The sequence below is a fragment of the Lontra canadensis genome, unplaced genomic scaffold (genome assembly GCF_010015895.1).
Source record: "Lontra canadensis isolate GAN:19392208 unplaced genomic scaffold, GSC_riverotter_1.0 scaffold1, whole genome shotgun sequence".
In the NCBI taxonomy this organism is placed as follows: domain Eukaryota; kingdom Metazoa; phylum Chordata; class Mammalia; order Carnivora; family Mustelidae; genus Lontra; species Lontra canadensis.
Window position 1 is genome coordinate 90915561 of NW_022630995.1, and position 72089 is coordinate 90987649.

A 72089-nucleotide genomic window follows, 5' to 3' on the forward strand; every position below is an offset into this window, starting at 1 on the left:
GAGGTTATATCTCATTGTAGTTTTTATTTGCATTTCTTTGATGAATGATGTTGAGCATCTTGTATCTGTTGACAGCTGGATGTCTTCTTTTTGAAGATTTTATTTATTTGTCAGGGAGAGAGAGAATACACAAGCAGGGGAAGTAGCAGGCAAAGAGAGAAGCAGGCTCCTCGCTGTATAAGGAACACAGTGTGGGACTCAATTCCACGACCCTGGGATCCTGACATGAGCTGAAGGTAGATGCTTAACCAAATGAGCCACTCAGGTGTCCTCATATGTCTTCTTTAGAGAAATGTCTGTTCATGACTTCTGCCCATATTTAATTGGATTGTTTGCTTTTCTGGGTGTTGAGTTTTTGAAGTTCTTTATAGATTTAGGATACTAACACTTTACCTCATACGTCATTTTGTTCCATTTCAGTTGTTTCCCTGTAGTTTTGTTGATTGTTTCCTTCATCATGCAAGAAAAAATATACAGTGGTAAAAAGACAGTCTCTTCAATAAATGGTGCTGGGAAAATTGGACAGCTATGTGTAGAAGAATGAAACTCAACCATTCTCTTGTACCATACAAAAAAGATAAACTTGATATGGATAAAATATCTCAATGTGAGGCAGGAATCCATCAAAATCCTAGAGAAGAATATAGGCGGTAAACTCTTCAACATCGGCCACAGCAACTTCTTTCAAGATATGTCTCCAAAGGCAAAGGAAACAAAAGTGAAAATGAACTTTGGGGACTTCATCAAGATCAAAAGCTTCTGCACAGCAAAGGAAACAGTCAACAAAACAAAGAGGCAACCCATGTAATGGGAAAGCTATTCACAAATGACACTACAGAAAAAGGGCTGATATCCAAGATCTATAAAGAACTCCTGAAACTCAACACCCACAAAACAGATAATCACGTCAAAAAATGGGCAGAAGACATGAACAGACACTTCTCCAAAGAAGACATACAAATGGCTAACAGACACATGAAAAAAATGTTCATTATCCTTAGCCATCAGGGAGATTCAAATCAAAGCCACATTGGGATACCACCTTACACCAGTTAGAATAACCAAAATTAACAAGACAGGAAATAACAAGTGTTGGAGAGGATGTGGAGAAAGGGGAACCTCTTACATTGTTGGTGGGAATGCAAGTTGGTGCAGCCACTTTGGAAAACAGCATGGAATTTCCTTAAGAAATTAAAAATAGAGCTACCCTATGACCCTGCAATTTCACTACTGGGTATTTGCCCCAAAGATATGGATGTAGTGAAAAGAAGGGCCATTTGTACTCCAATGTTCATAGCAGCAATGGCCACAGTCACCGAACTGTGGAAAGAACCAAGATGCCCTTCAATGGACGAATGGATAAAGAAGATATAGTCCATATATACAAGAGAGTATTACGCCTCCATCAGAAAGGATGAAATCCCAACTTTTGTAGCAACTTGGATGGGACTGGAAGAGATTATGCTGAGTGAAATAAGTCAAGCAGAGAGAGTCAATTATCATATGGTTTCATTTACTTGTGGAGCATAAGGAATAACGTGGAGGACATGGGGAGATGGAGAGGAAAAATGAGTTGGGGGAAATGGGAGGGGGAGACAAACCATGAGAGACTATGGACTCTGAGAAACTGAGGGTTTTAGAGGGGAGGGGTTTGGGGGTTCGGGTGAGGCTGATGGTGGGTATTATGGAGGGCACGTGTTGTATGGAGCACTGGGTGTGGTGCATAAACAATGAATTTTGGAATACTGAAAAAAATAAAATTAAAAAAAGTTGTTCACTTTAATTTTCTGCACACTATGTTAGTATTAAGCACATAAATTTGGGAATAAGTATTTGGGCAGTTGGCTACATTTTCTATTCTGACTAAATGGGTCATAAACAGGAAGTGGAATCTCAATCTTAATTGGATTACTCATCCAGTATAGGTTTCAGATGTTCCACAATGTCATAAAAAATGTAAAACTCTTATGATGTTTATTTTGGATTATATTAGCTATTCATATAAAAAGTATTTTTTCCTTATATCTGATTTCAAGGAACTGAAAATAATGCTTATACTTTTTTAGTGGGAGTAGAAATAATAAAAATAATTCTTAAAACTCAGTTTCCCAGTATGTTAAAAACAGCAAATACAATTAAATAAGAAAATCACTTGTATTATTGAAACTAATACACTAGGGAAAATAAGATTTATGATTTTGCAAAAGTATTCAAATGCACATTAACTCACCTTTATGAATAGCAATTGTATTCTATCTGAGCTTTCATCTCAAGTCTTAGAAGAAAACTCAATAGTAATATTAGCTTAGTATAATGACTTAAACTGTCTCATCTTCTCCTAACTGAAAGCAATGTTTAATACTTTGCATATCTTAGTTTACATTGAATTAACTTTTTCATACAAAACCGTATAAAATAGATATGGTTTAATATTGAGTTGTGCTTAAAATAACTTGCCTATTTTAGATTTTCAGGGATACTGGTGATTGAGTTTTTCTACAAAAAAAAGGGTAACTCCAATGTATCCAGTCTGTGATGTTTACTTCTCAGTTTGACAAGAATATAATGTTTAAGTTTGATGATCTAGAAGTATAAATTTTTAAGTAAGCCTTGTGATTTATAGACATACACATATAACCAGTACAGTATAGAGATACTGAACTGATATGTGCAAATTTTCAAACATTAATAAAATTATAAACTTATAAAAATAAACAACTATTTCTAAATGTTTTCTTTTATTAATGCATAGAAAACTCTGTGCTATTACTAAGATAAGAGAAACAAGATTGAATATGTTCATCATTAATGAAACTCTTATGTGGCGATTTTGAATATATGGTGCTAAATTTATCTCTGTTGATACATGATTTCAATGGTTGACACTGAGGAAAAAGTTGTCACACAATTAGGTGTATCCAAGAAGTAGTGATTGTTTGCAGCCCCTATGAAATAGGTACAATTATGTTATTGCATTTGTTGAAATTCAACTAGTAAATATCCATCTTTCTGAATATCAGCTAATATAAAAGATTTTTTAAATTTTAACATTTTCTCTAAAACTGTATGTACATACATTATACAAAAAATTCATACACTAATTCAGAATTTCCAAATTTTCTTTTGAAAATCTTTAGCCTGATTTTGTTTTGAAAAGCAAGGACTTCCTCACATATTGTTAGAGGAAATTGAGTGTTTTTGTCTGTGTTGTTTTGTTTTTAAGCTGTCTGCAGGTCAGGGAGCTTATAAGTGACAGTGATATTTTGACCTAAGAAAAAGCAAATTCACAAGTCATCTAAAAATTTCAAAATAATGATCTGTGGACTTTTTTGATTTTTAAAACATTTTTATGGCTACTTCCCAATGTGACTATATTTTAAAGTCTCCATTTTAGAAAATAAGTAGAGAAATGGTATCCTATAACATAATTTACCCTTCTAACTTCAACTTGTTTCCTTCAATAGATGGCATATTAGCATAGTGAAGATACTTTCTGGGCTATCCTGTCTTCCAGCTTTATTCTAGAATTTTTTTCTTTTTAAAAATTCCAACCTGAACTGCTGTTCTACTGGTGATGAATGTGTATACATTTCCCATAGGCAACTTATTTCTGTTGGGAGGACGGAAGTTACTTTTCAAAATGTAAATTCCCTAGAAAACTTTCTGGGGCTTTCAGAACTGCATGTTTTTATTTTAGGGGCTGGCAAACATTTTCTGTAAGGAGACAGATAATATGTATATCAGAGTTTGTTAGGCCCAGAGGAGAAAATTATGCATATACTTACATAACAAGAAAAAAGTCTTCCATAACTTTTTGACAACTTAAAATATATACTTGAACACATTTTATAGTATTTCTTTTAATGAAAATAATGGCATTTTTCTATTAATTAAAATAATGTAGTAACATTTTGTTTAATTGAAAACACCCCTTTAAAATTATCCTGGTACTAAAACGACACGATGGCTTAAGTAAAATTAATGATATAAGCCAAATAGTTCACTGGAAATCAGATAACATTATCAGACAGAAATATCTTTTGAAGGAAAAAAAGACCACTTTGGCTTTAAATATATATTTTAAAAAAATCAATATAGGCCTTTATTTTTAAAATTTATAAAATTTGTTCTAAAAAATCAATATAGGCCTTTATTTTTAAAATTTATAAAATTTGTTCTAAAAATACATACAATTGACATATATATTTTTTACTGCCCTCCCAGATACTGATGTATCTATGATAAAAGGTTTAATTCTTATGAAAGAAAAGTAGTAATTTCCAATGGCAAATCCAACAATCCATCCATCTATGGACTAAACTAAATTCCAACATTATTTTCTATATTTAAAAAGTATTGTCCCTACAGATACTGAAATTACATCATCATATATACATTATAATTTTCAGGGATTCAGATAACCTAGATAATATGAGGAAATAAAATCTATGGTAGCTACTATAATACGGTTTCTCAACTTCTGCTCTTTGAGATTTGGGGCTGGAAAACCTTTTGTTGTGTAGTTCTTTCTAGTGCATTGTAGTAGCATGTTTAGCAGCATTCCTGGTCTTTGTCCACTAGATGCCAGTAGCAACATCCCACTGTGACAAACAAACTGTCTCTAGACCTTGGCAAAAGTTCTCTGTGGACCAAATCTCTCAGGATGAGAACTATGATGTTATAATTAGGTAAAATCTACAAATTATGACTGGAGGATATATAAAATACAATGGACTGACTGTTATCTTTTCCATAAATTGAAGCTGGGAGCCAGGAGAAGATAGTGACCTATTTGAAATTCACAGAGAACAGTTTTTATCCTAGAATGCTGTCAATATATGCTGTATCTTGTCAATATATCCTTCAAAAATAAAGAGAAATGAAAACTTGTTCAGAAACTTTAAAACTGATGCAATTTATCACTAGCACAAGTGTACTTAAATAATAAAGGTAATAAAGATAATCTTCAGGGGGAAAACAGAATTTCAGTGCAGAATAAGGGTACAAAAGTGGACAAGTGTTTGCGTAGTTTTTAATGAATACTGATCAAATTTTGACTACATAAAACAACAGTGGGATTCCTGTGAGGCCCCTGTGTGGCTCCATCATTAAATGTCTACCTTTAGCTCAAGTCATAATCTCAGGGTCCTAGGATTAAGCCTGCATTGGACTCCCTTTCCTCCGCTTCTCTGCCCCCACTCCTATGTGTTTATGTCTGTGTGTGTGTGTGTGTGTGAGCACACGCGCGCGTGTGAACGCACAGACTCAAAATCTTTAAAAAGTAGCATGTCTTCAATAGTTAAAATACATAAACTCTTCTATATCAGATACATTCAATGTAATTGTTTTATCTACATACTACATTAAGGAGACCTTAAATAAAAGGAACACAAAGATAGTAAAAGTAAAAGGATAGTAAAGTTATCCCACCAAACACTAATCAAGAGTTACTGTAACTATGCTAATTCCAAAGAGTTCTGTAAGGCAAGAAACCTTTCTAGACCTACAGAGGGGCCATTTTATAGTGACAAAAGATATATCCTACAAGATTTTTCGAAACTAAATCTGTGTGCACAAAAACAGTTCTAAAACATGAAAAACTTAAACAAGTAAAAAATTATAGTCGCAATGAAAGACTTTAATATACTTCTTAATAGCTGATATAAAAGTTAAAAAAATGCTGAGGATAAAGATCTGAACCATGTAATTTAAAGAAATTTTCTTCTAGCATCCACATATGTCAACTTGCTAACTACAAAAACTGCTTTTTCCAGGTGAAAAAGTACCATACACCTCTTCTTCCCTTCCCTTAAAAAAAACTCAAGGTGAAAATACAGGTAATAATAATTCTATAAAATATTTTATATCATAGGCCTAAACCAGAGCAAGTCTTTTTCTCCCCAAATCTATTGAAGTAGATTTGCTGGTCAGATCTCTAGACAAGTAACAGATTTTTAACTTGAGTACACTGTTGGGAGAGGGGAACTCAAGAGAAAATAAAATAGTTGTGAGAAGTAGAAAAGTTATATTCTTGAAAGTATAACCAAAAAACTAAATATTACATGTAAACCCTATAAAATCTGCATGTATTAAAAATAATTCAGACATCAGTTATAAATACTATATTCAAATAAGGTAAATAAACATGCAACTTGACTATTGATAAACCACAATATGAAAGATATAAAAGTATTTTGTCTCACTGCCCCCATTAAAAATTTATTCACTGGGGAATGCTTTTTCTATGCCACTGGTATTCTACCATTCCTATACACAATTTAACTCTTGAAACACAAGTTTTCATAGAAATTGACTAACTCCTATATTTTTAAAATTTTATTAACATATAATGTATAATTTGTTTCAGGGGTACAGGTCCGTGATTCATCAGTCTTAATACACAGTGCTCACCACAGCCCATACCCTACCCAATGTCCATCACCCAGCTACTCCATCCCCCCACACCCCTCCCCTCCAGCAATCCTCAATTTGTTTCCTGAGATTAAGGGTCTCTTATCGTATGTTTTTATTCTAACAACTTTCCCATCTGGAATTGGTGTCTTTTAACTATAAATGGCTGCTGCCTACCTCCTAAGGAAGAAGATGTGGAGGGTTCGGGCTTCCTAAACTATTTCCTAAGGAAATGACTTTTCACCTGGCTAGGGTCCAAGTAAGGGAAATAAAAACTAAAAGAATAGTTATGAAAAATTCTGACTTGGTTGGGGATCTAGGATTGTAAGCAGGTTTACTGTTTTGGTGGGTTTACTGGAGATCCCTGGTGGGCCTTCTCACAATGACATGCTCAGGTGCCTTTTCTATACATCCACCCCATGCGAACTTTCTCCCTGTCAGTACCCGAGTTCTCTTGGCTTAAATTGGCTTTAGATTGATTCTCTCTCCCATGTGACCCACATCTATTCTATGGAGAATACTCTTGTCCTAGGAGCTGCCAATGTTGGGATATAATTGTTTTCTAATTGTGGGATCTATTCTCTTTCTCTTTGTTGGGTGTCTTTGCTGTTGTACTAACCTGGGTTGTATATGTGTACTAAATGTAATGCATGTATCCAGCCACTCTCACACATTCTGTTTAGTATAACTGAATGATTGGATAGGTGAGTAGATAGGTGGGTAAATGGATGAATATTATTTTAAAAGCCTTTCGTATTGTATTTACCCCAAAGATAGAGATGTAGTGAAAAGAAGGGCCATCTGTACCCCAATTTTTTATAGCAGCAATGGCCACGGTTGCCAAACTGTGGAAAGAACCAAGATGCCCTTCAACGGATGAATGAATAAGGAAGATGTGGTCCATATACACTATGGAGTATTATGCCTCCATCAGAAAGGATGAATACCCAACTTTTGTAGCAACATGGATGGGACTGGAAGAGATTATGCTGAATGAAATAAGTCAAGCAGAGAGAGTCAATTATCATATGGTTTCACTTATTTGTGGAGCATAACAAATAGCATAGAGGACACGGGGGGGCGGTTAGGGGAAGGGAGTTGGGGGAAATTGGAAGGGGAGGTGAACCATGAGAGACTATGGACTCTGAAAAACAATCTGAAGGGTTTGAAGAGGTGGGGGGGTGGGAGGTTGGGGGAACCAGGTGGTGGGTATCAGAGAGGGCACAGATTGCATGGAGCACTGGGTGTGGTACAAAAACAATGAATACTGTTATGCTGAAAATAAATAAAAAAAATGATTAAAAAAAAAAAGCCTTTTGTATAATTGTAAAGAAAATTTGTCAGAGGCTATCCCAAACAAAGTGGAAAGGAGCCAATAACATAGGTGCAAAGAGAAAATGCGAGGAAAATTAGTGGAGAGAAACTGACAAGTAGACTTTGTGACTTTATTACTTATCACTATCTGCCTCAGTTTCCTCCTTTGTAAAATGAGCATTATAATAATATCCACTTTAGAGTTGACTGAATTAATCACTAAGATAGCAAGTTGTGCTCCGTCCATATTCTGTATGTAATTTAACCTAGTTTTATAGTTTGTTTTCCTTTATACCTTTCAGGAATTTGTAGCTCATTTAACAATAGTTTTGCTCTTGGGAGCAGATATGTTGGAGTTCTTGTCTAGAGATATTTATGTAGAATGATGTAAAATATTTCCAGGTACTGCATTTAATGGCTGCTCTGTTTACTGTTTTTAAAATTTAAAACCTGCTAACTGTGTAAAAACTACTGACAGTGCTAAACCAGAGATACACGTACTGGATTTTTTATATACAGATTTTTTTTGCGTGTGGGGGAGAAAACCCACAAAGCCATCATACTTTGTTACTTCACTAACAGTTACTTCACTGTCAGCTCCCTGAAGAGAGTTCTGGGTCACTCAATGACTCCCTGCAACTCAGCACAGAGTGGGCTTATCTTTGTCATTCAGGCAGTCAAGAGTGCAGAGGAATTGGCAAGTACAGAGGTGTATTGTTTAACTAATTTTACCACTAATCTTTTTTCAATAATCACCTGAATTCCCTTCGTTTATGCTGTTCTGAGTACTTAGGAACCCACTGGTTCTTCAGCTCAAACAGTATAAACAGACAAAAATGCCTGAAACTTCAGAAAAAAATAAAACTGCTGTCTCAGATTTTCTTTTATGTATCTTAAACTCCTTTTCCTTACAATATTTGAACTATGTATCACAGGTGATAAGGTAGTGAAGAGTTAGATTATATAGAAAAATTTTTAAAAAGGTCAATATCTTTTAAAAAATCATTTATAAGTGGGGATGAGAACATAAATGTTTGGTGACTGAGGCAGAGCTGATCTTCACGTAGATGTATACAGACTAGACAAACAGTTCATGTTAAAGAACAGAATTTTGTGCAGATCATTTGATTTTTATACATTATCCAAAAACAATTCCCTTGAAACAAGTATAAAAAACTTAAAAAAGCAAGATTCAAATATTGCAATATCTAAAGATTTCCCTTTGCATAAATCATAAAATACCTATGAAAAAACTCTCACAAAGAAATCTTAGATTTTAATCAGAGGCGAAACAGAAAACAGATGTGGAGTTGCTGATTAGTCATAATAATATGAAAACGTCTATTTAGCACGAAAATTCTGTAATACAGCAGTAGTTTCATTAAAGATCCTGTAGCTTAAATGTTTAGATATATAACATTTGATTGTTAATTTAGAAAACAAAACATTTACACCATGAGAATAAAAAAAATATTAGTTTGGGTTTTTGGCTCGCTGTTTTGTTTTTAACCCTTGAAAATTTTTGTTTTACTTGGTTATTCCTGTTTTGTATCCAACAATGTGGGTAGATTTCAACCTACTGCTATGAATTATCTTATCTTTAGAAAACCCAGCTGCATGTTGGTTGTCTAATACAGCATGCAAAAGATCAGTAATGCAAAGGATCCCCACAATTCCTTTTATTCACTGGTTTATCCGAGTGTTTTAGAGCACCTGTGATGTGCTGAAGCTGTATTAAATGATAGGGATACCACAGTAAATAGCATGGTCTGGGTACCCGCTCTCACAAAACCTGCTGTATTTCCTGTCTAGATATTCTGTCTATCCATCTATCAGGAAAGATTTTTGATGTACACACGTGTTTTTGATGCTATTGTTGTGACTTCAGAGAGAACATGCTTATTATAAACATTAATGATTTCTGGTTGCACTATATGTCTTTTAAATTCTTTGCTCCCCCCCAATAAGTATTATGATTATATTTGAACAATATCCTTTTAAGAGATGGTATAATCACACATATACATTATAATTGATTTCTGTAAAATTTGATTTATTCAGCATGTTAGAATATTTGCTCCTAGTTATTATAATTAACAGTCCTCTACCTCGGTGGCTGAACACAGTGTGGGGGTTTTTTTGTCCACATCACACTCTGATGTATATTGGTTTTGGGGGCTTTTCTACATGGTGATTTGAGCATCCGAGCTCTTTCCAGCTTGTGACTGTCTATCCATCTGAGCTTTGTCACAGTTTTTCACAGAGTCCACTGCCTTGAGGTCACTCCAAATGACAGCCTGTGCAGGGGTTTTAAGGCATATGCAGACTTAGTCACCTAGCTCCTGCTGCACTGCAGGAAACTGGGAACTGAGATTTTCCTATGTGGTCTGTCAGTCTCTGTCACATCTGAGACTTCCTGTGGTCTTCTTTACAAATCAACCCATGCTGTTTAAAAAACAAAAACAAGAAAACATTTGTTGAGCACTGAGTGTTCTACGTAAGTGATGAATCACTTAATGATAAATCACTAAATAGTTCTGCTAAATTCCTGAAACCAGTATTATGCTATGTTAATAAGCAGAATTTAAAAAAAAAATTGAATAAAAGTATACATTAAAATTCTGTGGCAAGATTATATTTTGAAATGTTTTTAAGATTGTTTCATAGAATGTTTATTTGAAGAAAATTAGCATTATGGACATCTGAAAACCTTAAGATAAATCACATGTTTCTAAGAGTAAGCTCTGGTGTTTGTTTACTGAGGATAAAAAAACCCTTTATTAAGGCAGTAATATCTGTGGGACCCAGACTCTTAAATGTATCCTAGAAGAACAAATTCTGCTTTTAAAATTATCTTAACAATATAGCAGTCCCTACCATATAACAATGCCTAAAACGTGCAAAGCTCCATCTCAAAGGTTTTAATCCTTAAAAATTAGAAAAGATATAATTTTTTGATAATCAAATAGTTTTATTATTCTAATAGAAATAGAAAGTAAAGGTTATCTTTACATCGGCATGTCATCCATTCCCCCAAATAAATTGAAGCAACTGGTGTTTTCTATGATGTTTAAACAATCAAAATCATCAATAAATCAGGGTAACATTGTAGTCAAGTAGCAGAGACTACAATACAAAGTATAAGATAACATTATTTCTAATAATCTGAGCTATTTCATAAAATATAGAAAACATTTTCATATTGTGATTGGTTCTTAGTGTGAACTATAGTACATTTTGGAAGGACCATTTTTTTCCTGTTTTTGAAGAATTAGAAAGTTAGGTTTTTAACTATAAGTGATGAAGGTATTGTACCTGATGAATGTTTGTTGTTAATGGTGCTACTCTTGCACAGTATGAAAATGTATCCTCGTATCATGCATTCAGATAAATATTTTATTCTGTAAACAAGAATGATGAAACTATTTAGGATAAATACAACTGTAAGTGATGGAAAATGAACAAACTAAACCACTAGGGTCAGTTTATGTTTTAAATATAATTTTTTTTTGTTAAACCTCTATCCATAGTGATTCTTTTGATGTTTTATAGATTATAAGCTTCAATAATTGGAATATATCTTCCATCAAGCTTTTTAAAATGTAAAACACAGAGAAAATAGGATATTAACACTAGAGCCATTTATTGATTCCTAGATATTCTTATTAAACCTCTAATTGCCCTGCTTCCAGAAAACTTAAAACGTAAATTTATTTTATTTGATAACAAGATGTTCCAGGTCCTTCTTGTGTTTTCCTGCCCCTATCCTGGATTTAACAATTTCTCCAAGAATTCCAAATATATTTTACTGTTAAAAATTTTAACTTAGCCCATAATCTAGGTATTGGTGAACGTGCCCATTGTTACTGCATCATTGTTCATAGGTCCTTTAAGTGTATGGATAAAGCCTTTAGTGGAACTTTGTAACATAAATTCTGACTGGTATTTCTAAAATAAGAAACAGAAATTTTGGTTCTTTTCTATGTTGAAATTTTCACTAAAAATGTTGAAAATAATGGTTCATAATAACATAAGAAATTATGTTTTTTTCTTCTACATATAATTTTTGAACACCAATATTAAGAATAGTTACTAAGACTATTTTGTAATTTAGATTATATTAAAATATTCTAATGTGTGTATATTAATGCATATATGATATATTTTATTCTTATACATGATTTTATGATTATAGACACTAATTAGTGTAACTTAAAATCATTTGAAATTTTTTGCTGCTAATTCAATAGAAAATTTCTTTGCATTAAAAAACTCTAGCGGTGCCTGGCTTGCTCAGTCAGTAGAACATATGACTCTTGATCTCAAGATTGTGAGTCTGAGCCCCATGTGAGGGGCAGAGTTTACTTAAAAAAAAAAAAATCTAATGCTTATTTTATTTTATAATTTAGTTAAACCATTTATAATTTCTATGATAAAACTTAAGAGTTGCTTTACTTAAGTTCTGTTTCTATCATGACTTCTGGGTTCTTTTTCTCCCCTCCTCTGTATACAGTAAAACTTTAGAGTAATACTCACTGATTTACACATTATTCTTCACTTGATACTTAAAATAACTATGGAAATATAAAGAAATACTATTCATAGCTCCATACAGTGTGCTGTAATGTAATATAAATACAACCTTTAAAAAACAGTTTGAACTAGAAAACCACACCCCCCAGCATGCATTTGTTTTGGGCAATCAAGATGTAATTCCTGCAAAATCATGTAATATGAGGCCTCAAGATGATTCACAAAATCATGCATAATGTGGAAAGAAAAATAGAATTAGCATAATATTTTAACCAGAGTTTTAAAAGAAAGAAATGTAAAATTCCCATAACCATGAGGTGACTACATTATCACCACCTGATCATCTTTGAACTTAATTTTTTTTTGTGTTAGTTATCCTAAGGAAGGAGAATATGAGAGAGTTTGGGGAGCTAACGACTGTACTGCTGGGAATAGAAATCAGTGATCCTGAAATAGTCTTTTAATAATTGTGGAAATATCCAATGTCTTCTGGATATAATGATATGGTTCTTATTTCTCCTTTTAGCTATAAGTATAGTCACATTGATTAGAGATAATTCTTTGCCATTAGTTCCAAGTGTGCTCGATTGATTTTATTTTGTTGAATTTTGATACATATCCAATTTCAGTTTCATTTTCATGTATAAATAATTATCTTGGCATCTTTATTTTGGGTGAGTGGGTAGGAACAAGTCTGTTTTGTAACTCAGGGGAGAAGTCCAGCACTTCTCATCAAGTTTATTATTAGACTATATGTAACGGCATTCTTACTTACATAAATATACTTATTTCCCAGTGATTGGAGGGGCAATCATTACAAATAAACCTTAGTCTTCATCTCCGTTACACTCAGTCTGAATTAAAAGCAACAGAAATATTTTCCTTCCTCAAGGAATCTGAATGTTCCCTGAAGTAACAATTAATATACATGCAAAGAATGTGGAAGAGAGAATCAGGAAATAGATACAAATACAGTAAAACACACTAAAGTAAAGACAAGATAAATATCTTGGAATTACAAACCAAGCAATAATTAAGAAGAGAATGACATTAAGAGGCAAAGATAAAAAAAAACTATATAGCAAAATTTAAATGAACTGTTTTTCAAATAAAGTATACTATGAGCAAGCATAAAGGGAAATTCATGGTCAAAATTGTTTTTTTTAATCAGATTTTAAAATTTTTGATCATCTAGCTATTAGTCCATTGATTCATTTGATTTGACAAATTTCAATTAAAAAGTGACCCTATAGATGTGTTTTAAGATCTTAATCAATTTTGCTAAGGTTTTTAGTTCTCTAATGCAGCCTGTTGCTGATCAAGAGTATTAAATTATACCTTCATGTTGTAGCAAATTAAACCTGGGTTCAGAAAGAGCTAACTGTTTCTGACTATAATATCCAAGTTAATTAGAGCTTGTTTAGTAGTTGCAAAATGTTAGGCAGTTAACTAAACTAGAGAAGACAAGTGTACTTAAAGCTGTGAGAAATTTAACTCGTCCTGACTGATCTTATTACCTATTAAGAACATGTTATCCAAACTAACACCCAAAGTAATCAAATGCAAGATTATACACTAATGAAGTACATGCTCTGATTTAAGAAAAGGACAGGTAATTTTATGTCCAGAAGTTATGCCTGACAACAGGTCAACAGATTTGCCATGTTCAAGGAGTGTGTGTGTGTGTGTGTGTGTGTGTGTGTATGTGTGTATGTGTCTCGTAGGGGTGAGGAGACAAACACTGAGTGACTGAGTCTGACTTACAGTAATGGAGGAAATCCAGGACCATTTTCACCATGGCAGTATATAGAACTCATCAACTAATTGTCCACCAAGTTATTTAATATACAGGTATCACTTATTTGCAACATATCAAATAATTTTATCATTTTAATATTATATGGAACATAGATTTAGCTCCATTTAAACTTTACATTGTTTCTGACATAGTAAATTATTTCACATAGCAGTATTCAAATACATGACAGAAAAATAAGCTGGTTTATCATAAAAATGTTTGGTCCCATATTGTTCAGTTTTCAAAAGTTCAATATAATCAAAACAAAATTATTCCTTTTAATAAATCGAGGATAAAATCCCTCAAATCTAGACTTACTGTCATTGAAATACTTAAGGGTTCTGCGTGTTTGTTTTCCTTTCAATTAAGCCAATCATTAAAAGAATATATTAAATATTTTCAACTGGCTTAACATTTATGCTTGTGATTTACATATTTTAGTAATATTCTTTATGAAACAAAGTTTTTTGATAAAGATCCAAAATAAAATCACACATGAATGGAGAATAAAATAGAAATATTTTTATAAAAGAAATCAATCCTGAAAGTCTTAAGACTTCTGTGACTAGTTGCATAACCTTGGGTAATTTCTGCATTTTATAGAGACCTGGTGTTCTTGCATGTAAAATGAAAACAACAGTAAGTCCTTGTCTTATAGAATTATTTCAAGGAATAAAAATTATTCATATAAAGCTCTTAGCATTGTATCTGACATATAGTAAATATATAAAATATGTAATCAGTTTTGCTGTATTACAGAAGACTGAGGTACTTCTTGAGATAAAATGATTACATCTAGAAATCCTGGATAGCTAGGTCAGTTAAGTGTCTGCCTTCAGCTCTGGTCATGATCCTAGGGAATGTTCTATATAGGTCTGTTAAGTGTATTTGTTTTAAAATATGTTTCAATTACAATATTTTCTTGTTGATACTGTCGGATGATCTATCCATTGCTGACTGTGGGTTATGGAATTCTACTATTGTGCTATTTCTCCCTTTAGACCTATTAGTATCTGTTTAGTGTATTTCAATGTTTTGATGTTGGGTGCATATATATTTCAATTGTATTTTCTTGATCTATCAATCTTTTTATTATATAATGGCCTTCTTTGTCTTTTGTTAATGTTTTTGGCTTGAAGTCTACTTTGTCTAATATAGGTGGTAGGCAGAAACCCACTTTCTTGTTTTTCACTTGCCTGGAATGTTGTCTTCTACCCTTCACCTTAAGCCTATGCATTGTCGTTAGAGCTAAAATGAGTCTCCTGTAGCAATATATAATTGGGTCTTGTTCTGGCTTATTTTTTTGCTTTAATCCATCCAGTCACTCCATGACTTTTAATTGGTGAACTCAAGCCATTTACAATTAGAGTGATAATTGACATACAAGGACTTACTACTACAATCTTATCATTTGCCTTCTGGTTATTTTGTATCTCCACTGATTCTTTTCCTCTGTTTCTGTATACCTTTGTAAACTGGTGGTTTTCCATGATGATATGGTCAGTCTCCCCTTTTATATGTTTCATGACTCTGCTCTAAATTTTTGCTTTGTAGTTACCATGAGGCTTACATAAAACACCTTAGAGATAAAACTGTCCATTTTATGCTGATAGTGACTTATCTTTCTTTGCCTATAAAATTTCCATCCTTTATCCTCCTCTCCTTTTATATTTTTGATATCAAAATTTACCTCTTTTTGTGCTAATTCATTAAATTATAGTAGCTATATTTATTTTTAATGCTCTTTTCCTTTAACCTTTATACTGTAATTAGGTGGTTAATTAATATAATCGATATTATAACACATTCTAATATAATATAATACATAGAATATTCTAAATATATATAATATATGATACATATTCTAATATATTCTAATATAAAATTATAACATATTTTAATATAAGTAACAGGTCTTTTTAAAAAAATGTCATTTTTCTACTAATTCAAAGAGATACATGTACCCTGATATTTATAGCAGCATAATCTACAATAGCCAAATTATGGAAACAGCCCAAGTTTCCATCGGCTGATGAATGGATAAAGAGGTTGGGTGTATATATACACTGGAATATTACTCAGCAATAAAAAAGAATGAAATATTTCCATTTGCAACAACATGGATGGAGCTAGAGAGTATAATCCTGAAAGAAATAAGTCAGAGAAATACAAATAACATATAATTCCAATCATATTTAAGAAACAAAGGAGCAAAGGGGAAAAGAAAAGAGAGAAAGAGAGAAGGAGGCAAACCAAGAAGGAGACTCTTTATAGTTAAGAGTCTCCTTCTTGGAGAACTAACTGAGTGGTTACCAAAAGGGAGGAGAGTGAGGAGGATGGGTGAAATAGGTGATGGGGTTTAAAGAGAGCAATTGTGATGAGCTCAGGTTGTGCTATGGAAATTCTGAATCACTATATTGTACACCTGAAATTACAATTTAATGTTAACTTGTTTAATATTGTACACCTGAAGTTACAATTTAGTGTTAATATAAAATACAATTTAATGTTAACTCATTAAAATTTAGATAAAAACTTTAAAAAATTATGTTTTTTACCTTTACCAAAATGTTGTGTACTTTTACATATTTATATGTCACTAATTAGCATCTTTTCAACTTGAAAATCTTTACTCTTTCTTGCAAGGCAGGGATAGCGGCAATGAACTCCCTTAGCTTTGTTTGAAAAGCCCTTATTTCCCTTTTTTATCTTGAAGGATAACTTCACCAGATCAAATATTCTTGGTCAATTTTTACCTTTCAATGCTTTGGATATTGCATTCCATTCTCTCCTGACCTGTACAGTTTTCTGCTAGGAAAAATCCCACTGTGGAGGGTGGGGAGGTGGTTCTTTGTAGCTTACTCTTTTTTTTTTTTCCCCCCTGACTGTCTTTAAGATTTCCTTTACTGTTAGCTTTTGATATTTTCAATATATATCTTGGAGTAGGTCTTCTTGCATTAAAATAAAAGAGTATTCTATTAGCTTCATGGACTTATATGTCTAATTCCTTCTCCAAGTCTATCAGCTATTATTTCTTTAAACTCTGCCTTCTTCTCCCTCTGGTATACCAATTATTCTTATATTTCCCTTTCTGATAAAATCTGATAGCTCTTCATTTAAAAAAAAAAATCTTAGTTCTCTTTCCAAATGAATTAGTCCTAAATCCCCATCCTCCAAGTTACTTATTCTTTCTTCTATTTCTTCTGTGCTGGTACAAGTGCTCTCTGGTGCATCTCATCCATTGAAATCTTTGGCTCTAGAATTTGGTTCTTTTTTGTAATTTCAATATCTGGTTAAGAACTCCTGATAATTTCATTCCTTAATTCATCAATTGCCTTTCTGAGTTTTCTTGTAGCTCATTGAATTATTTATCAGATGACAATATCCCATGCCTTTGAGTTTGTTGAGGAATTACCATTTCCTCTTTCTGATATCTGATTTCCTTGATATTACAGTATTTGATGACAGGTGCTTCTGCTTTCACATTTGACTAGCCAACCTCTTCATAGTTGCTTTGGAAGTTCAGTTCAACAAGCGGGACACCAGAAAACTTTCTTTTTATATTCCAGAAGGTGGTGCTATAGCTCCAGCTATTAGTTTCATTTACTGGAGCTGGCCTGGCCTTGGCAGCTGCACTTGGGAGTGGGCGCAAGAACATGGCAACAGAGTGGGGCAGGTGGGGGTTTAGCGTTGGAGTTTTGGGTGTGCCCACAGATCATGTAGGGGGATCCTTGATTGGGGGAACTCCCAGAGAGGTCTGTGGGTACACTTCCTGCTGAGATACCAATGCAGACCATAGCAAACATGTTCTTTCAATGTCCTTTGATATTCTTGTCTGACTCCTTCCCGTTCTTCTCTCCAACCACTCACAAAGGTCATCCTCAGAAATGAGGATAGTAAGGAAGAAAAACAAGTTCCTCTAGCTGTAATCCATACCGTTAGTCTGTCACTCACCACTTTCATTTTGTACGTCCTCTGCCATGGCCACAAACCCAGTCCTTTGCAGTGTCTTTCTTGGGGATGGGGGTGTTAGAAAGTTCTTCCCACTCTTCTGACTCCAAACTTGTCTCTATCCCACTCCAGCCTCCCCTATCAGTCAGTCTGGACCTCTACACATTTTCTCTCACCCATGCGTGTCCAGCCAATTTTGCACTGTCCAGATTTCCCTTCTCCCCAGTTGTGATAAGGGTGGGTATTCTCACCAGGTCCCTTCTAGCCACAGCCCTCTCCAAGGTCCTATCCACCCACTTTTGGATGTACAGGTGGGTATAAATCTAAATGTCCTGGTGTAATGCATGGAGGTACTTTTGTTCAATTATGGATGTTCAATTAATTGTAAACCAAAGGGGGAAAAAAAGAAGGAATGACTCACATTGCTATGATGCTGATGTTAGTCCTCTACATTTTCTATCTTGACATTCAGTGTATTGGTTGGGATCCAAAAGTGAACAACTAAGGCTTTTTGTTCGTGTGTATTTTGCTTTAGACCTCCTCTGAGGAACGTTGAGTTTAATATGCTCCTCACTTTTATGACACTTTTTTTTTTCTTATATCACTGGAATACATGAGGCTGCTCAATTTATTATGATGTTACATTTTAAAAATGAAATTGTTACCTTATTTGAATTTTTCTCATTAGTGATTAGTTTGAATATATATCAACTTACTATCTCTTAGATGTAAAATTCCTATTCATAACCATAGCCCATTTTGAAAAATTATTTTGGATCACTTTTTTCACATTTCTTGAATTTTCAAAACTTATGTACTGAACATGGTAGATGATATGTTGTAGATGTTTTGAATTCCGTTAACTAATTCTGGACAGAGTGATTTTTATAAAGCAGGTATTTATAGTATACACTGTTCTACTTTAGTTTGTGCAGTAATGATTTCATACTTTGATTAGGAGACATTTGTTCTTGTTTTACTTTAGTGTTGGCATAAATTAAATCCACCTGTAATGAATATAATAAATGAACACCTTATGAGCATATATGGAAGCTAGCAAAATTTCTCATTTGAAGAACTAAGAGAAGCTTAAAATTAAATATTTTCAGATCAACAAATCTATGACTAAATACTAAAATGGAGCAAAAGTATTTCCAATAAGTGACACTGAACAACTGAACATCCACATGCAAAAAATATCTAGACACAGCTGTTATACCCTTTGCCAAAATTAAAATACATCACAGATCTATGAGTAAAATGTACGACTGTAAGACTCTTAGAAGATAACAGAGGAGAAAACCTAAATCATGTTGAGTAAGGTGATGACTTTTAGATATACACCAAAGTCATGATCTATGAAAAAAAGAATTGACAAGCAGGATTTCATTAAAATTAAAAACTTAGGGGCACCTGGGTGGCTCAGTTGGCTAAATGCCTGCCTTCAGCTCAGGTCATGATCACAGGGTCCTGGGATCAAGCCCCACTTTGGGCTACCTTCTCAGCAGAGAGCCTGCTTCTCCCTCTCCCTCTGCTGCTCTCCCTGCTTGTGCTCTTTCTCTCTGTTAAATAAATAAAATCTTTAAAAAAAAACAAACTAAACATTTTCTTACCATCTGATCCAGCAACCACTCTCCTTAGTATTTTTTAACGGTTAGTAACCTATGTCTACACAAAAACTTGTACATGTGTATTATAGCAGCTTGATTCATATTTGCCAGGGACTATGTGACATATATCTCCCATTCAGTTCTGTTGTAAAAATAAAGTCTTTAGTTTTAGTTTTTTCCAGTGTTAGAGATATAGTTGACATAAAACACTTGTATAAGTTTAAGGTATACAGCATAATTTAATGTACATATATTGTGAAATTATTACAAGTTTAGTTACCATTCATCATGTTATTAAAAAATACATAAAATAGAAAATACAAAAGTACTGAAAGTTTCTGTGTGATTAGAAACCAGGATTTACTCTTTACTTTCATCTCTGTGTGTGTACATATACACATATATGGCATATATACATATGCATACATATATACATATATGTGGCAAATATATACATATATATACACATATATGCACAAACATGGCAGTGTTAATTATGATCATCATCATATTGTTCATTATATTCCTGGTATTCATTCATTTTGTACATTTGGGGCACTTACATTTAATCACCTCAGTCCCCACCCCTGGTAACCAAACATATAACATCTTTTCTGAGGAGTTTTTTTTTTTTTTTTTTTTTAGATCCTAAATATGAGTGAGATCATACAATATTTCCCTTTCACTCTCTGACGTATTTCACTTAGGATAATGTTCTGAAGGTCCATTCATGTTGTCACAAATGACAGGACTTCCTTCTTTTTTATGACCAAATGATATTCTAATGTGTTCATATGTATATATTACAACTTCTTTATCCACTCATCTGTCAATGAACACAGGTGGTTTCCATATCTTCACTATTGTAAATAATGCTGCTATGAACATACAGAAACTGATCTCTTTTACGTAGTATTTTCATTTTTTTTTTTTTTTGGATAAATCCCCAAGAGTGAAATTGCTGGATCATATGGTAGATCCATTTTTTATTGAGCTTCCATACTCTTTTCCATATTAGCTGTTCCAATTTATATTCCCAGCAACAGTACACAAAGATTTATTTTCTCTGTCTTTGTCAGCACTTATTGTCTCTTCTCTTTTTGATAACAGACATTCTAATAGGTATGACACAATCTCTCTGAGCCACCTAGGTGCCCTCTCTCATTGTGGTTATGATTTGCATTTCCATAATGATTAGTGATGTTGAACACCTACCTTTTCAGGTTCCTGTTGGCCATTTGTTATATCTTCTTTGGAAAATTATTTAATTGGATCTTTTGCCCATCTTTTAATTGAATTATTATTATTTTTGCTATTGAGCTATAGTTCTTTATATATTTTGGATTTTAACCCCTTATCAGAATGTAGTTTTCTTCCATCATGTATGTAGACTTTCATTTTGTTGATTGTTTCTGCTGCTATTCTGAGCCGTTTAGTTTGATATAGTTATACTTGTTTATTTTTTATTTTGTTTCTTGTGTGCTTTAGGGGTCATACTTAAGAAATCACTGCCAAGACTCATGTCAAGGAGCTTTTTCCTATTTTTCCCCCCTAAGGAATTTTATGGTTTCTAGGAGTTTTGTGATTTATGGTTTTCTATACTTAGGTCCTTAATCCATTTCAAGTTAATTTTGTGAGTAGGGTAAGACAAGGGTCTAATTTTACTCTTTTACATGTGAATATCCAGTTTCTAGTTTCCTAGAAATATTTCTACTAGTTTTTCTAATAATATTTATTTAAGCATTCTTGACTCCCTTGTCGAATTTGAGTTGATTTGATATATACATATATATGTTAATTCTGGGGCTCTCAGTTCTGTTCCATTGGTCTTTGTGTCTGTTTTATGCCAGTATCACACTGTTGCGATTACTATTGCTTTCTAAAATAGCTTCAAATCAAGAATGTGCTGTCTCTTGCTTTGGTCTTTCCTAGGATTCCTTTGTCTGTTCAGGGTCTTTTGTGATTCCATATAAATTTTACTAGTAGTTTCTCTACTTCTGTCAAAAAAAAAAAAAAAAGCCATTGAAATCTTGATAGGTATTTAATCTATTGATGGCTTTGGGTAGTATGGACATTTTAACCATACTAATTCTTCCAATCCCAATAAATATTGGCTATCTTTCCATTTAATTTGTGTCTTTGACTCTTCATCAGTATCTTATAGTTTTTAGTGTAGAGATTTTCACCTTCTGGTTAAATCTATTCCTAAGTATTTTACTGTTTTTGATGCTATTGTAAATGGGATTGTTTTCTTTGACTTTCAAATTAATCTATTGTTAGTAACAATAGTAGCATCAGTATGAAATGCTACTGATTTTTTTTTTTTTTTTCAGCACAAATCTATTAAATGGAGGTGGGCAGCAGATGTTCCACTGTGATTACTTAGTCCAGGGGCCTCTCAGTATTGTGTTGAGAAGAAGCCACCATCATTCTTTTGGGAGTAGCCTCCATTGGCAGCTGCAGTGTGAGGGGACACTATGGATCCCTGAATGCTGTGGATAGACTCCTTCTTAGGGTTGATCCAGTATCTGATGTTAGACCGGGAAGTGATGGAAGGTGGTGGAGGAGGGGGTAAAAGTTCTCCAGGGAATTGGGTCTTGATGATTCCATGGGTATCCTGGCTACTAGTCTCCTAGTGTAAGAGTATCTCACTTTTGTTCTTGAATGTCCCTGTGTGGTGGTTGTACAAGGCTGCTAAGTGGAAATCCAGGTCATCCTTTGGTATCTCAGGATCAAAAAAATAAACATCCTTCCTCACAGTGATTGTGGGAGTTGAGCTGAGCCAACTACAGGGTTCCTGTTGCTGAGCAAGGTGAGCTGGGTTCTCACATAGCAGTTTCTTGGAAGCCCGGAGTTTTCCCAGGTAGGTCTCAACGTTACCCAACGTAGGGTGCTAGAAAGGGTCTCAGGTGAAAGGCATGGTCAAATGCAGAGTGAGATGCTGGTGTGAGGGATGGAAAGCCTGCGCAGCCACACACAACCAAAATGCCACTCATTTTTGTATGTTAATTTTGTATCCGGCAACATAACAAATTTATTAATTAGATCTGTTTTTTGATGGAGTCTTCAGGATTTTCTAGATATAAATTACATGGTCTGCAAATAGAATACAATATGAAATAGAGACGATCTGGGTTTATTATAGTGACAATAACAAAGGGGAATGTTACATGAGGTAAAGTCTAGGAACTACTTGGTACAAGCTTCCAGGTGTCCCCATCGATTTGCATGGAGATGTTCTTACTACTCCCAACAGTGATATGAGAACACATGTGAGCATTCTCAATCAGGAAAGCTTGGTTGTGCTTTGGTATCCAGGGTTTTGATTGTGAGTCAGTCATGTAAGCTTGCAGTGCCCATGTGACTGACCTCAGCTACTCAGATTCTAGTCTAACTTCGCAGAAAGAAAACATTTATTCATCATAAGCCACATTTTAGGATAAACTTGCCAAATGATTGCAATATGGTCTCAGGCATAACAAAAAACTCTTATTAGGTAAAATGGTCCAAGGGTTCAAAGTTTATGCTTTAGAAAATGACCAAGTCATCTTTGGAATGAGCAGGGTTTGAGTAAATAAACCTGAGTTAATCCTTTTCTACCAAAAACTCTGGCAAGTTCTATTTCCATATGCCACTATTTCTCATTTTTTTAAAATGGGAACATTAACTATATTATATACATAAAATTATGCTGCAGTCATAAGTTGGTCCCAGTAATACAGTTTGCACATTACCCTGACACAGCGAAAATACCAATAGCTATTAAATGGTAGAATTAATATTATTATAGCTATTATTATTGCCACTGACTTTTCTGAAATGTGCAGTGGAATCACATAAACTCTTAATGGATCCTCCTTTGTTCAAAATTTCTGGGAAATACAGTAATAATTAACTGAGTATTTATGAGAAAATTGTGTTTTTATTTCTGAACAATTCTGGTCTACACATTGTTGTGAATGTCCTTAACTCATGAGTGAAATTAAATCCAAAATATTTAGATATACACTTAGTGCATACAGTTAGGCATTAAGTTATGTATGGTATTTAACAAAAGTGATCTTAAAATATGTTTGTTTCTAAAAATAAGTCAATTTGTATAGTAAATTTCAAATTGTAGTAATGGGGCATCTTTAACATGAAGTGTCATGTTTTAAAAAAATATATTAAATCACACACAAAAAGCCTGATTTTATGAAGAAAAAAAAAAACCAGACTACTTGCAGCATTTTTTTGTGGTAGTTAGCTTATCAATACACTCAGTCTAGAAACATTTGTCGACACAGACACATGTAAATGAATTTGAGGTCATCTCATTTGAAACTCAAATATTTCCCAGAATATATCAAGATTCATTTTTTTTAAGATTTTATTTATTTTCCAGAGAGCAAGAGAGCACACGTGCTCAAGCAGGAGGAAGGAAAGGGAGAAGCAGCCTTCCTGATGAGCAGAGCGCTCTATGTGGGACTCAATCCCAGAACCATGAGATCATGACCTGGACACAAGGCAGATACTTAACTGACTGAGCCAACCAGACTTGGGATCAAGATTCACTTTTTCAGATTCACTTTATTGCAATCAAATCAACTGATGAGAGCTCACAAGGCTCTTTTCCTTTTCTCTAATATGAAAAATAATCTGTGATAGGAATTGTGTTCTCAGAGCCTACCTGGTTTTTAAGGCAATTGAGCTGTGATTTCTCCATTGGTGAGCTGGCATTTCATTAATTCAAACACATTGTCTGAATCTGATTTTAGGATGTTCGCAAGTTATAGCAAATATATTTTAATTCATTTGCTACTTTAAGCTGAATCTTACATGCTATCAGAATTTCTGTGTTGAGAACAATTTTAAAACTACTCACAATCAAATTACTCAAAAACTTAATTATAAACATTTAAGAATATGTTTAATTCAGATACAGATTCTAGCACCATATGATGCCCAAAAAATCTTAGCCTTCATTAAAAAAAAGTTTTTCTAATGTTCTTTAAGTCAAGCTTGTAATATTACCTATATTTCAGCCAATCAAAAAGTATCAAACCAAAATGCCATATGCTTGGCTATCTTTCTGAGATACAGGTAACACATAATTGCATTAAAAAATGAAGGAATTGTGTAACTGATACAAATTAATTCACATTCACACCGAGCAGCAGTACCTTCTCCAATGTTCCTTTCACACTGAGTTCTATTTCAGCATCATTATAACTGACAGATAGTGTTAAACAAGGCAGTACTCGCTTTTAGGAACACATTATACATTACTAATCCATTATTTACAACCTCAGAGAAGGCAAAATGACTCTTCTAAAGGCACACAGAGTTTATCAAAGCTTTAACAGCTGAAGTTGTTAAAAGAAGTCAAGCAGAACGTAAGTTTAATGCTATTATAAACTTCAATTATAACTTGCCTTTCTAAATTAGAAGAATCTTGACTTCTTTGAGATCATGCTTTTAAAATTAACCTAAGTGTTATTCTTTAAAATTTAATTAATCAATTTATGGAACAATGGCCAGTAGTAAAGAAAATTAAGAATCTGTATATCTAGCTCTGAAGTATTCCCACTCTTAAGACTTTTTTGACTTTTTAGCCAAAACAATAGGCTAAGAAGATAAAATTTCATATATCATATATAATATATATAGGCTATTATTCTAATATTCATCCTCGTGATATTTTTTCCCAAGTAATTAAAGAAGGCTAACAATTTCCTTTTTCTTTTTCTTTGCTTGAAATAGTGTCTGCTCTCAAAAGGTGGGGGGGCATTCCAATAACTTAGGCCTGGATGAGAAACAAACAAAAAGTGAGTGTAGTTGATACACAATGTTACATTAGTTTCGGGTGTGCAACTTAGTGATTTGACAAGTTCTTATATTAAGCTATGTTCACCACAAGTGTAGCTACCAGCTGTCCTGTTACATCACTATTACAATATCCTTGATTGTATTCCTTATGCTATGCCTTTCCCATGATTTATTCATTCCATAACTGGAAGTGTATTATCTCCCACTCCCCTTCACACATTTGATCAACCCCCACTCCCCTCCTGTCTGGAACATCAGTTCTCTGTATTTTTAGATCTAATTCTGTTTCTGTGTTTTGTTTGTTTCTTTTTTTTTTTTTTTTAGATTTTTTTTTAAGATTCCACTTATGAATAGATTTAAATGGCATCTGTTGTTCTGATTTATTTTACCTAGCATAATACCTTCTAGGTCTATCTATGATGTCTTAAATGGCACAATCTCATCCTTTCTTTTTTTTTTTTACTGTGTAATATTCCATCGTGTGTATATGTGCATATATGTATGTATGTATGTGTGTTTGAATCTATATGTATATATACAATATTTGTTGTATTCAACTTATGTTGCTTCTGTATCTTGGTTATTATAAGTAATGCTACAATAGACATAGGAATATATATATCTTTTCAAATTATTGTTTTGTTTTCTTCGGTTAAATACTCAATAGTCGAATTACTGTAGCATATGGTATTTTTGTTTTTAATATTTTGCATAACCTTTATGCTGTTTTCCACAATGGTACCAAAGTACATTCCCACCAACAGTGCACAGAATTCCTTTTCCTCCACATCTGCGCCAAAACTTGTTATCCCTTGTCATTTTGATTTCATTCTAACTGGTGTAAGGTCATATCTCATTGTGGTTTTGATTTGCATCTCTCTGATGATGAGAGATGTTGAGGATTTTCTCATGTGTGTTGGCCATCTGTATGTCTTCTTTGGAGAAATGTTCATTCAGGTCCTCTGCCCAATTTTTTTTTAAAGATTTTATTTATTTATTTGACAGAAATCACAAGTAGGCAGAGAGGCAGGCAGAGAGAGAGGGGCGAAAGCAGACTCCCTGCTGAGCAGAGTGCCCGATGTGGGGCTAGATCCCAGGACCCTGAGATCATGACCTGAGCCGAAGGCAGAGTCTTTAACCCATTGAGCCACCCAGGCACACCCACTGACCAATTTTTAATTGGATTGTTTGAGGTGTGTGTGTGTGTGTGTGTGTGTGTGTGTGTGTGTGTTGAGTTATAGAAGTTATTTATACATTTTGGATATGGACCCCTTATTGGGTATATCATTTGGAAATAGTCTTCTCCCATTCCATAGGTTGCCATTTTGTTTTGCTGTGCAAAAGTTTTTATTTTGATGTAATCCCAATAGTTTATTTTTGCCTTTGTTCCCTTGTTTCAGGAGACATACCTAGAAAAATGTTACTACAGATGAGATCAGAGAAGTTACTGCCTGTGCTGACTCCTAGGATTTTTATGGTTTTAGGTCTCACACTTAGGTCTTCTCATCCATTTTGAGTTTATTTTTGTGTATGGTATTAAGTGGTCCAGTTTCATTCTTTTACATGTAGCTGGTCCTATTTTTCCAGCACCATTTATCGAATGGCTGTCTTCCCTATTATATATTCTTGCTGCAGTTGTCATAGATTAATTAATCATATTCCCTTGAGTTTAAAATTTGGATTCTCTATTCTGTTTCTTGAAGATGACACAAAAAATAGAAAGATATATCTTGTTTATAGATTGGAAGAATCAATATTGTTAAAATGTCTTTATTGCCCAAAGAAGTGCTTATATTCAATGCAATCCCTATCAAAATCCCAACAGCATTTTTCACAAAACTGGAACAAAATAATACTGAAATTTATATGGAACCGTGGAAGATCAGAATAGTCAAAGCAATCTTGAGGAATGAAAACAAAGCTAGAGGTACCATAATACAAGATTTTAGGATACACTACAAATCTGTAGTAATCAAAGCTGTATGATACTGGCACAAAAACAGACAAATAGGTCAGTGGAACAGAATAAATATAACAGAAATAAACAGAAAAAAAGTAAAGAACAAAACAGGGCAGAATAACCTAAATAGTGTCCAGGAATAGGACATATTAAAGTATACACCATCAGATAAGTGACTTTATCAATGTTACTCATAAGTCTATGGTTAAGATATCATATATAAGTAAGATCAAATAGTATTTGTCTTTCATTTTCTGGCTTATTTCACTCAGTATAATGTCCTTAAGGTCCATCTATGTTGTCACGAGTGGTAGGACTTCCTTCTTTTAATATGGCAGAATGATAGATGTTCCTTACGAAGATCTGCATCAAATCCTATGAATAAATCAAGATTCTCAAATAATAGCTTTCTTAAATCACCTGCATTTTATTACTTATAGGTATACTAAACACTACATTAGTGGGTTTTTGGAAAGTTTGATTATGTTTCAGCTTTCATCACTATACAAACTTGAACTCAAGATATAGATCTTGGCTTAAGTTCCAAAACCACCAAGCTTTCTACCCTTTTGCAGATGTTAATGTAATTAAGATTTATAACTACTGTGACACAGTATAAGAATTTGATATTTCAAGAGCTCATACTGATACTGTTATTTCCAAATGGAGGAGTTAAAAAGATGAGGTGAGCCAGGAAGAAAAAACAAGGTTTGAGAAGTAATAAGGGTAGATGATTAAATCACAATCTTGAAATATGTGAATACCTTCTCCCTTTCTTTTTAATTAACCCATTTCTTCATTTGAAAATAAAAACAGAAGGCAACCTTAAGGTTCTTCAGGTATGAGTTCTAAGAGTTCAGTAAAAAAAAAAAAAAAGAACCTGCCTCCCCCAAAAAACCCACAAGTGTTCTAAACCACTTTCAATTTGAAGAGTCCAAAAAAAAAAAAAAATCAAAACTTTCAGAGAGTTATATTCCACGTTCCATTATATTTTAAAACTTAAAATCAGTAAAAGGAACATTTAATTTTAAACAGGTTCTTAAGATAATAAGAGAAGCCTTGATAATATTTATTACTAGATAAGGTAGTTTTAGTGTATATTGTGAAGTTATCTAAAGTCAATTGCAATTCATTAGAAATTATTTTCATATGTATGGATAATGCTATATAATGCTATGACTGGTTAAATGTGTTGCTATGAATTTGTATAAAAGAAGTAAGATTCATTACATTCACAGTACTATTGATTCTTTATATCTTGGAGAGTCTATCCAAATTTTGGAAATATAGTAGAATATAAAAGTAAAGAGAACTAGTATACTGGTGGCATTATTGTATTAATCAAATATCAATACTAAAGCTGTCTTTTCAACTATAACAGATTATTCAAACTTTTTCTATATAATCTTTAAAAAGTCAATACACTGAAGGATCACTGTGGTTATATTTGTTACTGTATGTTGGTGAATTGGCCACATCCTCACAGGAAGGGTATTAAGCAGGGACACAGATTATCTGATTTACTTAGTGGTGGATATTTTTCAATTTTCCCACATTTGAAAAAGGAGCCATGTATGCAGGCTCAGTATTTTTTTTCTTGAGTCTATATACCTTTATTTTTTTTCTGAGTCTGTATACATTTATTTTACTGTTTTATTTCATTATGTTATGTTAGTCACCATACAGTACAACATTAGTTTTTATAAGACATGTAATGACATTACTTCATCCCATGTGTGGTTCTTCATTGACATTTAATAAAGATAACAGGATGTGTGCCCAAGATCCTTCCAAAGATGGGCAAAATCAGAGCTATATTACATGGTGTGTATTTTTTTTAATAAGTCAGAGAAGGACAAATACCATATGATTTTACTCATATGTGGAATTTAAGAAACAAAACAGATGAACATAGCGAAGGGGGAAAAAAAGAGAAGAAAACCATAAGAGACTCTTTTTTTTTTTAGTGTAACAGTATTCATTGTTTTTGCACCACACCCAGTGCTCCATGCAAACCATGCCCTCTCCAATACCCACCACCTGGCTCCCCCAACCTCCCACCCCCCGCCCCTTCAACCCCCTCAGATTGTTTTTCAGAGTCCATAGTCTCTCATGGTTCACCTCCCTTCCAATTTCCCTCAACTACCTTCTCCTCTCTAAATCCCCTTGTCCTCCATGCTATTTGTTATGCTCTTAACTAGAGAACAAACTGGGGGTTGATGGAGGGGAGGTGAATAGGAGATGGGTTAAATGGGTGATGAGTATTAAGGAGGACACTTGTGATGAGTACGGGTGTTATATGTAAGGGAGGAATTACTAAATTCTACACCTGAAACCAATATTACACTATATGTTAACTATAAATAAAAGTTTGAAAAGGTATAGATTTTAATTACATAACTTTAAATTTTGTTTTACTTAATATAGTAGGACTACAGTGTGTGTATTTTTAAATTTTTACAAAGGTGCAAGATGGCTTTTCAAAAAATATTATCAAAAATATATGCATAATTAGCAAGGTGAGCATTTCAGACTTTTAGTATGTCATAGCTGAAGCATCAAAATAAGTTTCATAAGGATATTATGAAAATTTTCAAATTCTCCCTTGATTTAAGAAACTATCAGCAAAACTGCAAAAAAGAATGTCAATTACAAGTCAAAGATGATTATTTGGTGTCATTAGTATACTTAAATTGAAGCACTGTGAATTCTGAGGATTTTCATTTTCAGAACATTTTTGTTTTGGAGGAGGAATCTTCTATCATCAGCAGACTGTTGTTCTATGTTTTCTAAGTAGAAGAGTAATTGAAAAGCAAGACTTAGTCCCCAGTGATGAATACAAAACCACAAAATGTGCGTTGGTTTCAGTAACAGGTTAATCACTGATGATGCATTTAGGAGACATTTCAGTAGAACACATCTTAGACTTAAACTTCTGCTTTTGTCAACTTTTGTCTTTTGGAAATTCAAAGCACTCCTTTGATATCAGGTAAGGCAAACTGGAAATGTTAATTGTTTTTCTTTACAGCAAAGGAAATTAATTATTTTTTCTTTGTAGCAAAGGAAATTAGTTTAAAATATTACTTTTAGGGAAAGTATTAATGAAATATACCCTTTAATATAAATTTGATAATTTCCTCTTAGGCTAGAGAGTATATATTTAATTAAAATTCTGAGAATTATTTTTTTCTTCATATATACATACAACATGCATACATACTTGCATGTGTGTGTGTGTGTGTGTATACAAACTTATATAACCTTAGCTTTTATAACCTTAACTTTCTTACTTTCACTGAGGAATAATTAACCTATAATAAGCAGTACATATTTAGAGTAGGAAGTTTAAGTATTGACATATGAATATATCTGTGAAGTCACCACCAAAATAAAAATAATGAATATATCTATCATTCTTCAAAATTTCCAGGCAACCACTGATTGCTTTTTGTTATTATAAATTTATTTGCATTTTATAGACACATATAAATGGAATCATATAGCATGTATTTCATTTTTTCTGACTTCTTTCACTCATTATTAATATTTTCAAATCCACCCATGTTGTATGTCAATAATTTGTCTCTTTTATTGCTAAGTAGTATTCCATTGTATGGACATGCCATAATTGCTTTTCTCTTCACCTGTTGATGGGTATTTGTTTTGTTGCCAGGTTTTGATCATTACAAATTAAGTTGTCAAGAACATTTAAAAAGTTCTAAAAATATATAGACATAAATGGGTCAGTATATGTCTAAGTGCATGAGTGTATATACTATATATGCACACACTCATATATATAGATAGGTATAGATGCATAAGTATAGATGCATAGGTATCAATGCATAGGTATAGAATAAGTACAGTCAAGTAAATTCAGTCATTTGACACAATTAACATTCTCACCTGACCAAAACAATTGAAGGTGGTCAGACTTAAATCAGTTTAGCACTTGCTATGAGTAATTTAGAATCATAAAACAGTTTCAAGATATCTCTATGTCGTGTGACTTACAGAGAAAATTATTCCTAGTTTCCTCACTGATGGCCAAACTGCAATCCAACCATCTCACTGAATAAATATCATATTTCATGTTGTTTAACATCTGTTGTCTTTTTCTCCCCCCAAAGGGGGAGAGAGGGCTTGGGGAAGAGGCAGAAGGAAGGTGGAGAGAGAAAATCCCAAGGAGGCTCCACACTCAGAGTGGAGCCTGGAGCAGGGTTTAGTCTAACAACCCCGAGATCATGACCCATGCTGAAATCAAGAGATGCTTAACCAACTGAGCCACCCAGGCTCCTCCTGTTCTTTTTTCAATGCCAGTTTCTTCCCATAGATAATTTAGACAAAAGAATTCTTTGATGGGTTAAAGACATTGAAGGAAACAGGCTGAAGATAAAGACAAAGATTTAGAACACTGGGTGTAAAAAAGTAAAACAACTTTGTTTCAAATTTTTTTAAAAAATTAAAGACTTATACACATACATGCAATTAGACAGTACTGAAAGTACCTCATACTTTAATGTACTCACAAAATTATTCCAACCACCTATATAACCATAAATGAAAGATTGTTACTGCTACTTCTTAAAGATATACAAAATTTCTTATGTCTAAATATATACTCAATTTCATCAGTGCCCTAATGTCCCAAGACAGTCTGTAGATAATGGAAACTGAACTGTGTCTAAGAAGATAAAAAACAAAACAAACTTCAGTACATTCTCAAGACTGATACCATTACAGAAAAGAGTTTCATATTATCTCCTTCTCAACCATTCTATCTCTCAGCTGTTGAAAAATTTTATATACAAGGTGGAGGTCAAATTATTCAAAAATAACCCTTTTGGAAAAGTTATTTAAGTTAAAAAAGAGACTTAAAAAGGCAACAATATAGAAAATATTTACTGAGCACTAATGATAGATATGCTATTAATACAAACTATTGGAAATTTATTTTAATCCTTCCATTTCTACAGTGTTCTGCTTTCCAAAGGCTTCTCAGAAGTACCATATTATTGGAATTACCACTCTATAGCCAGATAATATGAAAAGGATTATCTCTAATAAATGAAAACTTAAGAAATGCAACATTTATAATTATAAGAGAAAAAATTACAATTATGAAAAATAAGATTTGTTGATTTTAATTATTATTCCTCTCTCCTTGATGAGAGACCAGGATACTTCATTTCCTGTCTCACAGAGAGTGTTCTTTTTGAAAGATATAAGATTCATGGGTTCTAAAAATATATGTGTTACCTGCAAAGTGTTGATGTTTTGAATAGAACTGTGCAATGACCAGAAAGACTGGGTCCATTAGGATTTAAAAAAAAAAAAAAAGGACTATATCATTAGTATCATTGACAGTACATAGATTTGAACTACAGTCATTCTACTCAATGTCACTGACATGTTGGAATTCCAGGCAAAACGGACATAGAAAAATTACCCTGGAGCTTAAAAGGGTCTCACACAGTGACATTTGATCACTATTTTCTGCAATTACAGGCATAAAACAGTAGAGGTCCACTGGGTCTTAATTCATGTTATAAAGATTCTCCTCAGTAAAGGAGGTATTGCTGCTTGGATGCACACTTGAGCTGCACTTTGCAAAACACCAACTTGCGGACCTAATATGAAACCATATCTAGTTGCTGCAGCTTGTTTCTGATGTATAAATACTTTCTGATAATCACAGTAACCAAAAAAATTAGCAGCACCACAGCCTAAATACTGATTCCAACAGAGTCCCTTAATGCAGAACATTCCAGGATTGTGTTCCAGAGACACTTGAGTTTGTTTTGCCAAAGGCCATTTGAAGTCTCTGTCCCCTTGCCATTCCCATTTGTTGAACAAGAGTGCAATGTTGAACTGATAGGTTGTTTCTTGTTTCCTGCAGTATCTTGAGCCAGGGTTTCTGCTGGCTCTGTTGGAGAAGGTGATGTAGCTACTGGTTTGTGATTTTCTGTGGGTGCTGGCATTAGAGGAGCACAGGTGAATGGATACCTTAGGTGACACCTGAGCACTGATGTTCCTCTCTGGTCTAACTTCCAATAATAGTATGTGTTTCATATGATAAACCACCCTTTGTGCTCAATATGGCAACAATACATGCCACCGTCTGCCTTGACTTTATTCTCTATGTGTCTTAGACCCATTCCCTTTGCCTTACAATGTCTATGCTTCTGAAGAAATGACATGGGATCATGGGATCAGCAGGTTAGGAGGGATTTTTCTCAGTTTTTCACTTACAATCCGTCTTTATGGTCTGTGTAAATATAAGTTTATAAAAAATCACTATATATGGGACGCCTGGGTGGCTCAGTTGGTTAAGCGGCTGCCTTCGGCTCAGGTCATGATCCCAGCGTCCTGGGATCGAGTCCCACATTGGGCTCCTTGCTCGGCGGGGAGCCTGCTTCTCCCTCTGCCTCTGTCTGCCTGTGCTTGCTCGCTCTCCCTCTGTCGCTGAAAAATAAATAAAATCTTTAAAAAAAAAAAAAATCACTATATATGATTCTTTGTTTTGCGATTAAAATGATAGTCAGTGGTGACTGTCAAGAGCCCACAAGTCCTGGTTCCATCATGTATCAGTTATGTGGTGTTATGTTATTTCCCTTCTGAAACTCCATACATTAACAGTAAATAATAACAGCATTTTCTTGATAGAGTTGTGAGAATAAAGTGTTACTGTATATAGAAAAGTGTGGAAAAAATGGAGCATAAAGTATGAATTATAATTGTAAATTATAATCATAAATTATAACTTATATTTATAATATTACAATTAAAATTTAAAAAATTACCATTATTAGTAATTGTATCATTGTCTGCTAGACTTGCAAGTTTATCCTACATCATTTATGTAGCATGCCTTGCTGTTTCTGACATGACAAAATGTGTTTATTATTTCTATCATTCTCTTATTGTTATAGACTCTTGCAGAGCTGCTAGTTCCACTTAATTTTCATCAAGTTTCATTTATTTACATCTAGGAGCATTTTGAAAATCATTAAACTCTTATACAAAGGATTAAATGGATCATTGAATAATATTGTTATTGCTGCAATTTCATAGGCAAAATAACTTAGTGATTTGTTCTATAAAATTTTGCCAAACTTTAATGAAGAATTCCTTAGACAAACACAAATATATTATTGGGAAGTCATGACTTAGAAATTTAGATTCAAGGCTATTTTATTTCATATTTTCTGATTCAGAGACAAATAGAAACACCTACATGTCAAATTGCCATTACTACTTTTGAATATATGACTTAAAAGTGGCATGTGAAATACTCTATTTGAAAAAGCTAAATTTATACAGAGTATTATAATTTCTCAGCGTCTGTATTCTGTTCTATAAAGGAATTTGTTGTTTTCGTAGATCTCTTATTTATAGATAATTTCTTTTGACATATGTTAATCATAAATTTTTTAATGTTTTCATTTTCCTATGTAAAAATGCTTTCAGCTACTGAAAATACAGGAAAATAAATGACACATTTCCAAAGCTCTAAGAAAGAAAGTTTATAATTTTTCATTTTCGTACATTTGGAAGTCATATTTACTTCTTACATAAAATCAAACTTCCTAAATTTTACTAAAATATTATTTTAAAATTAATTTAAAAATAGCAAGAAAAGACTGAGGCAAACTGCTATTGGAGAAGCTGTCTGCCCATCAACAGAACTAACAATTCCATCTTATGTTCTCAAATAAAATTTGCAGTATAGAAGTGATTGCATTTGAAATTATTGGTATATTTGAATGCAACTACCAAACCATGAAAAATGAGGCTTCCATTTGCTATAAAAATAAATTAGGTGGCAATGCTTTGCTAACAAAACCATTTGAGCACCACAGTTCATAAGTATGCATGGTACTATTCACAGATGTCTTTGCTTATGCTGTGAGCTGCCTTATGATGTGGTATTAAGCATTGCTTTATATCTAGAGTGAGCATAAGCAGCTTGTTCTAGAATACAATAAAAATTAAGTCAGATTAGAGATCATATGTAAAAGTATACTATAATCTTAACTAATTTCTTCTTAAAATCATGTTTTCTCTTGCACTTGTAGAGCTATTGATAGTTTTGTTTAACATCACCATTTTCCTGTTACTATTTCAGTAACTACAAAAATATAACAGTATAGAAAGTAAGACAATTATATTGGGAAATGCTTTGCTTCTATATTAAACATAATATAAAGTGAATGTTAAACATGCTATATGTTGCTTGTTGGCACTAAAAATAGTTTTTATTTAAATTCCAGTTAACATACAGTATAATATTAGTTTCAAGTGTACAATATAGTGATTCAACACTTCCATCCATCACCTGGCGCTCATCACAGCAAGTACTCTCTATAATCTCCATTACCTATTTCACCCAACCTCCCCACCCACCTACCCTGTTAGCCATCAATTTATTCTCTATAGTTTTCTCTTTTTTAAAAAATTAAAATTTTATTTGTGAGGGAGAGAGCTATCGAGAGAGTGTGGGTTTGGGGGGAAAGGAAAGTGGAGAAGCAGGGTCACTGCTGAATAAAGAGTCTGTTGTGGGACTCGATCCCAGGACTCTGGAACCATGACCTGAGCCAAAGACAGACACTTAACCAACTGAGCCACCCAGGTTCCCCTGTTGTGACTTTAATTATAAAATCAAACACAATTTTTTTTTTAAACACACTAACTATTAAATCTGAAAGTTTAAACAGAAAAATCTGGGAAACTACTATAAAAAATTCCATGTAACTTGGACATTTCATCAACTCCCAAACAATTTTAAAATACTTAAAATTATTATTTTTTATTTGAGGAAGTCATATATTCTCAGAGCTGGAAAGAAACTTAGATGGCCCTGTAACCAAACTCTCAAATTATATATGTAAAGAATCTCAAGTGGAGAAAACAAATATTTTTCCCCACTCTGTTTTCTAATGTACTTAGTCGTAGAATTAGATTTAGAATCCACACCATCTAGCTCAAAGTCTAGAATATTTACATTGCATTTTATTCTTCAAATAATAAGATATTAATTTTTAATAATTGGCAGTGTATTTCTTGCACTACATTAAGTATCTAATATACTACTATAGTTCATTTTACTTGATATCATACTTCTTAGTATTTCTTAATGATACACTGATTTTATCATTCAAAATATAAAAATTATTAAATATAAGTACACCAAGCTCAGGTTAACTTGACACCACAATGTTAAAATATTTAAAATTAAAAATAAATTTTAGGGGCACCTGGGTGGCTCAGTCAGTTAAAAGTCTGCCTTTGGCTCAGGTCATGATTCCAGGGTCCTGGGATTGAGCCCCCCATTAGGCTCCCTGCTCAGCAGGAGGCCTACTTCTCTCTCTCCCACTCCTTCTGCTTGTGCTCCCTTTCTTGCTGTGTCTCTCTGTCAAATAAATAAATAAAATCTTTAAAAAAAATTATTCTATTTATCTTTCTTTATAAATATTACCTCATGACCACCACCAACAGCAGAAACCCCACAAGCATTCACAATGGCCCACTGTGTTATAAAGTTAAAATACAGGTACTTATTTTTTATCTCCTTATTACATGCATGTTTGTTTATGCTTTATAATGTAGCAGGTAAATACATTTCCATATTATATAAATTCAGTTATTTACTTATTCATATGTCTGGTAATTATGAATGTGCAAGCACTTTTCTGTGCACTTTGAATCTTAGTGAAAAAAAACTTCAAATGATCTCTGTATTTAACATTCTGGAAAGGCAGAGAGTAAAAATAGTGTAATAAATAATACAGTATATAATAAATATAAAATTATTTGTTACATAAAAAACTATAAGGTTATAAATGTTATGGAAAAATTGGGGTAAATAACATCAAGTGAGTTGAGAAAGTAAAGTCCAAGTTAACTGTATTGCCATCATTAAGAAAGTGGTATTTGAGTAAAAAGGTCAAGGAGGTGAAGCTGGAGGAAAGGTTATATAGAAGAAGAACATTCCAGGTAGAGGAAACAGAACAAAGATTATAGGGTGGGATGATGTCTGGGGTGTTCAGGAATAAGCAGAATCAGTGTTGTTATAGTAGAGGGACTCTGGAAGAGAAGAAGGAGGTAAGTTTAGAGAGGGCTTAAAGGTAGATAGTATTCAGTCATGTGGATTTGGTCTTTGTTCTGAGGGAAACAGGAAACCACTGGGGAATTTGGAACAGAGATGTGGAATGATTTGCATTTTATGAAAATAGTTTTGTTATGAGTGTGGAGAATAGAAAGGAATCTGAAACACCAGTTACAGAACAATTGACATAAATCCATATGATGTAGACTAAGATATCACAGTTGAGGTGATCTGTGAACCTTGAAAACAATTCATATATGTGTTGGGAGAAAGCAGTATACAGAATAGTTTCAAGTTTTGCAACTGAGCAACTGAGAGGGTAAAGTTATCATTAGTTATGAAGGGGAAAACTACAGATTGAGTGAGTTAGAGGTCAGAATAGTGTAACATAAGAAATTCAACTTTAGACACATTAATTTTGAGATGTTAATTGTACCTTGAAGTTTCTATGCTGAACATGTTTTGTGGTATAAAGTTTCAGAAGTCAAGTGATAGGCCAGGGCTTGGAGATATAACTTGGGAAATCAACACATAGATGATATTTAGAGGCAGGACGAAATCCCCAGAGGAAAGGGTGAAAAAAGAGAAGAAATAATGAGTATTGAACCATGGGATTTTCCAATCATAACAGGTTGGGGAGAAACTGAAACAGAACAGTGTGGTGTGCTAGAAGTAAAATGCAGAAAGTGTAGAGAGTGAGTGGGTTGACTTATTTGGCATATAAAGGTCTTAGAAGAACTTGTCAAGAACAGTTTTGGTGAAACCATGTAGATAAAGCTGGATTAGACAAGAGAATGTAAAAAGAAGTATTGCAGACATCATGTAGAGCCAGTTCTTTCAAGAACTTTTAATTGAGCAGGGGCAGGGAGAAAAGGAGTGGCATCCAGAAGATAAATGGAATCAGGTAAGTGTTATTAAAATGGTAGAACCAACATGTCTTTATATGCTAATGGGAATGATTCAGAAAAGAGGAAAATAAGTGATGTAGAAAAGTAACAGAAGGGGCACCTGGGTGGCTCAGTGGGTTAAAGCCTCTGCCTTCGGCTCAGATCATGATCCCAGGGTCCTGGGATCGAGACCTGCATCCGGCTCTCTGCTAAGTGGGGACCCTGCTTCCCTTCCTCTCTCTCTGCCTGCCTCTCTGCCTACTTGTGATCTATGTCTGTCAGATAAATAAATACAAATCTAAAAAAAAAAAAAAAAAGAAAGAGAAGGAGGAGTCAAGATGGCAGAGAAGTAGCAGGCTGAGAAGATATCAGGTAGCAGGAGATCAGCTAGATAGCTTATCAAACCATTCCAAACACCTACAAATCCAACAGGAGATCAAAGAGAAGAAGAGCAACAATTCTAGAAACAGAAAATCCACCACTTTCTGAAAGGTTGGACTGGCAGAGAAGTGAATCCAAAGCGAGAGGAAAGTAGACTGCTGTGGGGAGAGGGGGGCAGCTCCTGGCTAGTGGTGGAGCAATGGAGCACAAAATCAGAACTTTTAAAAGTCTGCTCCACTGAGGGACATCACTCCAGAGCTAAACCGGGGTGAAGCCCACACAGGGACAGTGTGGCCTTATGTCCTGCGGGGTCATAGAAGGATTGGGGGTGTATGAGAGTCGCAGAGCTCACAGGTATTAGAGCAGGGAAGCCGGCCACAGAGACAGAGCTGAGGAGTGAGCTCTCAACTCTGGGTTACCTTGAGCTGTAATCTGTGGCACAGGCCACTGCTCTGTGAGTGGGGACCCCATACAATCCAGGGAGACCCCCCTGGAAGAGCTCGGGATCTGTCGGGTTCAGCGACTCTAGGCAGAACTGTGTGCCAGAGACAGAGACGCTTGGTAACAGGCTGGGTGAGCCTAGAGTGCAGCCAGAGGCCAGGGAGATGGGAGTGATTGAGCACTTTTCTCCGAGGGTGTACTGAGAAGTAGGGCCCTGAGCTCTCAGCTCCTCTGGGCCAGAGGTTGGGAGGCCGACATTTTCATTCCTGTCCTCCAGAACTCTACAGAAAGCATTCAGGGAACAAAAGCTCCCAAAAGTGAACCCGAGAGGATTACATAGCCTGACCCTGGTAAGGGCAGTGCAATTCCCAGGCTAAGATACTTGAGAATCACTACAAGAGGCCCCTCCCCCAGAAAATCAACAAGAAATCCAGCCAAGACTAAGTTCACTTACAAGGAACAGTGGAATTCAAGAAGAGGAGAAAGCAAAGCACGGAATTCATGGCATTCTCCCCATGATTCTTTAGTCTTGCAAAGTTAATTATTTTTTTTAATTTTTTAAAACTTTTACGCATTCATTTTTTAATGTTTTTTTTAACTAGTTTATCTTAATACCTTTCATAAAGAAAAAAAATCTTTTTCGAACCTTCATTATTATAGTCATATTTTATTCTTCATTGTATCTAACGTTATTATTTGTATACACATAAGGCTTTTTCTTCTAAAAATTTTGGGGTACAACTTCTTCTAATAGATCAAAATACACCGTAAATCTAGTACTGGGCTTGTTCTAGTCTCCAGACTGAGCAAATTCTCTCCACTTCTTTTTCTTTATTCTCCTAACCAACTTATCTTATCAATTCCTTTTTTAGAAATTAAAAAAAAAATGATCTTTATAGTCACATTCCATCCCTTCATTGTGTTTACCCTTATATATGTTTTTCACCTTTAAAATTTTGGAAGCTAGTTTCTTCTAAGTGACAAAAATATTCCCCAAATTAAGTGGGTGACCCTGTTCTAGTCACCAGTCTAATATATACATATATTTTTTTCTTTTTTATATTTTTTCTTTATTTTTTTTTCTTTTTTAATATTTTTTTTTTCCTGAACTTTTTACCCCCTTTCTCCCACCCATGATTTGGGGTCTCTTCTGATTTGGTTAAAACACATTTTCCTGGGGTCTTTGCCTCACTTTTAGTATTTTATTTGCTCCTTCATATATTCTTATCTGGATAAAATGACAAGGCAGAAAAACTCACCACAAAAAAAAAAAAAAAAAAAGAACAAGAGGCAGTACTGAAGACTAGGGACCTAAGCAATATGGACATTGGTAATATGTCACATCTAGAGTTCAGAATGATGATTCTCAAGGTGCTAGCTGGGCTCGAAAAAGGCATGGAAGATATTAGAGAAAAACTGTCAGGAGAAATAAAAGCCCTTTCTGGAGAAATAAAAGAACTAAAATCTAACCAGGTTGAAATTAAAAAAAAAAAAAAAGCTATTAATGAGGTACAATAAAAAATGGAGGCTCTTACTGCTAGGATAAATGAGGCAGAAGAGAGAATTAGTGATAAAGAAGACCAAATGACAGAGAATAAAGAAGCTGAGCAAAAGAGAGACAACTACTGGATTACAAGGGGAGAATTTGAGAGATAAATGATACCATAAGACAAAACAACATTAGAATAATTGGGATTCCAGAAGAAGAAAGAGAGGGGAGCATATTGGAGAGAATTACTGTAGAGAATTTCCCTAATATGAAAAAGGGAACAAACATCAAAATCCAGGAGGTGCAGAGAACCCCCCTCAAAATCAATAAGAATAGGTCCACACCCTGTCATCTAATAGTAAAATTTACAAGTCTTAGCGACAAAGAGGAAATCCTAAAAGCAGCCCGGGATAAGAAGTCTGTAACATACAATGGTAACAATATTAGATTGGCAGCAGACTTATCCACAGAGACCTGTAAGGCCAGAAAGAACTGGCATGATATATTTAGAACACTAAATGAGAAAAACATGCAGCCAAGAATACTATATCCAGCTAGGCTAGCACTGAAAATAGAAAGAGAGATAAAAAGCTTCCAAGACAAACAAAAACTAAAAGAGTTTATAAACACCAAACCAGCCCTACAGAAAATATTGAACAGGGTCCTCTAAGCAAAGAGAGAGCCTAAAAGTAGTAGACAAGAAAGGAACAGAGACAGTATACAGTAACAGTCACCTTACAGGCAATACAATGGCACTAAATTCATATCTCTCAATAGTTACCCTGAATGTAAATGGACTAAATGGCCAAATCAAAAGACACAGGGTATCAGAATGGATAAAAAACAACAACAACAACAACAAAAAAAAACCAAACCATCAATATGCTGTCCATAAGAAACTTATTTTAGACCCAAAGACACCAGATTTAAAGTGAGGGGGTGGAAAGCAATTTATGGTGCTAATGAACATCAAAAGAAAGCTGGGGTGGCAATCCTTATATCAGATCAATTAGATTTTAAGCCAAAAACTATAATAAGAGATGAGGTTGGACACTATATCATACTCAAAGGGTCCGTTCAACAAGAAGATCTAATAATTTTAAGGATCTATGCTCCTAAAATGGGAGCAGCCAACTATATAAACCAATTAAGACCAAAATCAAAGAAACACATCAACAATAATACAATAATAGTAGGTGAGTTTAACACCCCCCTCACTGAAATGGACAGATCATCCAAGCAAAAGATCAACAAGGAAATAAAGGTCTTCAATGACACACTGGACCAGATGGATATCACAGATATATTCAGAACATTCCATCCAAAGCAATAGAATACACATTCTTCTCTAGTGCACATGGAACATTCTCCAGAACAGATCACATCCTGGGTCATAAATCAGGTCTCAACTGGTACCAAAAGATTGGAATCATTCGTTGCATATTTTCAGACCACAGTTCTCTGAAGCTAGAACTCAATCACAAGAGCAAATTTGGAAAGAACCCAAATACATGGAGGCTAAAGAGTGTCCTACTAAAGAATGAATGAGTCAATCAGGAAATTAAAGAAGAATTGAAAAATCTCATGGAAGCAAAGGCAGCCCTGAGAGGAAAATATACAGTGAACAAGCCTTTCTCAAGAAACAAGATCTCAAGTACACAACCTAACCCAACACCTAAAGGAGCTGGAGAAAGGACAGCAAAGAAACACTAAACCCAGCAGAGAAGAGAAATACTAAAGATCAGAGTAGAAATCAATGAAATAGAAACAAAGAATCAAAAAGAAAAAACAAACAAGCAAACAAACAACAACAAAAACAGTAGAACAAATCAACAAAACTAGCAGCTGGTTCTTTGAAAGAATTAATAAGATTGATAAACCCCTGGCCAGACATATCAAAAAGAAAAGAGAAAGGACTCAAATAAATAAAATTGTGAATGAAAGAGGAGTGATCACAACCAACACCAAAGAAATACAAACAATTATAAGAACATATTATGAGGGGCGCCTGGATGGCTCAGTGGTTTAAGCCTCTGCCTTCGGCTCAGGTCGTGATCTCAGGGTCCTGGGATCGAGCCCCGCATCGGGCTCTCTGCTCAGCAGGGAGCCTGCTTCCCTTCCTCTCTCTCTGCCTGCCTGTCTGCCTGCTTGTGATCTCTGCTTGTCAAATAAATAAATAAAATCTTAAAAAAAAAAAAAAAAGAACATATTATGAGCAACTCTATGCCAACAAATTTGACAATCTGGAAGAAATGGATGCATTCCTAGAGATGTATAAACTGCCACAACTGAACCAGGAAGAAATAGAAAACCTGAACAGACCCATACACAGTAACAAGATTGAAGCAGTCATTAAAAATCTCCCAACAAACAAGAGCCCAGGGCCAGATGGCTTCCCAGGGGAATTCTACCAAACATTTAAAGGAGAATTAATTCCTAGTCTCCTGAAACTGTTCCAAAAAATAGAAATGGAAGGAAAACCTCCAAACTCATTTTCTGAGGCCAGCATTACCTTGATCCCAAAACAGGACAAAGACCCCATCAAAAAGGAGAATTATAGACCAATATCCTTGATGAATATGGGTGCAAAAATTCTCACCAAAATACTAGCCAATAGGATCCAACAGTACATTAAAAGGATTATTTACCATGACTAAGTGGGATTTACTCTTGGGCTGCAAGGTTGTTTCAACATCTGAAATCAATGTGATACAATACATTAATAAAAGAAAGAACAAGAATCATATTATACTCTCAATAGATGCTGAAAAAGCACTTGACAAAGTACAGTATCCTTTCTTGATCAAAACTCTTCAAAGTGTAGGGACAGAGGGTACATACCTCAATATCATTAAAGCTATCTGTGAAAAACCCACAGTGAATATCATTCTCAATGGAGAAAAACTGAGAGCTTTTCCACTAAGGTCAGGAACATGGCAGGGATGTCCATTATCACCACTGCTATTCAATACAGTACTAGAAGTCTTAACCTCAGCAATCAGGCAACAAAAAGAAATTAAAGGCATCCAAATAGGCAAGAAGAAGTTAAACTTCACTCTTTGCAGATGATATGATACTTTATGTGGAAAACCCAAAAGACTCCACTCCAAAACTGTTAAAACTCATACAGGAATACAGTAAAGTGTCAGGATATAACATCAATGCACAGAAAACAGTTGCATTTCTATGCACCAACAGCAAGACAGAAGAAGGAGAAATTAAGGAGTCAATTCTGTTTATAATTGCACCCAAAACTGTAAGATACCTAGGAATAAACCTAACCAAGGACACAAAGAATCTATACTCAGAAAACTATAAACTATAAAGTAGTCATGAAAGAAATTGAGGAAGACACAAAGAAATGGAAAAAAGTTCCATGCTCATGGATTGGAAGAACAAATATGGTGCAAATGTCTATGCTACCTAAAGCAATCTACACAGTTAATGAAATCCCTATCAAAATACCATCAATTTTTTTTCAAAGAAATGGAATAAACCATCCTAAAATCTATATGGAATCAGGAAAGCTCCAATAGCCAGAGGAATGTTGAAAGCCAAAGTTGGTGGCATCACGAGTCCAGACTTTAAGCTCTATTACAAAGTTGTCATCATCAATACAGTATGATATTGGCACAGAAACAGACATATAGATCAATGGAACAGATTAGGGAGCCCAGAAATAGACCCTCAACTCTATGGTCAACTAATCTTCAACAAAGCAGGAAAGAATGTCCAATGGAATAAAGACTGCCTCTTCAACAAATGGTGTTGGGAAAATTGGACAGCCACATGCATAAAAATGAAACTGGACCATTTCCTTACACCACACATAAAAAATAGACTCCAAATGAATGAAAAACCTGGATGTGAAAAAGGAATCCATCAAAATCCTTGAGGAGAACACAGGCAGCAACCTCTTTGACCTCAGCCACAGCAACTTCTTCCTAGATACATCACCAAAGGCAAGGGAAGCAAGGGCAAAAATGAACTATTGGGACTTTATCAAGATCAAATTCTTTTGCACAGCAAAGGAAACAGTTAACCAAACCAAAGACAACTGACAGTTTGGGAGAATATATTTGCAAATGACATATCTGATAAAGGGTTAGTATCCAAAATCTATAAAGAACTTAGCAAACTCAACACCCAAAGAACAAATAATCCAATCAAGAAATGGGCAGAGGACATGAACAGACATTTCTGCAAAGAAGACATCCAGATGGCCAACAGACACAGGAAAAAGTACTCCACATCACTTGGCATCAGGGAAATACAAATCAAATCCACAATGAGATACCACCTCACACCAGTCAGAATGGTTAAAATTAATGAGTCAGGAAATGACAGATGCCGGTGAGGATGCAGAAAAAGGGGAACCCTCCTACACTGTTGGTGGGAATGAAAGCAGGAGCAGCCACTCTGGAAAACAGCATGGAGGTTCCTCAGAAAGTTGAAAATAGAGCCACCCTATGACCCAGCATTTGCTCTACTGGGTATTTACCCTAAAGATACAATTGTAGTGATCTGAATGGGCATGTGCACCCAAATGTTTATAGCAGCAATGTCCACAATAGCCAAACTATGGAAAGAACCTAGAGGTCCACCAACAGATGATGAGATAAAGAAGAGGTGATATAATTATACAATGGAATACTATGCAGCCATCAAAAGAAATGAAATCTTGTCATTTGCAATGACATGGATGGAACTAGAGTTATTATGCTGAGCAAAATAAGTCAATCAGAGAAAGACAATTATCATATGATCTCCCTGATATGAGGAATTTGAGAGGCAAAATGAGGGGCTTGGGGGGTAGGGAAGGAAAAAATGAAACAAGATGGGATTGAGAGGATGAGAAACCATAAGAGACTCAATCTCACAAAACAAGCTGAGGGTTGCTGGGATAGAGGAGTATGGAGAGGGTGGTTGGGTTATGGACATTGGGGAAGGTATGTGTTGAATGCTGTAAAGTGATGATTCAGAGACCTGTACTCCTGGGGCTAATAATACATATGTTAATAAAAAAAATTTTAAAAAAATTTTCAATGGTGCCACATATTTGGCGGTTATCAGTATAAATCATCTGGCATTTGCTTTCTCTTATTTTAAGTGCCTACCATAGCTGCCATCACTTTAGTTGATTTTTTAGCATTTAGTAAAGATCTTCCTTCTTTTCTTTAGAAAGGAAAATCTCTAAACTAATTATTTCCTATCAGTGATATTAAAGGCATAGTTATAGGCTAATAGAAAGCTCACCCAGGTGCTACATCTTAACTGACTGACACATTTTGACCAGTGCCTAGTAGCAGTAATTGTATATTTCATAAATTGAAATTATTTTTAGATTTGAAAATGTTAAAAATATATCAGTCAAATAATCCTAAAGGTAAATTATGTATTGCTTATGATATTACTTTGAAATAGCTAAATTTATTTTGGTTTTTAACTTTTTTTATTTTAATTATTACTGGGTAAATTTCCATCATCCAAGGTATCAAAAATGTTAGGATCATTTCTGTCATGACCTTGTCTTTCCTTCATACAGCCCCACCTTAACCTATACACACATATTTCTTTGCCTATTAAATACCATTGATTTCATCACAGAAAGATATTTAAGTATAAAAATGCCAATTCTTGAAATCTTGCTAGAGCTAGAAAAGCTATGTTTAAAGAATATTGTCATTTGCTCTGTACTAAGCAATATATCTGACAGTCTTTGTTTCAGCCACTACAGTAATTAGAGAAAGTGAGTCTATTCAATTTTAATACTTTTAATAAAAAAAAAACAAAACAATTTTTTCTTATTTGAAATACTAATAATATCAATTGCTATTAAACAAAACAAAAAAAATCCAGTACCTTTCTGATAATGAGTTGTAGTCCATAAATGTAGATTTTATTTATTTATTTTTATTTATATTTTTTATTGTGTTATGTTAGTCACCATAAAATATATCATTAGTGTTTGATGCAGTGTTCCAAGATTCATAAATATACATTTCAGTCAAAAAAATAAAATATTTTTACAAGATAATCTGTCATATGAAGTGAATTAAATAAGATACCCAAAGTTGTTAAATAATTACTTAATAAGCCTAATACCTGAATTTATATTTAAATGTTATTAGTAAATATTGACATTTAAAGGAAAATATTAAATATAAAATCCATTTCATGTTCATAGATGCTGTGTTATTTTGATATATAGAATACATGGAATCTATGATATGAATGTATACATTTAAGAGAATTAAATATCTTATCTGCACATAATAAATCTGTATTATGAATACAGTACCTAGGAAGTTGACGTTCCTATTCCTACTTGTCAACTTTCAATTTTCTCAGACTTTTCAATTTTTAATTATTCTTTGCCTGAATATTGTCTAAAAACATATTTCTTATCATTATTTGCAGTATAAATAAATGTAGCAAGTTTTACTTTGAATTCTTCTAGAGAAATAAATGACATAACTTTTTAAATAAACTTAGGATCAATTTTGCAATTAATAACTCCTTTAAAATCATATTAGTTTAACACACTTTCATGATAAAAGCCCTCAACAAACCAGGAATAGAAGGAATGTACTACAACATGATAGTCTATAGAAGAAAAACCTACAGCTGATACTAAACTCATTGGTGAGACTGAAAGCTTTTCTTTTAAGATCAGGTACAAGACAAAGCTGCCCACTTTCACCACTTCTATTCAAGATAACATTGGAAGTTTTTACTAGACCAATTGAGCCAGAAAAAGAAATGTCAGCTGGATTGGAAAAGAAATAAATTTATCTGTTTGGAGATGACATGATCTTGTATGTAGGGAATCTTAAAGAATCAAAAAACAAAAACGAAAATGCTAGAACTGATAAACAAATTCAGCAAAGTTAAAGGATACAAAACACACCATCCTTCATTTTATATACTAGTGAACAGTCCAAACAGGAAATTAAACAATTTTATTTACAACAACACCAAAAAGATTAAATGCTTAGGAATAAGCTTAACCAAGGAGATGAAAAGACTTGTACATTGAAATCCTACATAATAAAACTGAAAGAAGTTAAAGATGACACAAATAAGTAGAAAGACACCCTGTTTTAATGGATAAAGACAACTGTCAAGATGTCAATATTATGCAAAGGAATCTGCAGAGTCAATGAAATTCCTATCAAAATGCTGTTTAGAGTTTAAACTATTCCATAATTTTGCTTCCTCAGAATCCATTTTGTTTGCTAAGTGGCTAGTTGAACTGACACTAGACCACCTCCTAAGTCCATGCCCTAGATAAAAGCCCAGAGAGTTAGTCTTTTTTTTTTTTTTTAATTTTATTTATTTATTTGACAGAGAGAGATCATAAGTAGGTAGAGAGGAAGGGAAGCAGGCTCCCCGCCTAGCAGAGAGCCCAATGTGTGGCTCCATCCCAGGACCCTGGGATCATGACCTGAGCTGAATGCAGAGGCTTTAGCCCACTGAGCCACCCAGGCACCCCTAGAGAGTTAGTCTTAAACAAGAAAGTTTAAGTTTCTGATATGACTCCCTCAACACTTCTGGTGATGTCTCCTGCCTCTCAGCTCCTTCTCCCTGTGTGTGCCTTAAAATAAGACCACCTCCCTCCACCCCCCACCCCCCACCCCCCACACAACTGAGTTTACCAACCTGCCATTATTTTTGGTTTGAATTGACCAATGCGGTTTTAGTCCAGGAAACCCTAGAAACACTCCCCCTGTGAATGCTAATAAAATCATATTCCCCAGGTCCTGTCCCTGCACTCAGCCTTTAATTTCTCATGTGACCCCTCAGGACTTGTTTTGTACCTCTTCCAGGACCTGTGAGTAATAAACTTCTCTATTTTACTTTCTTCTGTGGTCTTTGTTGAGCTATACTCATCATCTGACACCCCACCAGGGCTCTACTTAACATATGTTAACTTAACAAAATCGTTACAAATCCTAATGATGTTTCTTTGTAGAAATAGAAATCCAGGATGCCTGGGTGACTCAGTCATTAAGTGTTGGCGTTCAGCTCAGGTCATGATCCTAGAGTCCTGGGATTGAGTTCCACATCAGGTTCCCTGCTGAACAGGAAACCTGCTTTCTCCCTCTCCCACTCTTCCTGTTTGTGTTCCCTCTCTTGCTATGTTTCTTTCAAATAAATAACATCTTATTAAAAAAAAAAAAAGAAATAGAAGTCCCTTTTAAAATTCATATGGAATCTTAAGGGATATCAAATAGCCAAAACAGTCTTGACAAGGAAGTTGGAAGTCTTAACACTTCCTGGTTCCAAAACTTGTACTATTTTGATTTCCATATTTTGTAGTATTACTGACATGAAACACAGACCTATACACCACTAGAATAGAATAGAGAGCTGAGAAATAAACCCTCACATACATGGGAGAATGATTTTTTACAAGGGTTTCAAGCCCATATATTGATGAAAGATGTTTTAAACAAATGGTTGTAAGAAAACTGGATGTCCACAGGCAAAGAAATGAACTTAGACTCTTGCAACAGATTTAAAAAAAATTATCTGAAAGTCATTGAAGATAAATGTAAGAACTAAAATTATAAAACTCTTAAAACAGGAAAAGCTTCATAGCATTTGGTTTGGCAATGATTTCTTGGAAATGACAGCTGAAGTATGGGCAACAAAACAAAAATTAAATTGTACACATTAAAATTAAAAACCTTTGTGAATAAAAGGACACAACCAATAGAATAAAGGGTAGCTCATAGAATAGAAGGAAATATTTGCAAACCATACACCTGATAAAGGATTACTATCAAAAACATATAAAGAATTATAACTCATTAAAAATCCAATTAAAAAGTGAGCAAGGCACTTTATTATTGGTTTGAATTGACCAATCTAGTCTTAGCCTGGGAACCTAAGAAACACCCCTCCAGGAACTCTAATAAATTTAATATATAGATAAAATATTTCATTCTTTGTTTTTTTTTATATTATTTAAATGCAAACATTTGTGTTTAATAATGGAAGGGTACAACCAATGTTGTATACTTAAAATTGCAGTCCTCAGTGGAAATAGTAGAATTACTATGCATCACTAAACTAAGATTCAGGTCTGACATTCAATATAATTACAAAAGTTAAGAGTTATTACCTCATATAATGCCTCTATTGTAATTTTTAAAAATTTGATTCCACTGAAAATAGTAACAATAATAATAACATTTATTGTGGTTTATACTGTCAAACATTGTATGCATTCATTTAAATTTTACAACACCCACAGGAGGAAGGTATTATTATTATCCTCAATTATGAATAAGAAAATTGAATCCTATATATAACTTGCCCTAGGAATGAGGGGAGCTGAAATTTGAATTCAGTCCATGTGTTTCCTGAGTTATAATTACTGTCTTACTTTTAGCCTGGGGGTATCCTCTGATATGTCCTCTTCTAGTTGCCTGTAAGAGTTTATTTGGTAAGAGGTCTTATTAAACATTTCGTAGACAATATATATCTTGCAAACATCATTTTTATATAACTATTTTTGTATTAGGGATAAAAAGTAATATATTTGTGGATAGCAACTACTCACCATTCAGTGAGTAACTTGCATTCAGAAATTATCTGATACTAAGTCTTTTGGCTCTGACTTAGAGAAGGCCCAGGTATAGCTCTCTTTTGTCCTCCAGAATTCAAGTTCATCCAATTCCATCTACCTCCACCATGTCACTTAAATTCCACCCTAAAAGGACCAGAGTGCTATACCTGAGGTGCATGGGGTTGGGAAGTCAGTGCACATCTGCCTTGGCCCTGAGGATCAGCCCCCTGAGTCTGTCTCCAAAAAAGGTTTGTGATGACATCACCCAAGGAACCCGTAATAGGAAGGGGCTGAGGATTGCAGTGAAACTGACCATTCAGAACAGACAGGCCCAGATTTAAGTGGTACCTTTTGCTTCTGGCCTGATTATTAACGCTCTCAAGGAATTGCCAAGAGACAAAGAGAAGCAGAGAAACATTAAGCACAATGGAAGTATTACTTTTGATGAAATTGTCACATTGCCCAATAGATGCAGCACCTATCTTTAGCCAGAGGGCCCTCTGGAACCATTAAAGAGATGGAGGGACTGCCTGGTTTGAGGGCTGCAATATTGATGGCCTCCACCATGATGACATCATAGATGATATCAAGAGTGGTGCAGCATTCAACAACAAGAAGATTTGACATTATGCTACATTAAAAAAAAATTCTCTAATGATTAAAATGTTTTATAAAGAACTAATTATCCGTGTATATTATAATCCTGGAATCACAATTGTCTAATGGAATTTTATTTGTAAATGCTGGCTTTAATGAGCTTATTAGTGTTATTATTTTAATATATAGATTGAATTTTTATAATGAGTGTAGGATCCTTTAATCCCAGATAATTAGGTCACTCTGGTATATTCTACAGATTGTTGAAGATTATAAAATCATAGATTTAAGAGCAATACTTCAGGTATCACTTTGACTAATATTTTAGAAGTGACTAAATTATGCTTAAAATAAGTAGTATATCAAACATTTTTCTCTTAGAAATAATGTATATGCTTGGGGCACCTGGGTGGCTCGGTCAGTTGAGTGTCTGACTCTGGGTTTCTGTTCAGATCATGATCTCAGGGTCATGGGATTAAACCCCAGGTCAGGCTTGCTCGAAAAGTTTCCCCTCATTCCCATACTCCTCCCCCCACCCTGGTTTGCACTCTCTCTTTTTCTAAAATAAATAAATAAAATCAATTAGGTCTCTGCCTTCAGCTCAGGTCATGATCCCAGGGTGCTGGGATCGAGCCCCTGCATCTGGTTCCCCACTCAGAAGGGAGTCTGCTTTTCCCTCTGCCCCTCCCCTGTTCATGTTCTCTTTCTCTCTCTCTCACAAATAAAATCTTAAAAAAAGAGAAATAATGTATATACCAATTAAATCCTTAATTTGTGAAAATAATTCATATCTATATTTTTCTAGTTTATAAATATTCTGCTTTAGAAGTTGGGAATTCTAATTCAAAACAACGAAAAAAAAATTATAATCTATAGAATCTTTTATTCATCATGACAGATTGAGCAAAATACATGGGATACAACATTTACAAAAATTGAAATTCCATTTTGTCTCTGATCTTCTTTACAGTTAGATAAACATGATTGGTGACATAATTTGTACTACCCATAGGAGCACATTGTTTTATAGATTGGACTTTGCATTTATATTTTTACCATGAGTCTTCCATCATAGTACAAAAATATAATGACTAATGATATAAGCCATCAGACTTCCAACTGAGATAAGCAGATGTCTAGGAGTAATAAAAATACATAAAGGTAACTGAGTAAAGAATTTTGAGGAAATCAATTTTCAGGTATTCAATTTTCATATACATTGCATTCTGTTACAATGCATGTTCCCAAAACAACAGTGATTGGAAAATGGGGAAATTACAATAAAGTGGACATACGTTGGAGTATGAACCAGTTTATTTATTTTTTTTAAGATTTCATTTATTTGTCAGAGAGACACAAGCAGAGGGAACAGCAGGCAGAGGCAGAAGCAGGTTCCCTACTGAACAACCAGCCTGATTTGGAACTCCATCCCAGAACCCTGGGATCATGACCTAAGGCAAAAGCAGTTGCTTAACAACTGAGCCACCCAGGTGTCTCAATATGAACTATTTTCTGCAGTAAAGACAGCCAGAATACCATAACTATAATTATAATATTTAGCAAGAAAGGAATAAGCATGACTACTGCTCAGGAAGGAATGCTACAGGATTTATTTTTTTTTACTGTTGCTTTATTGATAAAGGCAGTGCTTGCAAACTGTTCTTTCATAAAGATATAAATCCTGCACCTTATCCAGTTCTAGGTTCTTGGCATGTTGTACTTCCCCTAATGCTTAGAGGTACAGTTACATCCACATTATCTCAGCATCAGCAAGCCAGTATTTTCACTTTAATTTTCATTTTGGAGGGTGTAATTTAATTATCCCTCCAGGAAGTCTAGAGCCATAATGAACTACATGCCTTTGGTAATGAGGTTACTTTTCAATGTCCCGAAGTTTTTAATTTGTTGTTCTTGTTGTTGTATGTTGTATTTTACAGAAGTATACTAGTTTTAAGTGCACTGGTTCAACCTTATTACTCTAATAAGCCCTGAGTGTTTTAAGATTTTGCAGAATGCGATGTTTACATGGAATGCATATATATTCTGTCATAACAAAAATTCCTGTGAACATTGTCCCCAAACCAGTCTGTGCCCAAGTGACAAGGTGGTACACAAAATTTGATGCTGTTCTTTTCCCATGTACTTTTACCCAACCCCTGATCTCATCACTTAAGAGAAAGGCTTACCTTCCATCCATCTTGAATTCAATTGTGTTTTCTGCTGACACTAAAACATATTTGAAACAGACTGCTGTCCATCTGAAATATTGGTATCCAGGACAGTATTAAACAATACTTCATAAATGACATGACAGAAGGCACTGCTGAGCAGGTTGTGGCAATGACAGAAGGTATGTTTTATAGATGTTTTATACAGGCCCTTCTTGTAAGGCCTGTTAATAATTTTTGCTCTTCGAGCCAACAAGTTGATCTCACTGATGAAACCTCACTGATAAAATTATCATTTAAACACTTGGCTAGATATGAAGGTAGTGAAGAAATCTTCACTTTTGAGTAATGGTATTCCATTTTGTATTAGTGTCCAGGTAGGTGTCAGAAAGCTCAACAACAGGAAGAACAACAAAATTAAGGTGAGAATTAACTAGTAAAAGAAAATTGTCTACACAACGAGGTAAAGGAAACTCTAAGGAATAAAAAGATAATAAATGTAGGGGAACAGCACTACCTCTAGGGCTGATGGAGAGTTAAAAAAAAAAAAAATCAAACTCAAAGAAACTTCACCACCAAGCCTGAGATTCTGAGCCCATTGGAGAGTGAGGGGCTGATGTCACTGGATGGCAGCAGTGCTGGCAGGCATCTCTGAAGGGGCGGGTAGCCCTGGATCACCTGAGTGCTGTTGACAAGATCCCTGCCAGCAGGGGTGCCAGCGACCTGGCTGTGAAACCGCCAGCTTGGTTGCCACCAAATGTATCTTTACTGAGAAAGGATGGTCTGAGAAAACCTGAGAGGAGGGGGCTAGATGACTATGCTGAAAATTAAAACACTGGCAGAAAAATTCTAGGCTGAATGAGGAAATAAACTATCTTCATACAACAAAGCACTGACTATAGAAAAGGGCTAGGAAACACCCAGAATTTATGTGAAATATACTTAGAGATTTTTTTCCCCTTCATGATATGAAAGGATTTTGCTTAAGTTAATATTTTAATTACACTATAATGCATTTTGACCTTTTAATTTCTGAAAAGCCGGTACAGACTCAAATTTATAAAACTCCTAATTTTTGGTATCCATGAATACACTACAGGGAATAGCAGTGTTCTTTCTATAGCAAAGTTTCTTAAAGTGCATTTATATATATATGTATATATGTATATATATACATATATATAAAATGTATGCATGTAATTTTTTGTATGTATGTGTATGTATTTATTTACATACACACATATTTTAAAAGTTCTGAAATTACTGTAAGAAAAGAAAAAATATATTAGTCAAACTTTTCACTAATTATGTTCATAACTATTTATGAAAGATAATATTTGCTGCTGTGTTTATAAAACATCTAATTGTATAGTAAATATGTGCTACGTGACAGAATATTAGATAAAATAATTATTTGAAAAATTTTAGGCCTTCCTTAGTCTTTGTCAAAAGTGCAGTTGCCAAATTGGAAACTTTACATAATTCTTTTTTCTCTGCTCCATTTTACTTTGAAAATTATGCTGAAGTGAAAACTTCTTCAGTAAAGTCTACCTGTGCAGAGTGTCTGTCTAAGACTAAGGTACCTGGGCTAAATTCCTAAAACTTTAAATTACTCCCTTTGTAATTATATATTTTTTAAAATTTTCATTGTCATTTAAAGATTCCATCTTTGCTGATGTTAGGAGCATCACTACTACTATATTAGTTATAGTTTTTCCTAATATCAAGATGCAGCCTGAATTTTCAAAGAATATCCTTAAGCTGAGATTATTCACCACAAAATGAATAGGTTACTTTGTGATCTGCATTTCTACCTCCTGAAAGTTTACCATGTTTTCTCTAAAAAGTGATGGAAAGGCAAATGCTCTCGAGTCAAATCATTTGTTATAAACCTGTTCTACCTAATAACTGTGTGAATTAAGGAATTAATACAATGTATTTGTGTCTGATTTTCATCATTTAAAATTGGGAACCATTTTTGATTGTGTGAGAATTAAGCAACATAATCATTGTAAAACTTGGACTCAATAAATGTTAGCTATTATTTATGCCTAAAAGCATTCTTCACACCATTAAATTATATGAAAACAAAACTTATACCTCAATTTGTTAATTTAGCTAATATTTATTGAATGTCTATTATTCCAGGTACTGTGCAATGGACCATTCTATATCTTTTTCACAGTCAAGTGGATCACTGGTCTTATGCTCTGTTGCATGGAATCTCATGCTTATGGACTGGTTATTTAATAAGGCCATAGGCAGATTGTGGTTGAGTCATTGTGGATTAAAAATGTAAATCTAGATTCAGAATAGATACCTGTCCTTCTGGAAATAAAATACTGAATCTTTCCTGATGCAAAATGCCCAAATATTCAATTTGTTGCCAAGTGGATTTTTTGCCTGTCCAAGTAGAAGTGTCCTATCACTTTCTCAGCATTGATCTTTGTTGCAGACTGGTTGGATATTCAGAAATATCTGAAATATATGGCTAGATTGAACCTGATAAGTGGAAATTTATGCTCTGGGGACCATATAGGACCTTTATTTCTGCTACTTTGACCACTCTGTTAATATGCACATGTGCTAGTTCTGTTGTTGAGTGATAGTAAAGACTAAGAAGATTTAGACAGGCAAAATATTACTAGAAGGATATGGCAGTGATGGGTAAAAAATAGAAAGCAGGAGTGTACAGAATGAATTTTTTTTTAAATATTTTATTTATTTATTTGACAAACAGAGATCACAAGTAGGCAGAGAGAGAGAGAGGAGGAAGCAGGCTCCCGCTGAACAGAGAGCCTGACACAGGGCTCAATCCCAGGACCCTGAGATCATGACCTGAGCTGAAGGCAGAGGCTTAACCCTCTGAGCCACCCGGGTGCCCCAATAATGAATCTTTAGATAGCAATGCATATCTGCCAACTGTGAAGTTAATGAGGTGGTAAAGGACAACTGAATAGGATATATCTTACACAGAAGTGTACCTTTAAGAACTTTGTCCAGTATAAAAGGGAGACACGTTGTGGTATGCTGAAAATGCACACTCCTCCCCAAGTATCAGGCACTAGTTCCTGGAATCTATGGATGTTACATTATGTGATAAAACATAAGATAAAATTCAGGATCTTGAGCTGTGGACATAATCTTGAAAATGCAATCAGATGTGTTCCCATAAGGGTAGCAGAGGAATATTTCACGGAAAAAAAAAAGACACAGAAGAGGAGAAGGCAATATGACCACAAAGACTGAGATTGGAGTGATGCAGCCACTAGTGTCAAGATGCCAACAGTCACCAGAAGCTGGAAGAAGCAAACAATGAACTCCTCCCTAGAGCATCCAGAGAAAACACTCCTCTGCAGACTCCTTGATTATAGTCCAGTGCTACTGATTTCAGAATTCTCGCATCTAGAACTGACTGAGAAAGAATTTCAGTTGTTTAAAGCCACATTTCTGGCCCTTATTATAGCCTACACAACATAGTTCTCAAGCCAGAGTTGTGCAATAGGGGAGGTCCATATAATACAGAAATGCTTCTGCACTAGCATGCTACTATGCTCAGTCATTGCCTGGAAGCATCCTGGGGGAAGTGTGGCCTTGGCATGAATGCAGAAGTAGATCAAAGAAGTCAGCAGACACAGGCAGGCTGTCAGTCAGTGGCTGTCAATCAACTGTTCTCCCCAGAATAAAAAAAGAGAAAGGTACATTTCTGTCATGACAAAAACGTATGAATTCCATTTTTTTTTTCACTGAAGTATAGTGACATACAATCTTATATTAGTTTTAGGTATACAGCAAAGGGATTTGACATTTATACACATTACAAAATGACCACAACAAGTCTAGCTACCATGTCTTCATAATAATTATAATATTATTGACTATATTCCCTATGCTACACTTTACATCCCTGTGACTTATTTATTTTATAACTGAAATTTTGTACCTCTTAATTTCCTACACCTATAGTATCTAGCTACCCACCTTTCACACCCTCTAGCTCTTGATTATCTAATAATAATTTTCATAAGAAGAATTATTTTCTCTGTATATGTAAGTCCACTTCTGATTTGTTTTGTTTTTTAGATTCCACATATGGATGAAATCATATGCTTTTTTTTTCCTGTGATATATTTCACTTTACTATAATACACTCTAGGTCCATGTATGTTGTGACAAAGGGAGGAATTTCCTTCATTTTTATGTATAATATTCTATCTATGTATAAAGTCCCCTTTATCCATTCTTCTATTGATGGACACTTAGGTTGCTTCCATATCTTGCCTGTTGTAAGTAATGCCACAATAAACATAGAGGTGCATAAATCTTTTTAAATTAGCATCTTCTATTCCCTCAAATAAATAACCAGAAATGGAATTAATGATAGTATTATAATTCTATTTTTAATCTTATGAGGAACCTTTATACAATTTTCTATTATGGCTATACCAACTTACATTTCCACCAATAAATATCCTATGAGGAGGGCTGCCTTTTATCTACATCCTCACTAACACTGGCTATTTGTTGTCTTTTTTAGTCTAGCCATTCTTAAACATAATATGGCATTTATGAATTTTGGCCATCTTCAAAGTCAAGCAACAAGATCCAATCAAAGTGAAAAGTATAGGTATAAATGACACCTTCACTGAGAACAAATATTATACAGAATATTAATAATAATTAATAATAATAATAATAAATTTTAGATAGCTATTGTATCAAAATAAACCCAACTAAAAAAAGAAGGAATGCATAATTTGTAATACTTGATGAGTATACTATTTTCAAAAATTATAGGTTGAAGGGTGGCTGATTCAATCAGGAGAGCATGAGACTCTTGATCTGGGGGTCATGAATTCAAGCCCCACCTTAGGCATAAAGCTTACTTTAAAAAAATATATATATATTTAAATATATATGGGTTGAGTTTATCTTTGTGCATGGTGTAACAGAATGGTCAAGTTTCATTCTTCTACACATAGCTGTCCAATTTTCTCAGCACCATTTATTGAAGAGACTGTCTTTTTTCCACTGTATATTTTTTCCTGCTTTGTCAAAGATTATTTGACCACAGAGTTGTGGGTCCATATCTGGGTTCTCTACTCTGTTCCACTGGTCTACGTGTCTGTTTTTGTGCCGGTACCATACTGTCTCAGTGATCACAGCTTTGTAGTAAGGCTTAGAATCAGGCAATGTGATGCAACCAGCAAACTGGGGGAAATCAGAGGGGAAGACAAACTATGAGAGACTGGATTCTGAGAAACAAACTGAGGGTTTTGGAGGGGAGAGGATGTGGGGGTTTGGGTGAGCCTGGTGGTAGGTATTATGGAGGGCATGTATTGCATGGAGCACTGGGTATGGTGCATAAACAATGAATTCTGGAACATTGAAAAGAAATTAAAAAAATTATAGGTTGAAGCTAAAGTGAATGGAAACATATTTAATGAGTGGCTAATATATAATCATTTAAACATCGAATTTAAGAGGTAAAGTAATTTAATGGAAAAAAGAAAAATATAAAAATAATGAGAAAGCAAATGTAACTAAAATTTTTGTCTTTTTATCTAATAGCAACATCTAGAAATATATATTAATAAAGTATTAAGAAAGGAAATATTAAGAATAAGAAAATCTAGCTGCCAATGCTGGTGAGCTTAAGCAGGTAATTAAAAATCTTACAGATAACATTATGCTAATGCATTTGAAAATGCAATTAAAATTAATATCGTCTTCAGAAAATACCACTTAACTGACCTGACTCTAGGAGAAAAAAAAAATATAATACAATGTGAACAAGTTGAGTTTATTTAAGAAATAGTATTAGTTTCATTAATATAAAATAAATCTATATGATTTAATATAATAAATGAAAGATAAAGACAGAAGACAAAATTTTCTTTGTCAAAAGAGACAATCCTTTCTTTATCAGAAAGACAAAGATGCCCACTACTGATCACTCCACTGGCCTGGAGATAATACCCAGTACAACAAAAAAGAAAATTAATTAATTAATTAATTAATAAAAGATGTTAACATTGCAAAGAAAAAAAACTTTGACATTATTTTAAAATTATACTTAAGATCAAATGTAACTAACTTAACTTCCATATATATATATATATATACACACACACACACACATATATATATATATATATATATATATATAATGTATAAAAACATGTTCACAATGGAGGATGGAGTTTTGAAGTGGCAGTCAGGTATGCAATTTGCAAATGGCATATTATAAAGCTAACCATGTCAAATTATTTGTTGTGACCAATTTATAAATCAACATGTTCTAGTAATTATATAATCTGGAAGTAAACTTAATATGTTTCCCTTATGACTTGGCTTGTACACTTTTGGCTTATGTACTTTTGGCTTTGTAGGTATACATTTATGCATTCCATATATAATCTAATTTTTAATTATATCTTTTTATCCCAAGCCAGAAAATGTACAGCTTTTATAAGTCTAGTTAAGTTAGACTGCTAAAGCCCAAATGCTAATTTTCCCCAAGTAATTATGAATTGTCAAAGACTTGTCATGAATAGCAGGTGAGCAGGTGACAGATCAATTGTGACAAGCTTATCAAACTAAACAATTGTGAATAAATTAATAAGCTATGTTTAACATTATTTTACAATGTATAAAAGAACTATGACATGCTATTCTTATAAAAACACTGAGAGAATGCTGGTTTTTTGTTGTTGTTGTTATAAATGTGTTGACATAATGTCTCTTGAAGGTTAATAGGAGCATTTTCATTAACTGAGATCTTCAAATCAGACAAAGAATATATACCAAGAAAGATTTCTAATACAAGAAGTTTTAAAATAGTTGTTAAAATGATTGTTATATACAAGCAAAATGCCCAAAATTTTATCACTGTTTATTTTCTTAGGTAGGGACAGATTTTGAGGGTGGTCACAAAATGAATTATAATAACAATACAAAACATAATAACATAATTACATATGCTATTTGGCATAAAATAATATTTATGTATTTCTTCTTCATAAGACTAGTCTATTTAGGCTCATATGCAATAAAAGGATATTCAAATTAGTCAAACTACTATGAAAAAATGTTTTAACACCTTTAATTAAATATGGTTATAAAATGATTAAAGTGATTCTTTTTTTAGAAATGATTTAGCTGAAAGTTCATAAATGACATTCTCTTTGATACAATGTTCTCCAGCCAACACAGAAAGTCCCAATATGGCAATAGAAATAACAAGCAAAAGTAAGAAATGATAAAGATGTGTTTATTGTAGAATAGTATAAATATATGAATAAATATCCAACCTATGGCTAGATCATAGATGTGTTGACATAAACTTTGCCCCTTTCCCAATATATTTTTTTTCTGATGGCTACAAAACCCTGGAATTAGCAAACAAGTTTATGAAAATATAAATACAAATAATATACTTCCTATTCTAGAAAAAATATACAGTTCTAAGTCATTTCTAATATTCCATTTCATCTCTTTAAAGATCTCTAAATGTGTACATATACATGTGTTACATAAAACTATAGGTTTGGGAGCACATTACATAAAATTATACCCTTATTGCACGGTATAATATATGAAAACACCATCACTAACAACCCTCTTCACTAAATTCTGAATCCATATTTCTTTTAACCAAGTTAGGGCTTGTTTATCTAAGAGCACTAACATGTTATATCCACTCATGGTATATATGCACATAAATAATAAATATCACATGAATCCTCTATATGTAGCAATATCTGAATCTGAGAGAATGATCAGGATTTGATGGAAAGCAGCACACAAATGTATACTCAGGCTAAAATGTCCCCAAGGATGGGCGATAAGTTAAAAATGTGTCCTGATGCCAGAAAGAAATTAATTTTTTTTGAAGATTTCATTTATTTATTTGACAGAGAAATAGCGCAAGGCAGAGCAGCAGGGAGAGGGAGAAGCAGGCTCTCTGCTGAGCAGGGAGGCCAGAGCAGGGCTCGATCCCAGGACCCTGGGATCATATTCTCAGCCAGAGGCAGCCTCTTAAACTGAGCCACCCAGGCGCCCCAGAAATCAAATTTTTTAAAAGCTGGAGAGAATGGTCACAACAAACAGTCACGTCAGGCCATCTGCGGGTTGCATTTGTGTGTTTTATGTAACCACCATGAGGAAAAAGTGTTTCTCTTGAGTGCCCATAGATGCATAGTAATGATCTAGTTGTCATTAATATTGATCTAATTTTTAAACATCAAAAGTAATTTATTTGAAGTCATAAAGGGTTTATATCTCCTCCACAATAGATATTAAATCAACTTTTAAAATTAATCCTTTGCATCTGTTTCTTTGTAGTGTGAAAATGAAAATACATTTATTCACTAAAGAAAACATGTAGGTAGTCTGATGCATCTATGTTCCAGACAAAAACTTTAATCCTTTATACATATTTCAAAAGTAATATAAGAAGTGTCTAAATCTGTCTTTATTATCTTCCTTTATTGATATCAAGGGATCTCATGGAAGCCGATAGGAATGCGGCTGTGTTGTGTAATGCTTTTCCCTGATTTTCTTAGGAAATGTAAACAGCCCCTGCAGAATGAGACCGTCTTGTTCAAAGAACAGTCTCTAGATGTTATTTCCTGGTTTTATTAATCCTTCTCTCTTCTTTCTTTGGTGTTCACTTTTGGGGTCAGTCCTATATTAAGCAGTAGATTTTAATATTTCTGAACAATAGTGTCAGAAGAGCTTTTGCTCAGTCATCAGCTATTAATGAAGGTCAGTAAACCTTTGTGTTTTCGAGTTTGCTTTATATTTTCTCTGCATAGCTGACATATTTTGATAAGAATTAAAGTTTCACAGAATAAAAATTTTCTCTTTTTTTGCAGCCTATGAAGATGTTTATGTAGCTTATAAAATATACAGTCATGAAAAATTTATAATTCATCGGTAATAAACTCTAGACCTGGCAACTTTATTGAGGCAAAATATATAAACATTCCTGATCGAATATTCACCAGTGCTTGTTGAAAAAACTGATTCCAAAGTCCCATTGTCCTTACTATTCAGAATCTCCAGGGGAAGATTTATCACAAGTATCCCTGAAGATTCATATGATGAGGATAATTTGGGAGATACTTTGGTAGGTATTTGTTAGTAAAAACTTTACATTTTTGGTGTTAATATATGTTAACATCTGTGTTTTCTTAGAAAATTAGTCACTTCAAGTATTCGACTTGTAAATTTTTGTATTTTCCATGGTTTGTTTTGTCTTCTCAGATTTGTAGCTATACATCCTTTTTCATTGAGTATACTCATAAACTATAGTATGTTTAAACTACTTGAGATAATTTTCAGTTGTGTTCCTTTTATAATTCAGTTTTGTTTACTACTATGTATAAGATTCTTCTGTTTTTCGAAGAATTTTCTTGTTCTTATTTCCATGAGTTAGGTGCATGTTTCATTTTTTTCATTTTATATACTGGACACAATTAATATTCTTTACAAATCTCATAAGTATCAAAAAGTTGATTTCTCATTATCATTATCTTAAAACATTATAGCATTGCTATTTTGATTTCATATAAGTTGTTCATGACCACATAACCATTTTTAAATATTTAAGATTTTTAGTTTATGTTTTATTAATTTTCAATTTTATTTCAAACATAGCTTTGGGGCACCTGGGTGGCTTAGTCCATTAAGCATCTCCCTTTAGCTCAGGTCATGATCTCAGGGTCCTGGGATCTAGGCCTGCCTCCAGCTCCCTGCTCAGTGGGAAGCCTGCTTCTCCCTCTCCCTCTGCCTTCCCCTCTACTGGCTTGTGCTTTCTCTCTGTCAAATAAATAAAATCTTAAAAAAATAAATAAATAAAACATGGCTTAAAATACTTAAAAACTTCTCTTTGTGAGATTTACTTATTCATCACATGTAGCCTCAGCTGCTCATCATATACAGACATATACATAAATACACACATAAGCATATGTATGTGTATATACCATATCTACTTGTTGTATATATAAACTGCCATTAATACATTTTCTTATTTTGTTGCTGCTATAAATTACTACTTAAAACAATCTTTAGTTTATATATTTTAAAACTTATTTGATATGCAATATGTTATAGAGTACTCTACACTGACTAAAATAAGATCCTTTCTTGTTTTATTCCACTTATACTTTATTTCAGAATTCAACTTTTTCACTTGTGGTTGTTTCCCAACAATTAATTATCAACTGTGATCTTCTTGAAATGATTTTGTGTGCTTCAAAAATAGAGCTAATTTTGTCTGTGGAAAAATCTTTAATCACTATTCTGACTTTAAGTATAGATCTCTTTCTTATTGGCAGAAAATCCTCCTGGGAATGTGTGTTAATATGCTTTTACTCATCTTTCATTGATCAAGTATAGTTGCTATAAAGCTGATTGTCTTTTATGTTTAGCTTTTCCAGTCATAACATAAGCTGCTACTCGCAAAGAAAATGAGTGTACTATGTCTTCATTGAGAACTATATCCAATGCCACTTTACCATATGAATGTACATATATCTCCTTTTAGTGCCATATGTGCTGTCATTTTATAGTGACAGATAACTTCAGGAAAACCTCTGTAGCCAGCCCAAACATTCTGTTTGCATTATACCAAACAGGACATATTTTTTTTTCCCTCTGAGTATGCAATCTAGTCTATAAAATTCTTGTCTCTGTTCACTTACCCTAAATCAATAATAATCAGCACTCTCTTTCCTTAACTTAGCCAAAATTCAGTGATCTTAGCAACCTTTATGTATGTTGTTCACATTTTACATTTTATTAGGTATATGGGATTTTATTTTCTCATTTCCCTTATTTGCATTTTCAGAATATTCAAATGATTGTGACTTCTTTAGTGTACTTGTTTGAAGTTGGAGTCTAGCTCATTTATTTACAGATTGGGATTTATATATATTTTTAGGATAACCAACTGAGCCACCCAGGCATCCTTAATACACCAATTTAAAGAGAAGGAGGAGAAGAAAAATCTAGTTAATGTTTGATCTTGGACAAGAATTCAGGTTTATTAGCTCCAAGATTCAAATCCTTTTCCTAATGTGGCACTGTGCTTCCTTTAAAATAGTACCTGTGACCCTTCCCAGTTTTATAATAATCTATATATTTTGTGTTTATATCCATTAAATAATTATGCATATGGTGTTATTATAGTAATACCCATCAAAGCTTTGCAACCCATCATGAAATTTCTAGGGATAACTCAAAGTCAAAAAGTTTGTTTTTCAAAAAATATTCTGAAAACTTTGATCAGTGATTTTAATTTTTGAAACTATAAAACACACTTCCATTGCCTGAAAGTATCCACATCCCATTTCAGTAGTAGTTTCTGTTTTCATTTTGTTATGTACTCTCTGGCCACACAAACCATGTCTCTCTAAAAAGCAGATTTCTACCCCTATCCAAAGTCAGAACTGATTCTTAAGGATAAGCCCTTTCCTTTGCTTGTGATTCATTTAAGGAATCCAGAATTAAGAGAAATGGAGCATGGCATTACACTCAACAAGGGACTATTTCAGATAATTATGTGCTCAATTCAGGCCAAGTAGATGGGAGAAGTATTCTAGAGAGATCTCAGATTCTTCATTTATTTTCTGTTAAGAGATTGTTGCTGAATAAACAAGAGGTAGCTTTTTTTTTCCTCTGTGTAACATCATATATTTGAAAAAGTACAACCATTTTACTTTAGACTAAGACTGAAACTGCAAAGAAAGCAAGGACAAAACTGAGAGATATGCAGAAAGAGGCTGAAGCCTTGACTGACCACTAGTAGGCTACTTCTTCAACATGTGGACTTTTTCAGTTAAATATGCCAGTTTGCCTTCTTTACTGATGAGCCAGGGTAGTTTTCTGCCACATGTAATAAAAAACACATTAACTTAAATGTAAATGTATGTTTATTAAAAGATAAAATAAATTTAAAATATTTGAAATAATCTACATTTGATTGAAAATAATTCTGCAGAGACCCATTCTTTCAAAAACATTTCAAAATACATGAATACTCTGGCTCTTTGTTAGACTACAAGTGACATTAAAATGAAGCATATTATTGAAAATCTGTTTTTAATCTTTCCTGAGGAAAATAAAATGTTTGAATTATTAACTTGAGTTTTTTTTCTTTTGAAGTACAGTTGATATATAATATTAGTTTTAGGTATGATTCAATACTTATATACATTATGAAGTGAGCGTAATAAATTTAGTTAGCATCTATAACCATACAAAGTCATTATAATGTTATTTACCATCTTCCCTATGTTGTATATGTAAACATCTACATTATTATTTTTTAGAGCAAGAATAAGAGCAAGCTAGCGGGGGAGTAGAGGGACAGAGGGAGAGAGAGAATCTGAAGCAGGTTCCACATGGTATCTGTCTTTTTCTGTCTTATATCACTTAGAATGATATATTCTAAGTCCATCCATGTTGTCACAGATGGCAAGATTTCATTTATTTTTATGACTAAGAAATATTCCTGGGTCTATATGTATCACATCTTTTTTTCAATTCATCTGTTTGGACACACTTGGATTGCCTCCATATCTTTATTATTGTAAATAATGCTGCAATGAACATGGAGGGGGATCTTTTTGAATAAATACCCAGAAACTAGAATTGTTAGATCTTATGGTAGTTCTATTTTTAATCTTTTGAGCAACCTCCATATTTTCTTCCCATAGTGGCAGCACCAATTTCCTTTTCCACAGTGCTTCCTTTTCCTTCATATCCTTGCCAATGCTTGTTATTTATTCTTTGTAATACTCATTATTCTGACTGACATGAGATGATTTTTCATTGTGCTTTTGATTTACATCACTCTGATAATTAGTAACATTGAACATCTTTTCACGTGTCTCTTAGCCATCTATCAATCTTCTCTGAAAAAATGTCTATTCAGGTTATCTGTCCATTTTTTAATCAGATTGTTTTTCTTCATGTTGAGTGTGAAATTCTTAATATATTTTTTATTTTAACCCATTATCAAATATATCATTTGCAAATATCTTCTTCCATTCAGTAGGTTGTCTTTTCATTTTCTTGATGCTTTCCTTCACTGTAGGGGAAAAAGTCTTTTATTTTGATATAGCCCCAATTGCTTATTGCTACTATTGTTGTCTTTGCCTGAGGAGTCAGAACCAAAAAATTTTGCTAAGATCAATGTCCAGGAGTTTACTGCCTATCTTTTATTTTAGGAGTTTTATGGTTTCAGGTCTTATGGTTAGGTCTTTAATCCATCTTTAGTTTCTTTTTGTATATGTTCTAAGAAAGTGGTCCAGTTCCACTCTTTCACATGTAGATGTCCAGTTTTCTCAACATTTATTAAAGAAAGAGTCTTTCCCCCTTATATATTCTTACCTCCTTTGTTGTAGATTGACCATAGTGCTTATTTCTAGGCCCTCTATTCCATTGGTCTATGTGTCTGTTTTTGTGCCAGTACTATGTGAATACCTACAACATTGTTTTTCTTTCTCAAGATTTCTTTGGCTATTCAGGGTCTTTTAAGATTCCATACAAATTTTAGGGCTATTTGTTCTAATTTTGTGAAAAATTCTGTTGGTATTTTGAGTATTGTATTAAATCTATAGATCACTTTAAGAATAATGAACATATTAATAATATTCATTCTTCAAATCCATGAGTATGATATATCCTTCTTATTTGTTTCATATGCAATTTCCTCTATCAATATCTTATATTTTTCAGGGTGCAGATCTTACATATTCTTGGTTAAATACATTCTTAGGTATTTTATTCTTTTGTTGGAATTATAAATAGGATTGTCTCTGTCGCAGCCAGCGCGACAACACGACCAGGGTCGAGAGGGTAAGAGGATAGTGAGACGAAGACCAGACGTAAAGAGATGGGGACAGGAGGGACACAGTGGATGATGTCCAAGCAGTGCCAATCTTTATTCAAAGCAGTGAGGCATTATTTAATTAACATAAAAAATTATAAGGAAGTATCTATTTTCGGTTGATTGCTCACGCACACGTAGCATTCACATGATACCCCTCAAGCTTATACGAAGCCCATTTCCCAAGCGCTGGTAGCAGATCTTCTGACGTCAGTAATTTTTGTCTACTTAGCTAATCTTTAGCAATTCACGAGTTTACAATGGTGCAATTTAAAATCCGTGCAAGCACAGGGTAATCTTGTAACCGTTAAATGTGCAACCCAGTTTTGCCTCTAATACATGCAGGCAGTCACGTCAGCGAGTCTTAGGGTCCATAGCTCAGGCCCTTTCTCAAGCGTAACTCAGCTGATATTCAGGAGGCACGAGTCAGCTCAGGCTCTTTCTCAAGAGCAACTCAATTTATATTCAGGAGGCACGAGTCAGGGCCTGGTTTGATCCCTCGCCTCTAGCTGGGTCCGCGGCTGCCTACATGTCTCGTTTTTATTTACGTATTCTTATTTTTATTGAGGCATAATTAATATACAGTGTTAATTCAGGTATACACATAGTGATTTGACACTTTTATGCATTAATCAGTGCTTACCATAATAGGTGTACTCACCGTGTCACCATTTATTTTATAATATTATCAACTATATCCCCTATGTTGTGTTATTCATCTCTACTCTCTATTTTATTTTATAACTGGACATTTTTACCTCTTAATCCTTTGCATCTATTTCACCCATTCTGCACTTTCCTCCCCTCTGGCAACAACCAGTTTGTTCTCTGTATTGAAGAGTCTCTTTGTTTTGGTTTTTTTGTTTGTTTGCTTGCTTTTAATTCCACACATAAGTAAAATCATATGGTATTTTTCTTTGAATTATTTCATTTAGCATAATAACTTTTAGGTTCATTCATGTTATCACAAAGGGCAAGATCTCATTCTTTTTTGTGACAGTAATATTCCATATACACAAATACACATATCACATCTTTATACATTCCCTTGTCAATGGATACATGGGATGGTTCTCTTTGACAGTTATATCCTTTCCTTTCATGGTTAGTCTTGCCAGGGGCTTGGTTTCCAACCATGTCTCTACCCTTCCAACATTTTTTGATATGGCCTTCTCTTACAAATAACTGTAGATGGACTATTATGCCAGCCTTCAGGTATTTTCAGAGTTAGTATCTGAGATAGAGATGTTGTGTCAGTGTGTCTATGCTATGCTGTGAGCTCTGGATCCTCCTCCTATTCCATCTTCCTGCCTACTTAAGCAACAAAGTCCAGGATGGTTTACTTAATTTCTCTTTCTTCTAGTTTGTTATTAGTGTGTGGGAACACACCAGATTTTTGTTTAATTTTATGTTTAATTTTACTCAACTTTTTTTAGTTCAATAGCTTTTTGGTAGAATCATTGGGTTTTTTTTTTTCCTTTATTTTTAAGATTTTATTTATTTATTTGACAGAAAAAGAGAGAGCAAGCAGGGAGAGTGGCAGGAAGAGGGAAAGGCAGAAGCAGGCTCTCCGCGGAGCAAGGGAAACCTGATGCTGGGCTCCATCCCAGGACCCCAGGATCATGACCTGAGCCAAAGGCAGTTGCTTAACCAACTGAGCCACCCAGGCACTCTGGTTTTTCTGTATATAATAACGTGTCAACTGCAAACAGTGACTTTTATTTTTTAATTGCCAATTTTGGATGAAATTTATTTCTGTTTCTTTTCTGATTATAGTGGCTAGATCTTTAGTACTATGTTCATTAAAATTATGAATGGTGGTTATCTTGATCTGGTTCCTGATCTTAGGAAAAAAAAACAAAAACAAAAACAAACAAACAAACAAAAAAACCTCAAAAAACCTTTCAGCTTTTCACCACTGAAAATTATATTATCTGTGGGCTTATTGTATATGGCCTTTACTATGTTAATGTATGTTTCTTCTATGTCTGCTTCACTGAGGTTTTTTTTATATATTTTTTTAAAATTTTTATAAACATATAATGTATTTTTAGCCCCATCTGTGGGGCTAAAAATGATCTGTAATCATTGAGTTTTTATTATAAATGGATGGTGAATTTACTCAAATGCTTTTTATGCATCTATTGAGATGATCATATATATATATATATATTTTTTTTTTAAGATTTTATTTATTCATTTGACAGACAGAAATCACAAGTAGGCAGAGAGGCAGGCAGGGAGAGAGAGGAGGAAGCAGGCTCCCGCCAAGCAGAGATCCTGATGTGGGGCTTGATCCCAGGACCCTGGGATCATGACCTGAGCTGAAGGCAGAGGCTTTAAACTGCTGAGCCACCCAGGCACCCCCAAGATGATCATATATTTTAATGCTTTATGTGATATACTCTATGAGTTGATTTGTAGATATTGAACCATCTTTGAATCCCAAGTAGAATAAGTCTCACTTGATTAGAGTGTATGCTTCTTTTAATGTCTTGTTTTACTTAGTTTGTTAATATTTTGTAGAGGTCTTTTGTATCTCTCTTCATTGGGAATATTGGCCTGGCACAGGGACGTGTGTGTGTGTGTGTGTGTGTGTGATGTCTTTGTCTAGTTTTGGGTGGCCTTGCAAAATGAGTTTGGATGCATTCCTTTTGTTTTTTGGGTTAATTTGAGAAGAGTAGGTAGCATTTATTTATTTATTTTATTTAAATTCAATTAATTAACATATAGCATAGTATTAGTTTCAGAAGTAGAGTTCAGGGATTCATCAGTTGTGTATAACACCCAGTGCTCATTACATCACATGCCCTCCTAATGCTCAATACTCTGTTTCTCCATTCCCCTGACCTGCCTTCCCTGAAAAGAGTAGTTACTATTGAAATGTTTTGTAGAATCCATTTGAGACACCATCTGATCCTGGACTTTTGTTTTTTGGGCACTTTTTTTTTCTTTTTTAAATTTTATTTAATTATTTGACAGAGGGAGAGAGAGATCACAAGTAGGCAGAGAGGCAGGCAGAGAGAGGGGGAAGCAGGCTCCCCACTGAGCAGAGAGCCCGATGTGGGGCTTGATCCCAGGACCCTGAGATCATGACCTGAGCCGAAAGCAGAGGCTTAACCCACTGAGCCACCCAGCTGCCCCTGTTGGCCACTTTTTGTTTACAGGTTCAATTTTATTGCTAGTAACTGGTGTGTTTAGATTTTCTACTTGGTTCTGCTTCAGTCTTGGAAGGCTGTATGTTTCTAGGAATTTATCCATTTCTTTTAGATTGTCCAGTTTTTTTGTCCTGCATTAGTCTTGCATAGTCTTTTATAAATCTTCTCATTTTTGTGACGTTGGCTGTAACTTTGTCTCTTTCATTTCTCATCTTATTTAGGTGTTCTTTTTTTTTTTTCTTGCATTTGACTAAAGGTATATGAAGTTTGTTTATCTTTTCAAAGAATCAGCTCTTAGTTTCATTGATCTTTTCTATTTTTGTTGTCTCTATTACATTTATCTGCACTCTGATCTTACTTCTTTCCTTCTACAGACTTTGAGCTTTGTTCTCCTTTTACTTCCTTTAGGTTTAAGGTTAGATTGTTTGAAATTTTTACTGTTTTTTGAGGTTGGCCTGTATTTTTATAAACTTCCTTTTTAGAAATGCTTTAGATGCATTCATAAATTCTGGAGTGTTGTGTTTCCATTTCTGTTTGTCTTAAGGTATTTTTTTTTAATTTCCTCTTTGATTTGTTGTTGTTGTTGTTGTCCACTGGTTATTTAATAACATGTTGTTTAGCCTCCACGTTTTTTTTTTTTTTGTGCCACTTTGTGGTAATTGATTTTCAGTTTCATAACACTGTATTTGGAAAAAAAATACTTGATATGGTTTCAGTATTTTAAATTATTAAGACTTGTCTTTTGGCCTGACATTTGAGCTATCCTGGAAAATGTTTCATGTGTATATGAAGAAAATGTATTCTACTTTTTTAGATGGTATGTTCTGTATGTATCAGTAAGTCCATCTGGTCTACACATCTTTTAAGTCCAATGTTTCCTTACTGATTTTCTGCCTGGATGATATATTCATTGATGTAAATGGGTGTTAATGTCCCCTATTATTGGGTTATTGTCAATTTCTTCGTTTCTGTCTGTTAATATTTGCTTTATATATGATACTTCTATATTGAGCACCTAGATATTTACAATTATTATATTCTCTTTTTGGATTCATCCCATATCATTATGCAATGGTCTGATTTATCTCATCTTACAGTCTTTGTTTCAAAGTTGCAGATTGTAATTGCATTCCTGCACAGAAGTAACAAACTATCAGTAAGAGAAATTAAGAAAACAAAATAATTCTATTTATCATTGCATCAAAAAAGTAAGACAACTAATAAATTTTTTAATTTTTTCATTTTAATTTAAATTCAATTTCATTGAATTTCATTAAAATTTCATTTTAATTTAAATTCAATTAATTAAAATAAATTCATTATTGGTTTCAGAGGTAGAAGTAAGTGATTCATCACTCTTATTTAATAACAAGTGCTCATTATATCACATGCCCTCCTTAAATGTCTATCTCCTGGTTACCTGATAATTCCAACCCTCTTCCCCTACAGCATTCCTCAGTTTGTTTCCTATGATTAAGAGTTTCTTATGGTTTGTCTCCCTCTCTGGTTTCATCCTGTTTTATTTTTTCCTCTTTTTGCCTAATGATCATCTGTTTTCCTTCTTAAATTCCACAGATGAATGACATTATATGATAATTGTTTTTCTCTGATTGACTTTTTTCACTTAGCATAATACCATTACTTCTATCCACATTGTTGCAAGTGGCAAGATTTCAGTTTTTGATGGCTGAGTAGTATTCCACTGTGTGTGTGTGTGTGTGTGTGTGTGTGTGTGTGCGTGTGTGCGTATACCACATCTTCTTTATCCATTACCTAGGAATAAATTTAACCAAAAAGATGAAATACCTATATGCTGAAAACTGACATTAAGAAATTGAAGGTGAAACAAATGGAAAAAATATACCATGCACATGTTGAAAAAATATTGCTAAAATATCCATACCCTATGCATCTATAGATTCAAATGTGATACTAACCAAAATACCAACATAATTTTTTAAAATATTTAAATAAAGTTAAAATATGTATGGAACC

The 72089-nt window shown here is 33.9% G+C and overlaps 2 pseudogenes; one reads left to right on the forward strand and one right to left on the reverse strand.

Moving 5' to 3' along the window:
• Positions 1–22015: 22015 nt before the first annotated feature.
• On the reverse strand, positions 22016–22537 carry LOC116866983 (annotated as a pseudogene).
• Positions 22538–23118: 581 nt separating this feature from the next.
• On the forward strand, positions 23119–50892 carry LOC116867039 (annotated as a pseudogene).
• The last annotated feature ends 21197 nt before the right edge of the window (positions 50893–72089 follow it).